This window comes from Oryzias latipes, chromosome 16, assembly GCF_002234675.1.
Source record: "Oryzias latipes chromosome 16, ASM223467v1".
Taxonomy (NCBI): domain Eukaryota; kingdom Metazoa; phylum Chordata; class Actinopteri; order Beloniformes; family Adrianichthyidae; genus Oryzias; species Oryzias latipes.
Genome location: NC_019874.2, coordinates 12,308,338 through 12,380,426, shown reverse-complemented (window position 1 = coordinate 12,380,426; position 72,089 = coordinate 12,308,338). Strand labels below are relative to the sequence as shown.

Below are 72,089 nucleotides of genomic sequence, written 5' to 3'. Positions count from 1 at the left end.
CACATTTTTTGGCAGGTTATTACTATCCAATTTTATTAGTGTAACCTTTTTTCTTCTGTATTTTTATTATAGTATAAACTTTAAACTTAAAATATTTTGCAAGACAGGTCAAGGAAAACACTATTCTTTCTTACCTGGTGACATCAAAAAAAGTGAAAAGAAAAACAAATCCCAAGTAATATGTCAAACAGTGGGTTTTAAAATGAAGTTAGTCCACAGGATGGTCGACAAGAGAATTTGTACAAAGTGTATTTATAAGGATTTTTTCTAAATTCTTTATGGAATTTGTGCTTTTGTAATGCAAGGCAAAGCCAAATAACCAAGATGAGAGATGCTGAATTTCCTCTTGATATGGTTTTGTGTTGAGATGGACTAAGAGCAGTAAATTATTTTAAGCTGTCCACACCGCCACCAGCAGAGCGCATTCAAGTGACCACTTCCAATGAAAAGTCGTAAAAATATTTGTTGTGGGCTTCTGCATTCACGCGTGGCTGTACAAGTCTTTACTATTGTTTTGGGGCTCTACGAACAAGACATGTGGCCATTGACCGCGCTTTGCAAGTTCGACTGGGTTGAACTTTGATGAACTGTGATTTTGTAGTGACGAATGGATGACGTTCTCTTTAATTCACAGAAATGCTAAACGTTTGAGGAGAAATTGGAGAAGCAATTATGACATAAAGTGTCTCATTTTCAGGAATAGAGCTGTGTGTGTGGGGGGGGGCGGGGGGGCTGGAGCGAGCACCGAGTTGGATTTCACACCAAACCTCTACCCATGTGTAGGTGGTGGACATGTGCTAGTAAACAGTAAAAAAAGAAAAGGCCCTCCCACCTTGTCCAGTCTGAACACCATGGGATAAAAGTGCATTCAAAAACTTTTTTTAATGCACATTACATTTGAGCAGCTGCCTTGTTTCCGTGAATAGTTCGCTTGTAAAACCACCTTCCTTCCGTAGAACCACTCTACTGCTGGTAACCATTAATAGAATCCACAGATCAATTTTTATTCCAACAGTCATGGTTGCAGTGTAATCTGACAAAGGTCATTAAAGCCAGGCCTCTGCTGTTTCATTTATTTTGTCTCACAAAAAAAAAAAAAAACGTATTTGATTTCTTTGACAGCCACTGTCACCTATTCATTACAATATTTTTGAAATATTCTGACTGCAAAATTTAACATCACCATTTTCTATCTTTCTATTTCACACACAAATTTCTTTCTTTCCTTCCCCTTGCTCTGTGTGTGGTAAGTTTATTTTTCCCCAACTTCCTGTGATAAAGACTCATTCCAAGTCAGACTAAATTAGGGCAGGGCTGTCTCACCAAGATCCAGAGTGACAGAGATGTCCCAAGCTACAGGAAGTAGCAGTTACAGTTCCAACACCACCAACCCCCAGTCGATCCAACCCCCGCACTTCCCACATCTCCCATCAATATTTCATTAGGAAACCTTAGAAGCAAAGTGTAAGTGAACATGTGCACGAGAGCTCATGCACACACGCTTGCTCTAAATCCTAGCAAACACACAACTGCACACACACACACAAACCCAAGCTCTTTTTTTCTCTGCTACAGCCATCCAAGGTTGCTGTCTAGTCTGAAGTAGCCCCCACCTTCTGCAAACCCTCTTCCACCTTCTTCTCATAGAAGATTTAGCCTCTGTTCATTAATCCTCATTCAGGATGACAAAAATCAATCATTTCATTCTCTCTGGATGGCTACCCATTAAGAATTGGGACAGCGGCTGAAATGAAATACACATTTCCCTCGGTTGATTCTCTTCAATGATAGATTTGTGCAGCAACAAATAGGTGGAGGTGAGATTTTTTTTTTAAGTCAAAATGGAAACGTTTGTACGATATGTCTTCTAATCACCCTCATTGCACATACAGCAGTATTGATAATGCCCTTATCTAAAAGTAAAGGCAGGCCGAGTTGTTAGCTGAGGTAAGTCAACCATGTCATATAGAAACCAGCTGGGATTCACTCTCTCAAACAACAATAAACACCATGTCAAAGGCCTACAGACTATTTGGAGAAAAAACCAAACATGTGACTAACAAGAGATTACATTTTTTCAGTTAAGAATTCTGCTTCATTTGAAACAAAAGGGGGTTTTGTTTATTTTCTGAAAGTTTAGGTTAAAAAATAATCTGAGTTCATCAATTGAGAAAGTTCTTTTTTTGTCTTGTTTTACTTTGTCAAAAATGGATTTATATCTGTCAGATAGGCTTGACTTTAACTTGTTTAAGATATATACATTTCTTACAGGCAGATTTTGTCAGCATCTTGGAGAAATCTGAAAAAATAACTTGCTTCTTTTATTTCCTGCATAATGATTGGGTCATGGATTGTAGATGCTCTTAAAATTTAGTCACAAAGTGCCCTTACGGGTGGATACTGGCTGTCTGAAAATGGGCAAACTTGTACAGGCCAAAGAAGTGGTCCATGGGAAATATCACTAAGTTAACCTGTAGTGTAAAAATATTCATGCATATTTTCTTTTTCATTTCTTTTTTTTTTTGTGTGACTATCTCCTTCAACCTGGGCTCAATCCAAGATCTCACCTGGTGGAGTACATGTATTTATTTATTTATTTATTTATTTATTTATTTATTTATTTATTTATTTATTTATTTATTTATTTATAACTTGTCCTGTCCAACAGCTGGGCAAACAGATGAGAGCTGAAGGCCTCTTGTGTGGGAAATATTTTACTTTTACAACAGGGATTATGAATCTTCTGACAAACCAGAGGTATGTCTGAATAAACCCCTTTTGTAATCTAGGCCTGTCCACAAACACACTCAAATGTTATAAACATACATGTTGGTTCCAAAAATGTTCACATGTCAACATGTACACAAAACAAATGATGTTCACACACGCATACCTGTGCCTTCAAACCAACTACAGTAGTGTGAAATATTTCATTCGATCACGCAAAGTATTTGTGCAAAGGTGAGCCAAAACCTGTGCTAGAGTTATTGTTTATGTTCTTCTAAGGTAGATGATGGAATGTAAGAAGAAGGAGGGAGAGTGCCCAGTCATCCCCACACCAAGACCCCAGCAGCAGCAGCAGCAGCAGCTAGAACCCCCCCCAACACCCGTGCGGTAGCTGAAAGAGAACAATGGCCCCCCGGGCGATCACATCCGCCACCCAGGCCGGGGCCAGCAGGACCGCCACGGGGGACCCTAATGCCAGAGAGCAGGGAGGCATGGGGGGCGGAGAGAGCAAGCACCAGCCCAACCGGGAGAGCAGCCACAGCCCCAGACGAGCACTTCACCACCATCAAGGAGTTCTGGTCATTCCCCCACCCCAACCCCAGGTACGAGCCAGGGCCCCCCAAGGGAGACCCGCCCCACGTTCCAGGCAGCCACCCACCGGCCCACGGTTGGTTCAGGAGAAAGCAAGGCAGGGGCCAGCCATCCCCGCCCAGGAAGAGGACACCCAGGAAAAGAGGCGGTCCACAAGAAGAGTTGTAACCATGGCCCAACCAGGCTGGCCCACAGTTGGAAATTTGGCAGGACCCAGCACTCAGGGGCAAAGACAAAAAAACCACACCACAGGGACTCGGAATATATGTGGAAAACGTGAGAATAGTTGTGGGTTTTACGTGAAACTTTCACAGATGTATTGCAAATGAACCACGTTAAAACCACAGGAGTACAAAAAAACCACACAACGAAAAAACTAAATTGTTTTGGGGTTGCCTGGGGTTAGGGTGGGGGGATGCTCAGAACTCCTGGGTAGTGGTGGGGTTGTTCTTCTGGGGCGGGGCCCCGCGTTGGGCCCTCCCAGCATGGCGGGGGGGGGGGGGGGGGTCTTCTCCTGGTTGGCCTGGAGCTTGCACTCTCTGTCCCCCTATGCCTCCCTGCTCTCTGACATTGAGGCCCCCTGTGGATGTGATTGCCTGGCGGGCAGTTTTTCTCTATCTGCTACCTGGCGGGTGTTGGGGGGGGTTCCCGGCTGCCGCTGCTGCTACGGCTGGGGTCTTGGTGTGGGGATAACTGGGCACTCTCCCTCCTACCTTTTACATTCCATCATCCACCTTAGAAGAATATAAAGACTCAATCGAGCACAGGTGTTAGCTCACCTTTACACAAATGTTTTGCGTGGCTGAATGAAATGTTTCACACTGGTTAGTTTAAATGCATAAGTATGCGTGTTAATATGCAAATTAATTAAAAATAAAATACTTTTTCTGTTTTGCTGCATCTTTGTATGAAAAAAAAATTCTGCCTACATTTTATTTAATAATCATTATTTTCTAAGACCAAAATATGTCTCTCCCAAACTGGAAGACAATCTATTGTTTGGGAATACTAATTAACAATAGCAGCAAAGAAATCTGGCTTAAATTCATGGGTGGAATGATAAAGCTGCAGTGATTTTTTTTTTCCCCCTTCCAGCAAATGACTGCAGTAGTCGACAAAAGTGTTGATTCAGAGGGCAAATTAAGCCTTGAACAGGCAAGATAATGTGCCTGTGATCAATTAACACAGACACAAGGTGTACTGGTTTCACTTTGAAACTTTCAGGCCAGCCAATGGGCCCCTTTGTGCCTTTCAGTTGAACAGCACTAATCATTTCCGCGGCTTGCTTCGGAAGGCAGCCCTGAACTCGGGGTATGGATTTAGCCTAGGGACTCTCCCCAGGCAACATACTGACTCGTCAGAAATGTTCACAGAAGCCCTAATCTCACTCTGGGATTCCAACTTGAAAGATGCATGATTTTCCTACTGAATTATTCTCAGAATATAATGGTTTAAAAAAATAAATAAAAAAATGTATTCCTAGAACTATATTTTTATATTAAGGACAATGAAAAATGTTAAATAACAAATGTCGTTATTCAACATTGTACTTTTTGTTATTTTATCTTTCTATTTTGAAATAAACAAAAAAAAATGTTTAAAAAAATCGTTGTGAATTAGTAGCAGGCAAAAAAGATCAATTGTATTTTCATGACATAGAAAATATGCTGAGTGGGCCAGGAACTCACTACTCTGCTTTATTCTGATGCCTCTATTTGTTGATGACTAGGCTGTGAAATGCCGTAAGCTAGCAGGAAAGAATGTAAACAAATGGATGATGGGAAATGGGGACAGGCTAACTCCACACAGACGGTTCCACTCACAACTCAGAGGTGAATGTCTAATAAACTCCTGCCACTCTGCTGAAACTATGTCCTAGAAATCAACACAGGGTTTTTAATTTTGGCTAAAAAAGGACATAATCATGATTAAAAGACCCCTGGAAACAATTTATAATAAATCAAAAGATGATTGGAGTGCGACTTTAAAAATGTCTTAGTAAAAATGGAATTTACTCAAAACTTCTAATGCCTACATTAAGAAAAATATAACTTTCATTGTCTTGTTTGTCTCATAAGACAATACTTTTGATGTCCAGGAGTTAGGAAATGATTGAGGTTGAGGTGCACTAATGTGTGATCTCCACAGTCACACTTAACATAGAACAAGATAGCGAACTGAGAGTAAGCTTTACATACAGTAGGTACTGTCAGCTTAGAGTCAGTGTTTCTTTACATGCCAAGTGTGTAAGTATTAATCTTGCCTGAGACAGACTGTGTTGGCATAACAGCCCAGGCTATGGTGGAAGGCAGATGACGATATATCTATAAAAGTGTGAAGCTGAAGTAATGTGATGTACCTTATAAAAGCTGGCTCGTCAGTGAGAAAGTGCCTTAATCCCCTCTCTAAAGCACCCTCTCCATCCCTGAGAGGAGCTGATTTTGCTGTGCTTTGAGTCGCCCTCCCTCCTGTCTCCCTTTGGTTTGTCTTGAAGAGAGGGAGATATCTGCTCCAACTATTTTCTTTTAGATTAACAGACTGATGGGACTGTTTTAAAGCACACCGCATGAATCACAGAAGATAAAAATCACATATTTAGGTGTTGGGCCAAAGAATGGTTTCCACACATTACCATAGTCTGTCATTGTTGCAGATTCAAACCACTTATACAACAGCTTAATACAAAATACAAAAAAAATTACACTTTTTTTTGTATTGCAAAAAAATAAATAAAGAAGTTTTAGCTTGAAAGAGGACAATATGCCACCAAGACCAATTAAGGTGACTTAATGGATGCTGCATGTTGCTAGAATGCAAAATTTGGTGCAACTATTGCTTTATTCTAATGCTACGTTCACACTGGACTCATCAACACGCGTACAAGCAACCATTTTTCAATAAGAACCCTATGTAAATGTACGTATCCGTTGTGGGCTTCTACATATGAAACTCTCGCTTTTACGATTCAGTTTTCAGACTCTACATTAAAAAAAAACGCAGGTCTAATAATCGCACATTGGAAGTCAAGAGTTCAACTTAATCAGGTACTCACATTTGGTTATGATGAGTGGATGCTGTTCATTTTAATTCATAGTTGTGTCAACCGTTTGAAAATTTATCATTGAGAATTTAATTTCAGCTGAAGTTATATGACACAAAGACCAAATCCTAATCGTTTCCCTACCCGTCTGGCTCCTCCCTATTGCTCCGATTGTATGGGGTATTTAAAGCTTTATTGATGTTATTTTTTTTCGAGGAGCCATAGAGACTTAGGGCTGGCTATCCTTCCAACAACAGGGTGATTTCCGTTGCACTGTAACGTGGAGAAGAAACGTGTTTCTTCACATGTGGTGAGTTTCGATTTAATCTTATCTGGGAATATGAATATGTCGCAAATAAAGGACAAAACAGAACCAGGAGCACTGCAGTTGCAGCGTTGTCCAACTGCAGTTGGGACGGTGTTACTGTTGTCACACGATGAAACCTGTTGATTGGCAGAAGGTTGTTACAACAATAGAAAGCACCAAACTAGCACCAACATTTTCGGCTCTATTCCTCTTTGCCACCCCCAATCTTCTCTCAAACAGCATTAAATGCTTTGTATCTACAAAGACCCAATAGCCAAGCAAAAAAAAGCAGTTCAACCGGAATTGCCTGGACCATTCTAAGCCAGACTGGACAGTACTGCTCAGTGGAAACGAGGCATTAGGTTGCCGAACGTTGGCATTTTGGCAAATGCGACCTTAGCTTTAACTGGGGTAAAGGGGATTGAGTTCTCTTAGTCTTAAGTAATTGTGGTACGACAATATTCTTATTATTTACTGTCTGGTGTTTTTGCTGCGCTGGATGATATGTGACATCACTGCATATTTTAAACTATCAGTGTAAAACTAAATAGTCAGTAATTAAAGTTGCTCTGTTGGTAAGTTCAGAAGAAAGTCTGGTGATACCTCAAGAAGGATCAGTGTGTCTCTGAGGTACCGTGGCTGCTTCATAATTCTATAATCACACAGCCCTTAGCAATGAACGTTTATGGTTCCTTCCAATGAAAGGTTTAAGTAAACATGCTTAAATGCATGTTTCAGGCTTCAACGTTCAAAGCACTAGTGTTTATGCATCGCTATGTTTTTAAGATCGTTTTAGGGCTCTACATACAAAACGTGGCAATTGAATGTACATTTAAAGTTGAACCAGGTTGAACATTGACCAGTGAGGGACGTTTGGTGAAGTCCTTTCTGATTCACCGAAGAGTCAACCGATTGTAAAAAATCTGATCATGGAGGAGAAACGAATAATTGTGGTTTGTGGTTATATGACACCAAGTCTTACATGTATCGGAATAGAGTAGCGAAAGAAAAAGCCTGGAGCAAGAGTCGCATTATTTGCGCCATGCCTCTTCCAACTGTAGTTGGAGGACATGCGCTAGTAGACAGTAGAAAAAGTAGAAGAAGCCCCTCCGTCCTTGTCTGGTGTAAACACCAAATACAAAATGTGTGTTCAAGAACTCACTTTTAGCACTCTTCGGAATGCGTGTCACATGCCCAGTGTGAGCGTGGCACCAGAGCCACTCAGCGTTTGAATAGCCTGAAAAGAAATGGCAGGTAGAACGAGCTTCTCACATCAAGTCATAATGAAAAATGAAAAGCAGGTGTGCTGCAGCCCAAAACCAGCAGAGGAGGAGCTGACCCACATCCACTGTTATGTTGAAACATGCTCGGATATTTACTCGGGGAGGCCAGCCCAATGATTTGGCCTTTCACCAAAGGGAGTATGTTATGGACTTCCCTCTCCACTTTGGTCTCATCAGGAACATTGCTCCAGAGGCCTGGTAGTTTACATGAAGTGCTCCTCCACATTTCAGAGAGGAAAGGTTTTCTCCTGACAAATTATCTTAAAGCGCAAAATGATGCAATGTTTTTTTCAGCTCGTACTGTCATGAAGTTTGACATATATAGTAAGAGGCTGGTGACAGATTAAGTTAGAAATGCTACTTTTACTGGATTTCAGTAAGTCTTTAGTTAGTAAGTTTCAGTTTGCTAGAAGGTGAGCTGCAAATTTAACTAAACCTAGACTGAAATTGAAATGACGCATGAGAAGCCCACAGTTTCACCTCAGCTTTAAATAAGGCTTGTGAATTTGAAGTGAATATAGATAGACAGATAGATAGATGACTTTATTAATCCCACAATGGGGAAATTTCATTTCTGTGGCAGCAACACGACATTCAGAAATAATCTATATAATATAACATCAATAAAGGACATCACAAATGACATTTATATTAGATAATTAAAAATATTACTAAAATTATTATGAAAAATTATTATCAAAAATGAGATTCTTATTAAAAAAAGAAATAAATATTAAATAAATACAGCTGCAAAAGTGTAAAAAAACATGTGGTCTGCAAAACATGTAAACTGTAAAAAAAAAACATTACAAATTTTTTCAAAATACAGAAATAACTAATGAAGTTCACACCAAAAACAAAAAAAAACAACAACTGTTCAGGAACAAAAAAAAACAAAAAAAAACAATATGTATCATTATATATTAGGGTATAGGGTATATATTAGGTAATATTAGAATATTAGGGTTAAAGTGTTACCCCGCTTATTCTAGTTTCAAAATTCGTTGTTTCACTTATTGGTTCTTTTTTTTTTCCAGTCACGTGACTGATTCTGCGTTTTGCGCGTGTCTCTGGTGCCTGTCCCCCACAAATGTGGGGGAACTACTGTTTTACACAATGTCACCTCAAAATGAACCATCTGCTTACTTTTTGGGAGGCCATTCCCTTAGCAAAAAAGTGAGTTTATTTCATAAAGTATACTTGAGTATGACTGTAAGTATAGCAAGTATACTATAGAACATGTATGTGTAGTGTAGAAAGTATACTAATGCCATGGTCACGTATACAACTGCCACCGAGTTATGGGGAGGCATCGACAGGATCTTCAACATTAGCGGCGGCCGCCCGATATATATATATTGTTAAGTGTAGTGGTGATGCTACTACACCTAACAATCTGACCATGGCAGTAGAACAGCAGGAGGAGGGTGGCTGGAAATTGCCAGTCGGATATCAGCCATACATCCTTATCTGATTTTGGGGACCTTGGAAACTGTCCCAAAAGTCTATTATTGCGCAGCTGCCTTCCTGCCACCAGACTGCCACTGCCTGACCCCCGAATGTGCCTGGCCGGCCACTGCCTGATGTCACAAAATCCTTCAGCCGCTATAAAGTGTTCACTTTTACTTCTGCGCGCCTTTTAAAAATGCAATGGCCGCCTCCCAATTATAAATGCTGAGTTTGCTGAAAAACTTAAATTCGAGTTCCCATGCTGTGGCATTTTGGCATATGTGAGTGTAGTCTAACTGAATACTTCTCCATCTGAATTGGAACATTTTAATATTAAAATGTATAGATAGTGTCACAAGGGGGAATGAGGAAGTACCCAGATGCAGAGAGGAGGAGGAGGCAGAGGGTTCCAGGGGAAACAGGAACTTTAATAAACAAAACAAAACCAAAAACCACTGCAGCAGGCAGGCAAACTCAAAACACTAGAGTTACAAGACACAGGAACTCAGGATACGTCAAACTATGGAGCAGGACAGGAGAAAGGGAAAGACAGAACTTAAATACATACAGAACAGACGAGACACAGGTGGAAACAATGAAGGCAAGGCAAGGCAAGGCAAGGCAAGTTTATTTGTATAGCACAATTCGTACACAAAGTAATTCAAGGTGCTTCACAAAACAGAAATATGCATTAAAATCACAATACATCATAGAAATAATCAACGTAAAATTTACTTTAAAAGAAACCTTTCAGTCATATACACGGCTAAACAGAAATGTTTTAAGTCTAGATTTGAACATGAACACAGAAGAGGCCTGTCTTACGACTTCAGGGAGGCTGTTCCAGATTTTAGCTGCAGAATATTGAAACGCTGATTCCCCTTGTTTAGTTCTGACTCTGGGAATCAACAGGAGGGCGGCCCCTGAGGTCCTCAGAGCACGAGATGGTTCATATGGCACTAACATGTCAGAGACGTACTTTGGTGCTCGGCCAGGGAGAGACTTGTACACAAGCAGAGCTGCTTTGAAGTCTATTCTTTGAGGTACATGAGGTATGAAGGCAGATGGGGACCAAAAGCAAAACTCGAAACAACAACATAACAGGAAGACTTTCAAAATAAAACAGGAAACAAACTCAAAACATAACATAATAAGAAAAGAAAAAAAACAGAACACAAAAATAAAGAAACTGAAACCGTGACAGATAGTCTATAGAAAGTAAAATTTGAGTGTATTGACTCACTTTTAGTATAGACTAAGTAAATTTGTAGGACACTTAACCATACTATTTGTTTGCTAAGAGTATAGTTGTTGCCAATGAGTTATATCACTAGAGGAGACATTACGTGGTTCCTCATGGGAGGAGAGCACCGCCATCTTGGTGAGGTCAAGTTACTACTGCAGTGCATGCATGTGAACACATTTTTTGCATAATACCAGTTCATTGTGTGGGTTTCAACTGCCAAAATCAGAGAACTGAGTCCATGAAGGAGTTAGGTATATCATTTCACAGGTAAGTACTATAATCTTTTTCTTTTAATGCTGCAGGGGCTTCATTAATCATACACATGTTGACATGCATGATGCTGCAGGGCTATTATCAACATGCTGCATGATGTACGGATAATTTGCTGTCGACATAAATGTACATTTTATTTTGCTAAACCTGTATACAGCATACTAGGCTATTATAGTAATATAGATTTATACATTTCTGACTCAGTGACTGAACTTTTCTTGCAGGTTTCCAATGGATTCAGACTTAAGGAAAAAGTGGATCTTAGCTATCAAAAGAGCTCACTGTGGTACCAACTAGCAATACAGTCTGGCTATGTTCAAAACATTTGTGGAAACAGATTTTGATGAGAGGCCGGACTGTTTGCTTGAAACCCGACACCATAACATCTGTGTTACACAAATTGATCACTCACATGAATCAGTATAAATCTATTGTTTTTCTTTGTTGTTGTTGTTGTTTTGTTTTTTTAGGGTAAATCTATTGTTCACTTTTGGACTTCTTTTGAATATTTTTTTTATTGTTATTATTATTAATATAATTATTTTTTTATTATTTAATGACTTATTATTTCTTTATTGTTATTATTTATTGTTGTATTGACTTACTATTGATTTATTATTATTATTATTATTGACTTATTGTTGGGTTTTTCTAAATAATTTAAATTACATGTCAAAGAGGTCTAAAACTTCTAAATGTTTAGAAATTATTTTTAAAAAATTCTTTGTTATAATGTTTTTATTTGTAAAGAAGTCCTGCAACACTGCATTTTCATTAAAGTTTGAGCTTTTAAGGCTGACTGTTTCTCTTCTTTAACAACAACAAATGATGTATCTAAATATAATATATTTACATATGTGTATAAATATATATAAATGTAAATATATATATATATATTATATAAAAGCTACTTAGACACTTGGGCGTCGTCGACCTCACCAAGATGGCGTCGCGCTCCGCCACCGTCGGCCAGGCTTCTAAAGCGGGCGTGTCTCCTCTAGTGATATAACTCATTGGTTGTTGCAGCCAAAGTTTGCTTGCTCATAGATGGTCATAAGAGTTGAATGAGCTGCAAAGTACGTAAAAGGTTAGAGGTTTGTCTGTTTTCAAGTCATCCCCCCCAAAAAAAGTACCTGCACTAAAACTCTGAAAACACTCTCAGTTTCCAATATGCTTGTTTCTAGGCTTCATTGTGTGTATTTGAGGTCACTTTTTTTTATTCCTCAGTGGACCATAGACCCTTTCAGGCTTCATCAATTGTCTTTTTTTCTTCAGGAAATGGATTCAGAGGGTTGGTATCGCAGGATTCCTACTGTACATTCTTCATTGGGAAGTTAAGGCAGCCAATGGATTCAATCTGTGAGTGCGCCTGTGCCAAACAGCCCCTAGCCTTTATGCTGACATCAAATTTAAGGTAAATAAATAAAAAAGCGGGGGGGGGGGGGGGGGGGGGGTAATTGAATGTTTTCATTTATTTTTTGTCTCTTTTCTTCCTAATCTCAAAAGTTCTTTGAAATATCTCCTCTCTCCAACTGTAAAAACTTTTTGCACAGGCAAACTAAGACTTTATTTTGCACGTTTGTACATACATACTAACTTAGGTTATCTAATATTACCATTCCATCCACAAATGGATTTTGCAAGCAGTTGGTTAACGTCCTTGTCCCTCCAGGCTGTTATATTTCCTTTGGTATGGGTTCAGTGTAGGTTTACTAAGGGCTCATCCACAAATTTGTAAACTTTTACCAAATGTCCAACTGTTGACATCCAACGTCTTCTTCTGCAGCAATCCCTGTTTTTCTTTTCAAAGCAGAGGCCTTGATGTTTTTTTTTTCTTCTTTATTTTTTTTTTGCAAATGGATATCCAGAGGCAGCTTGGTTTTACTGTCCTCTCTTTCTCCCCCCTCTGTTTTCAAAGACTTTTTCTTTGGGTTGTCATGTGTGGGATGCTTACGAACTCAGCTAATCTGGCTACACCCAATCATGCAGAGGAGTTATCCACCAGTTGGGGCTGTTTATATAAATGAGGACACTGTGACACCCCAGGGTGTTTTACAGTGGGGACTGTTACTTAAAAAAAGAAAATAATCTCTCTAGCGTTTCCTCCTTAACAGTCACTTGCCTTGTAAATAGTTTGGTGGATCCCCTTTTCTCCATATCATCTCTCTTTCTAAGCCTCACTTCACATTTCAGAGCAGTCCGCTGACAAAAACCCATGCACAAAGGCCCCTTACTGGAATATCTGGGACACAGATGAGTCAAAGGGGCCACCCACCTTCTGCAGTCAAAGATGTATAGATTTTGTACAGCCGTTTGACCTTTACCTTGAAAAGTTGGAAGTAGGGGCTATAACAAAACCTTTCATGGGTTTGTGCACATAAACAGGGGTTGGATAAAAGAGTATACAAAAAGGTATCCAAGAACTGCATTTGCAAGTAGTTGTTTAAAGCCACACACACACACACACACACACATATATATATATATATATATATATATATATATATATATATATATATATATATATATATATATATATACATATATATATATATATATATACATATACATATATATATATATACATATACATATATATATATATATATATATATATATATATATATATATATATATATACATATATATATATATATATATATATATATATATATATATATATATATATATATATATATATATATATATATATACATACATACATATATATATATATATATATATATATATATATATATATATATATATATATATATATATATATATATATATATATATTTTAATGTATATGTCTATAATCTTTTGGAAACAAATATATATATATATGTAAGACTACAAAAATGAAGTCTTAAGAAAGTAAAAACACCGTGTTTGAAAGAAAAAAAATATTTTCTGTTTTGCGAGAAATAATCTTATCAATAAAGTTTTTCAACAGCAAAATAATCTTAATTTGTGAAAATGTGTCTTGACTAGAACCTTTTTTATAAAACCCCTGGTTAGAGCATTTTTCTTACCCTGTTTGCAGATTTTTGTTTCATATTTAGAGAAAATTTGCCAATAGGATAAGAATTTTTAACCTTTTTTTTAAAAGAAATATTCAGAAATGGATACTTGGTGAACTTTATTTTGAATAGATACTGTTGTCTGCAAAAGTACACTTGCAGTTTCTTTTAAAAAAATGCATACTTGTGAAGTATCTTTGTAACTAGCAAACTGATTTGGCTGCAAATCTGATTACAGTGGCGCCCCACCACATCGCATTTCACCTTTCGCTGTGTCGATATTTTACTGATAGTTTTCAGCACAATTTTTCATGCTTTTTTTTAAAATTCATAAATAGTGCATTGTGTTCTGCGTTCTGATTGGCTGCTGCCAATCCACCTTATCTGTGCTGTAGCTCCTGTACAGAATGCGTTCAATTTTCCAAATAAATATAAATTTTTTTATCGCAATCAGATCTTTGTTTTCATCCTATAAATACTGGGCTTATTTTTCTATGAAGGCTTGAACTTTAAGTTTAAACAAGAGAGAAAAGTGTGAAAATGTTGAGGTCTGTCTGAGAAAAGTGGGTTAAGTGTGTAGTGGGGAGTTTTACAGCCTATAATCCTATTTTGTAGACTTCAGCTATCACTGGAACTTATCACCGCAATAAAAAAAGGGAAAACTATATAGAATAAAACAATTGTAACAACATTGATAATTTAAAGCATATTTACACGGTTTCATGTGTCTCAAACAATCCCAACTTTTGCGAGGTCATCAAAGAAATAGCACCTACTTTTGTCAAGGTGAGAAAATAGTAACAATGACAAAAATGGATTTCTTTAATGACAAAGAAGTGTTAAAAAACCAAAAACATAGACAATCTCCTCACACAGCTCTAATGTCAAGAAAAAAAGAACAACCCAGCTTGATCTGGGCTTGTGTGATGACTGCTGGAGGTCAAACAGGTTAAATGGTATTTGATTAAAATCAGTAAAAGTCCTTTTCTCTGTCACACATGTACGTGTGTAGTCACACACATACACACAGACATCCTCAGATCCACAAATACACCCTCCAAGTGTGGCCTGATGGGAATGACAAAAAAAAAAAAAATACAACATTCTGTGGTTATGAAGAGGGTTTTGAAAAAAGAAAAGGGTGTGTTAGAGGGGGGAACTAAAGTGTTGTGGTGAAGTCAACCTGTATGTTTGGCTGGCAGAAAGGGCTTGCCACTGTTTATCAAGCCACGGCAAATCCAATTAGCTTGCAGCCAGCCTACCAACCCTATTAACCTGCTCAGCTGTGAGAGCACTCAACAGCTCCTGCCAATATCTCATTTCTCCCAGACACTGATAAGATCGGCTCAAGATATTCAGTGGGGTTCACTTCAGCTCCATCTCTGATGCTACAGCTGCCGCGGAGGCTTTAAAAACCGCCGCGTTTGTCCCGCATGCTCTCCCCTGCCTGCTCCCAATTTCTTTCATTCATCCCCTTCAACTTTGTATTTTTACCCATCTTCTTCACCATCTACCTGTCTTATCCTGTTTGTTTTTTTTACCTTTAGAAAAAAAAAAAATATTTTCTGTCATCCCAACCTCCACCTTTTTCTTTCCTGCTTAATCCTGCGTCATGTTGCTACAGTAAGACAACAACCAACTAGGGCAGTAAGTTCCAGGCCCCTGGCTTGTTTCCTTCCAGACAGCGATCAGGGCACAGGCCCCACTGTCTGACAGGAGGGGGAAACTGATTTTCCTTATCATGGCCTGCCCACAAAGGGCCAGGCCAGGCCTGCGTGATTAGCATTCCTTGGTGGAGATGTGTCAGCCCTATTTCTATCACAGAGACAGATTGAGGCTTTCACTCAGACTAGCGACTGAGTGACACATGGCCCTGACCGGGGGGACAACATTGTTATTTGAGTTAAGAAATCAATTTGTATCAAATGTACACTGTAATTTATTTGTTGCCTTTGAAGAGAACCTGGCTAAGATAAATGGGAATGGACTTTTTCTTTTTTTTCTGGCTCTCCTTTACCTTCGAGCCTGAGCAGATAAAGTTCTTGTGAAGCCCATGATAGTTCTTTGCGTCAGACTAAAAAGTGACAAACATGTTTAAAGTTGTGCAGTGATCTTTAAATCTCAAAAAGAACACCTTGTCGGACATGATAGAACATTTTTACCTCTTCCCTCCCGTCTGTCACCTGGCTCTGCTGACATCCCGCTTTAGTATTTCTGCTGACATTTGGCTTTATCGCATAGATCTAGCTGGGAATGGAGAAGTGATATTTGTCCGTTTTTAATATATATTTTTTTCAATCGATTCACAGCGAGCATCTGCGCTCTGAGATCAAGATGGTCTTTTGGGATTAGAGAGATTAATCCTTTATTTCATGTCATATTTTGAAGCCTCTGAAACAATATTCATATTCCGCAGGGTGCATCTTTTACTCCAGAGAGAGTTTCATGCACTGATAACAGCATATTGTGTACACTTAACATTTTACGAAAATATTTTTCTTTATCACAAGAAAACATTTCACAATCAAATAACTTTTAATTATTGGTGTTTTATAAAAAAAAATAAAAATAAATGCAGTTTTTGCACATTTGTTTTGAAATATTTTAGCTTAAAAGGGGAAACATTCTACAAAATAAAGCTCCCTGTAGAAGAGACCGTTTCCTCAGATACAATGCAAAGTCAAAGCTTAGCTGTAAAACCACGCAGCTGCACAAATAGGAGAAGGAAAATCTGGTTTTCATTTAGTCTGCAGCTTTCCTGCTGGCTAAATCTGAGGAACAAATGTCTTCTGCATCATGGTGTCATAAGGACTTAACACTCAATTCTACGGGGAGAACTTGGGATGGAAAAGCTCTCAGCACTCCACCATTATTTTACTGATCGCCACACATTTACTCCTGCAGGTTAACTGCTGCTACTGTGGCTCTTGAAATGTGACCCAATGAGGCAAATTGCTACCATTTTCTACTTTATATTTTTAAAATATACATAATTTAACCAATTTCTGTGATTAGTTGATTATGATTGCATGTATTTTAGTTGCGTTGAAACATTATTAAAATAAATATACATTTTGCATAGATGTAATGGGATTGATCTTATGAGGAGTGTCCAATTTACATAACTATTTCAGCATCTATCCAAAGATGGAATTTGAGAAGAAGAAAAAAGGGGGGGAGAAAAAAAGAGGCGGCCATGTTTACCTATCAGACATAAAGTGAGCCTGAAGGCTGACCCAGCTTTGCTCCTCATTTTGGGCCACAACACACATCCCTGTGCTCGGTTTTTCAAGAAATGTTAGATATGTAAATATTCTCAAGGGATGCACGATTGAAAAAGGATGCCATATTGCCTCAAAGCCACATACTCCAAAGCTAAACAAGATTAGGAAAATTGAATCATTTCAAAAGCTGTGGGGAGAATGTAAACTGGTTAGTATTTTAATCCTCTGCGGCAGGTGACCAACTTAGCATGTGTACAAACATACTGTATGAAGAACAAATGGGGAAGAGGAGCTGCAACTGCACACCAACCTGCCTGAGAAATACCTGCTTTTCTACCTGAGAAATGCATTTGTTTAGCAGCTTTGCCGCAGATGTTTTCAGCAGCCTCAGGCTATACTTTTAGAGCATCATTTTTTTGGTCATATTTTCTTCTTTTATTCCTGCTTTTAAAAAAAAAATCCCAAAATTGATATACATTACTTTTTTCTTTGATGGCTTTACATTAGAGCTGCACGATATGAATAAAACTCGCGATTTGCTGTATTAGTGATCAATTTTGCGATGACGATATAACTTGACGAATACTTACATTCATTTGAATGGGTCCAAACTGTTGCTCTGTATGTAATATGAGTATATATAGTTGCACATGAATAAACAGCAAAAAAAATGTAAAATACATAATTTCTATTTCTCTGCAACAGTTTAATTTAAATAAGAGTCAACATACCTTAAACTATACTCCAAATGACCCTCGTCTACATTGGAGGCGAACATCTGACATAAAAGGGCTGCATCCGATTGGTCAAACGCATAAAGGGATTTACTTGATTTGTTAAATACTTCAAGCTCCCTTAAGATTGTTTTAGCCCATTTAAGGTAACAATTTATCGCAATTTTCGGCGTCTTATGTGATAAACGTGTTGCACAGCTTGATATCGCGATAACTTTAAGACCTACTTTACACTTTTCATTTTTACCCAGTTTACAGCTCATTTTAACTTGAACAAATGCTTAAAAAATGTAAATTTATGTCAGTAAGATAAAAGAAATGAAACGTACACAGATCTAAGACCGTTTTACATGTTTCAATAGGAAATGTGTTGATGACGGATAAGACCTGCAGAGATCATTTATCCAAGAAATGACTTTGTGACCCTTGAAAATTGATAAACAATTCTCTCTTTAATAAGTATCCCATTACATCTGTTTGTTTTTACAGAGGTCATCATTTCCCTGGGGGGACACCTTAGAATTTGCTTGACTGTTGAAGCAACAGCTTTTGAAACTTGCCACCATGCATCTGCCATCTTTAAAGCATTTCCATGTACATCGTCTTATCGGGTGGATTCTGGCTGACCTTTGAGCTGCATTCTCAAGGATCAACTCTATATTTGTCATATCAACAGCATAGTGATACTCTTTCCTTGCTGCTCTCAAATGACATTGTGGGAAACAAGTCTTGGGTCAACGCTGGCGTTAAGGTACTTTTGGAGCAGATGCAGATTGATGGACACGAGTGTTATGATGCTGGTCATTTAACAATACATTGATTTTTTTTTTTTTTTTTAAATGTCTTTTTTTATTTTCTGTGGGGAAAAAAAAACACACATATCTCTATTTGATCGTCCCCCTTTTATTTATTTTCCAAATATTGCTTGACAGAAAGAAGAAGTCAAACTTTAAAGAACTCGATGGGACCTAATCTAACAGGTGTATTCTCACACAGTTGGGGCAATCAAACCAAAATATTTGCATTAGTCGACTCCTTTAGCCCTTCCAACGAAGTGTTTTTTTTTTTGTTTTTTTTACATTAATGGATAAATGTGCAACAGTTGGCCTACAGGAAGTCACTTCACTCTTCTACAATACAAATTTGAATTTAAAGAACATATTAATGTTAAGAAAAGGCAAATAATGTTTAGAAGAAATCAATTATATTTAAGGAAATTAACTGAAATAACACTTTTTCTAAAATCTGCATAAGCAAAAATATTTGTTTTTTGTAAAATCAACTTGTGATATTGGTAGAATATAGCCTTTTAAAATTAATGTTATTTTTTTTAGACTTTTTTTCTCAATTTTGATAAGTTGGTTATTTTTGAAGGAATTCCAGCAATAAAAACAAAAGAAACGAAATGAAAAATTACAGAGATTTATCAAATATGTTTAAGATCTTAGTTCATAAATTGACTAGAAAATAGAGGGGAAAAAAAGAAAAGAAACTAGCTTTTTGACATAATCATTGTTCCTATAGTTGCATTTACACATACTGAAGTCACACGTGACAAAATGATTTCAGTAAATATTATTGTCATCAAATTGAGTATGATTGCTTGAAAGGGACAGGGAAGAAATAAACCAATGTAATCCCAATAATAATTAATATATACCATTAATGAGTCACAGTGTTAAAACACTTTTCTGACCTAATATATTTAGTCATACAACATGTCTTTTCTGTAATGTAAATGTACATTTGAATGAAATACCCTTCTGAGAAATTGTGTAAAATTACTTTATTTCAACTTGCAAAAAAATAAAATAATAATAATAATAAAAAATACACATTTCCATACTGAACTCATTGATAACTAAAATTCTAAATACTTTTTGCCCAAAGAAAACATGAGGTACAGTTTAAAAACACGAGGTACAGTTTAAAAACACAGTAATTGATTACAATGTAATCCAAACTCAAATCAAGTTCTCAAGTGAGTTTCAAAAGGTTTTTATTTATATATTTTTAAAAAGCATTGGCAGAAAAAAAATTTTTACACTCTTTTAGACTTGCAAAATTATGGTTCTACATTTTGATTGTAACTTTAAATATTTAAGAATACTCAATACAAAAATAAATTAAAAAAAGTTAAATAACATAAAAAAAAAACACTTGAACATGCCAGGTCTCTGCAGAACACCATCATTTTTGCTCCATAATACAGCTGTCAAAATTCAAGGAATGCACAATCTTGTAATGTAAGAATTACTTTGAAAGGACAGGTGAAATTGGATCAATCATTAGTCAAGATCAGGATACGTGTGTATTGAATACATGGAACGGGATTTCAATGTGAGAAAGACCGAAAAAGAGAGAAGGCCCATGTGTTCACAGTTTGCTGCTCAGCTATGTGGGTTCCATCAGCATGGGTGTTATCATTTCAAGCTTCACATAATAAATATAGGTTAGAATCTGCCAAAAAAAAAAGGTTCTGGCAGTTGCATTGTATACCCGTGTGTTCTTTATTTTGTTTGGTTGCATTCAAAGAATAGTATGAGCAGTGTTAAGGTTTGAAAGAGAGCAGAAGGTGAAAGTTCAGTTACAACAGAGTGCAGTTTGTTAATGGAGGAGCCAAGAATGTGTACGATAAATCTCGTCCAGCCCTCCGCTAAGTGTCACATTGTGTTTATGGTGTTCAGACTGCTTACTGCTTGTTTTCTCCAAGACCTGGGCCAAGACAGGCTGCTTTGGCCCGTATACAGTCTGGCTGACTGACTGACTGCAGAAATACAAGACCTTGGCTCTTCGGAGTTTACTTTGTTGTCTTAGGCAACCTGGCAATCTAACTCCCAGCACAGCAACACGTCTAACTGATGGAGGAACAGTTTTACAGCCTGATCACTTACTTTACTGCAAGCTTACTTTCTGAGTCAGAGCTTGACTAGTTGACTGGTCCACTGAGGTTGCGATTGGCAAGCAATTTATTATTGGATCTGCCATAAATGAACCGTGTCAAAAGAGTTTAGTTGTACTGAAACAACAGTACCTTGAAAAATAACAAACCTTGTAGACTTTCATTTTTAAACGCGTTGACACTTCTATTTGAGAGGAAACATCGGCTAAGTACCGTCAGTGGTGCAAAATTCATCGGAGGTGTCATCATAACTGCACATTACTGTCAGAGCGCTTCCATGAGCTCCATATAGATCTCCTTTGAATCTCACCCACTCACTGCTGCAGGGTTGGAAGAATTTAAGTTAATAAACTGCCTCATAAGGCAAGATTAAAGATGGCGTGTAATTTGATTAAGTGAATGGTAACGAGAGAGGCCACAGATGGGAAAATAAGCTTTTCAAAAGCCTCATTAAAGGGAACAATCCTGTCAAACCTCCTGGGTGAATTCTAGTGTGAAAAAAAAATTGCTATGAAGAAAAAAAAAGAGGAAACAAAAATTGCGAGTTTTGGCACACTTTTTGAAAAAGTGGCTGTACAGCAGCATTATAATAAATTTTAGCTTCAAAAATTTTTTTTTTTCTAATTGATCGTTCTGTTTTGCTGGTGATATCCCGTTGTTCTGCCTCCAAACTTGCTCTGCCTTTTTGTTCAAACATTGCATTGTTTATTCAGTGATCTAAAAGGGAAACGGTGGGAATTAAAGTCAAACTAATTCCAAAAAAGTGTTGTTTTGTAGTTGATTTTTTATATCCAAAAAACACAAATACACATCAAAGGGACCTGAAGCAGACTGTCATCGATCCTACAACACCGTTTCAGCAGCAGATGATGTTCTAATATTTCCATACAATATTCTATCATTTTCAACTGTACTCTAAATTAAAAAACTAAATAATTGTGGAAACTCTCAAGCAGGAAAATTAAGAATTTTATGCATTATAGGGCACACCAGATTATCAATGAATGGTCTATTTTTAAAATGACATATATAAGGCGCATTAAGTGAGACAAAAAAAGTCCGTGAGTTAGACTTTATTAACTTTGCTCACAGAAACTCTAGAATTAGTTCGTAACATGCCACAATCTATTTCTCGTTAAGCTCCTATATAAGGTGTGTTCAGTGTCTGAGCATCTTTGAACCCTCTCTATTTTTGGTTCTGTTCTTTCTGGTTAGTAAAACCTTAGCTAATTGGAGGACATGTGTCACGTGCTTCCTGGGTTTCATCATTGGCCAAACCCTCACACATTTTAGTGTCATTTATCACGATGTGTTTTTGAACCTCCGCAGTACTTTTGTCGTCCATTGGCGTTTTAATTTCTAAGTCTTAAAATTTTTTATTTTGAAACCCGGGCCGCGCAATTGCCGCATAAACGAACTGGAAATAGAACTCTTCGTCCTCCCTTTTGTGCAGTCTTAATTGTCTCCTTGAGTTGCGAAGGGCCAGACATGTGACACAGACATGACAGACGGACTAGAGGAAGTCTTAAGTTTTACACACACACACAAAAAAAACAAAAAACGATTGCGATAACGCAAAAATTACTGTGACCTATGGTAACTTCCAACCTTGTTTGTAACATGTAAAAAGAAAACATGATTTGACACCGCTACATGTTAGCCACTTTAGTGTATTCACAATTCATGCAAGTCCTGAACTTTTTGGAAAGGCATTTCAATAAATAAAGCTTTGAAGTGCACCTTTTAGAGTGGAAAAAATAGTAGTTAAAATTTATAAATTTAGTAATAGCTTGGGATTGGTTACTCGATAACAGCAAACTCATCCTTGTTCCTTTTAATTCTTTCTGAATGTGGGCACATTTTTAATACTGCCTGACTTTGTTCCCTCATCCACATGTGCAGGGAAATCAAGATTAGGTGTCTTCAGAATGAAAACCCAGGAAGCTCACCTGCTCGCCCTTGATATTATGCTGGAAATATAAAATCCATTCCCGGATTGAGACATCTCTCGAACCCCCCCCCCCCCAAAAAAATGTTCTTTTCTGTCTGGAGTCACAGACTGCCTGTCTGCTGCAAGCTTCCTTATTGGCTCAAACTAGATGTCTTAGTTATTGGGATGAAGAAATCCCTGTCAGTGGACATTGATGGTAGAACACACACACATGCACACGTTTCTCACTCTGAGCGAGGTGAGGTTAATTTATATGTCTCGGACCTGCTCCTTTCTCCCTTAGAAATGGATTCAGTTGAAGTGTTGCCGCCGGATTGTTATCGGCGTGCTACCATTCCGCTGGGACAGCCCAGCCATCATCACAAATGGCCGTTTTTCTACGGAATAAAACATATGAATTAAACTTCATAAGCTTATCTGTTCTTTGATATGTAGAAAGCCCAAGGTTTATTTCCACATTAATCCCCACACCCGTCTATTGCTTTGGCTCTTTGATGCATGAAGGTGGGTTTAGAAACTGGAATCTGCCAGGTATATATAGCTGCATGTTTTACCCATCGCTTGTGCTTCAGGCCCTCTTTTCTTCGCAGCTCCTTTTTTTTTTTTTTTGTCTCTCTTACTTACACACAGGTTTTTCTCCAAGAATTTCATTACAAAAGGCAGCCATATGCATTGAAATACTGCCGGCAAACAGGGGTCATGTAGCCCGATACTGAATTTCCCTTCCCTTTTGTGCAATCTTAATTGTCTGTCATTTCTGTCTGCAGCCCCATCTATGCATGCTCCAAATAAAACCTATGGAAACATGAAAGGTGGAGCACTGCCCTCACTTTCATCAAGAGATCACTTACCTGGCCTTGCTGCGGCTACCCCAGGCTTGTGTTACGTATCTCATAAGAGTAGCTCTTGTTTCACCAGTGCACTGCCCCATTTGAGCGTCGGGCTAATCTGTCAAGCCGAGCTCCCAGGCAAATTCTTCTGCGGCGTAAAAGAGACTGCTTGCTACAAACTCCACTGCCTTTCTCCTCCACTCATTTTGCCCCCTTCGTTTTTGCAGTGGGCTCCCCTGATGCCCTCAGATGTTGCTGACAGTTGAGGCCGTGGTGGATTTATACTGTTTTCGCCAAGGTGTTGACCTCTACATGTCCTCATCAAAATGTTGCCTCAGTTCTGCAACTCCAAGCAAAATGGATCTCTACCCTCTCGGTTGATTTTAAAGAGTATTCATGCAGCAGAAGCTCCTTGCCGTTCCTGATAGATGGTCAAAAAAAAAAAAACGTTGGCAGGCAGATGGAATCCTTGGGGGAATTAGGTCATGAAGGGATGGGAGAAACAGAGGGCTCAGGGGAATTGGCCAGTATTTTTTAGCAGCATGCACTGGTAGCACACACTGTATTCATAAAACTGAGACACTGTCAAATTGTAACCTATCTAGTGTCCTTTAAATTTCACCTCTGACACCACTGTATCCTTGGAACGTTTTGGAGATTGCCACTTTAAATCCCCAAATCGCAAAATCTCTTTTTTTGTTTGAATATGCCCAGAAAAAGCTCAGTGAATGGCATTATCACTTTGAGAAAAAACATGACAACACAGATTAAAGTATTTATACACTGACATAAAGCTCGTTTTTTTTTTTTCTCACTTAAGGCAGATCCAAGAGCTAGTAGGACAGAAACTAAGACAACCTCTCAGTTTTTGATGGCTTGTGCCTGTCACTGGGCCACAAACAAAGCAAGACAGTCGCTATATTGAGTTTATTACGCTTAAACCAGCCTCCAGTGATTGCACCCTAAGCCACATACAAGACAGTCATGGTATTTTAAGCAGATTTTCACTCAAAGAGGAGGAGAGGCGGGCATTTCTCCTTTAAAGTGGTCTTATCGCCGTGGCTGTCGGCTCACTGGAAAGCCTGACAGCCACAGCCTGCTGAGACTCGGAGTGGCCGTGCTGCGTCTTCTGCTGTTCGCCATAGACAGGCAGGACAGCTGTGCTTTGCTGTGACTCTCTGCAGCACAACATAGACTGACCTCAATTTAAAATAATAGTAATGTCAGTGATAATAATATTTATAAAGCAAAAAACAACATGCATAGAATAAACTGAAAAAAATAGCTTTTTCATTGAACATTATTAGCATAAAATATTGAATGTCACCTCTAACAAAAGTACATTTTTTGTACCCTAACCCTCTGAAAATATATGTTTTGTAATCTAGCTAAATATAGTCCAGTATCTTTATTTTCATAGAATATATTAATAAAATTTCTTTTTTTTCTAAGCAAATTTTTCTATAGATTTTCTTCACATTCTAAGTCTTACCTTGAAAAGTTAATCTGTCTTTCCTTTTTTTTTTCTAGTTATTTATGCATGTGAGAACTCTAATGTCTCAGAGTCAGTTTTTGGTGAAATGCTTCAGCCATGTGAAGGTAAATGAACTCAACCTTGGTTTTGTATACAGAGATTGTAGCATTCAGTACACTTAGCAACACTGAATCATAGGAGATAGATTTGCTTCACATTACTTAAGGGTAATTGCCTTTGAAGTGTGCATTATGAAAACTTAACGTCCGCCATGGAAGCCTGAACCTGATGTCAGACGGTTGCGTCTGCGAAGTACGTTAGTTCTGTCTTTGGTAGCCCCAGCGTTTATTCCTTTCAAATTTGGTACCTGTTTGCAAGAGAAAGGTGTTTGTTGGAGGTCGGCCATCACAGACGCCATGGTTAATGGGTTCATCTGTCAAGAAAGGCAGACACCAGATGAACACTTTAGGATTTATTGAAATGATGAGAACATTGTCTTATGTCATGATTATGTCATGATTCTTTTCTAGTTGAAGCATCAACAATCCCCGTTTCAAAAATATGTGGTATTGTGCATTTGAAACAATTTGCTGGTTACTGTAAGCTGCATCTACAACAGCTCGTGAGAACCCTTTCTTGAGTTGGGAGGGGAGGGACATTTTAGAGGAATACTCAGAGATCCGTAAACGGATCAAAATACCACTTCGGTGTTAGTTATTGTCACAGAACAGGCAGACAACTGAATCCAAATGCAGAAGGTTTATTAGCTCAGCTAGAAGTTCACAAAGCTAAATCAGGGTCAGGCAGGCAGGGGTCAGTCACAAGTAACAGGGGTCATCAGGATCAGGTAATCAGGATTTTCACAGTGACTCATGTTTGAGAACGTTTGTCCAAAGTTTTAAAAAAAAAGTTAGTCATAAAAATGCTATTTTCTCTTAATAGTTCAACATTTATTGATTAAAACAAAATAGTACTGATGCAAATCTTAAAAAGTTGAACTTCCGGCTGGACGTAGTCGGAGCTTGGACATTTTTTTTTCTGCTGCAGACATTTTAAACACGCTGGTCACTAGACTGACATAAATAAATACAAAACTCGGTTTGATTCAAGCTGCTTTGATAATCCTTCTGGGTTTTACTCTGAGAGAAACGGGCCAGAATGGTTGAAAACGGCAGAATCCCGTTCACACAAAACCGACACAAAGTCCATGTCTGCCTCCAAGCTCCATCAATATGAGACAGAGACACCTGATTGGTTAGAATTTGGACCAACCAGCAGCTGTTTGATGGCAGCTTTGCTTTGCCAAGTCAAACTGAAACTTAACTCAGCAAAATCAAAGATAGGTAAAAAGTGAGATGACACAGAACGCATGCAAAAACTTTTTTGGCGCTGGCAGTGGCAGTCATATCACGCTAAGTCGCGCTCATAGTGGTCAGCAAAATCAAAGATAGGAAAAAAGCGAGACTTGACACAATGCACGCGAAAAAAAATGTGTTTTGCAAATGCAAAAAATTTTTTTGAAAGCAAAAAAAAAAAAATCAAAGCAGAATAAAAAAATTATTGAAAAGCAAACATTAATATTTCACTTGAAACTTAGAAAGTTTTGTGTGCAACGTGGTGGCAGAAATATCACTCCATATGAGTGTGGCTCAGTGCAGTGCTTAAGCAGACTGTGATTGATTGAGTGAATAAGAGTCAGGTGTGTGGCATCCAGGAAGAACACGCTGGGTGTGCTGGGAGCTGAAGTGCCTTCAGAACTCTAGAGACTGCTCCTGCCGGTGACCAGAGGGGGAGACAGAGCTCTGACTTCTGACAGTTAAACTGAGAAACTAACATTCTCAAAAAGTTGATTTTACATGATACACATGATACAGGCCTTTTGAGATTTTAAACGAGCGTGTGAGAATGTCATCGCCCATCTGAGAAAACTTTATAACGCGTGTAGTATGGAGTTTATCTGTAATCATTGTAAAAAACAAACAAAAAAATAAATAAAAAACTTTTACTAAAGATGTGTGCATTAGTGTGATATGAACCCTAAATGAGTTGCAACAGGATGGAAAGGTTGACAATACAACATCTTCTGCAGTATACGTTTGATTTGTTTAATGGTGTACAGGAAAATGCTTTAGAGATAAATAACTACATGTCAATTTTCATTTTGCCTTTGTTTTAAGAATCAAAGGCCTTATTAGTGAGCTTGGGCTCTTGTGTCTGCATGTCAGTACAGTCATACGAGCAACTAATAAAAAAAAAAAAAGAACCAATACCGTGTTCTGTGATCACCGGTTTTATAAAGACTCAGGACTGGACAACTTCTTCTCACAAATATACGTTTGACTATTAAGTATAAATTTACCCAGCTCTCCACAAAGTGACATCTGCATCTAACGCTCTTTGTCTTTTTGTAAAATTATGACTTTTAAGTCGTAGATTTAGGAGAAAAAAACTCATAAACGTACAAGTTTTTATTTCATAAATTTACGACTTAAAATCTCATAAATTTACGAGAAAAAAGTCATAGATTAAAGAGGAAAAAACACCAAAGTTTTCCGTTTATCGGAGCCTAGCTACAAGATGAAATATGTGGAGCCTTTTGTGAAGCTTTTTGTCCGAATAGGTTTAAAAACCAAAGAGATTCGTAACCTTTTAGCGACTCAAAATCAGAATATTGTCAGTAAAGCGGAGTTTCATATGTAAAATAAGGAGCTCAGAGACACGTTTGGGTGTAGAGAACCGCTGCAGCCTTTATTCTCCTTTTCATTCACAAACCCTGAAGTTCATCTGTCACATTACGTCATGAACCTTTCATCAGATCACCAATGCGGAAGTAAACAGTGTTACATACGCCCCTTCCTGCAGATGAAACGTCCCATTTCAACATAAAACAATAAAGATGAATGAAAATAGTCTGTTATATTAGCATTAGAAGGTTGAAAATGCCAAAAGTGCTTCTCCTCAGACGGAAACGTCACACAAACGTGGAGATGTTGTCTTTGGTGGAGGAAGAAAGGATTGAAGTAGACGGCTGCAGGGATACCGGTGGCTTCGTCAACGGGCTGCAGAGATCCTGCAAACCACCCATCAATGAATAAAACATTGATAAATCAAAAATCCAACAAATGAGCTTTCCAAATATTTGGAACATTATCAATAGACATTCAGCTCACCTGAATAGTTTTTTTGTCCCGCCAGTAGGAAAAAAAGTCCTCATTTCCGTTGTGCTACAGTTTATGCTGTTGCTGCGGTAACAATTTAAAAAAAATTAAATGACAAATCTAAAATAAAAGGTATAGGATAAAAGGTATAGGTGATTGGATCATGACAGTTGTTCTACTTTCCATCCGGAAGTTATTTGGCATGGCAACATCTTCAGAAAGACAGTAAAAGTCCAATGATTGCTCTATCCACTCTTTACCACAGGCCAAAACATCCTTCTTCTTTGCCTTTTTCAAACTCAACCTTCATCATCTAATCAGTGACTTTCCCCATCTTTATTGTTTTTCCAGTTTTTTATTTTTTTTTACTCATTAACATTTTGTTTTGATATCTGATAAATAAGTTTCCAACTTCTCTTTTTTTTTCTTTTTTTTACATTTTTGTTTCTAGGATTTCTTTTTGAGTTACATAATCCCTATGTTCCTTTTTTATCATGTATTTGTTTTTGCTTTTACTTTTCGTAATCTGTTTTATGTTTTTGCATTTAATGATTAAAATTGATTTGCACTTCAAGGGCATTGTACTGGACCTGTTTTATATCTATTTATGTATGTGAAAGTTTAATACAAAAGGTATTGAGTATGTAGTGATTTCATGGTAAACGTGTTTTTATTGAAGAGCTGCCCGCCCAAAACTTGTTAAATAATGACAAAATGGGGATTCTAATTCAGTCTGAGGAGCCCTAAAGAGACTAATGTCAAGTGCATAAATCTGCAATAAAAAATGTGATATCATTTCTTAGAGACAAAATATAAAAACAGTAAATCTGTGAATAAAACAAGCAGAAACTGAGTTTAAATTGGGCTGCCACTCGTTCTTGTATTTTGTGTGTGTGTGTGCATATTATGACTATTTCTTTTGGGATATTGGACAGTTAGCTTAATTCTCATTACTTTTGATTCTGAAAACACATTGTCAGGACAGTGGACTAGTTAAACTGAAGGTGCAAAAAAAGCCACAACCCTTATCAAACAGACCAAACCCCCCCATGAATGTGCTCATTTACCCTGGAAGGTCTACATGGTTTTAATTAGGCACGAGTTGCGGTTCTCCCTGTGTGGCTGCTCACTGTCTGCCCTTCATACTCACTTCCTGATGTGTCCTGAAGATGAACTCTGAGACAAGAAAAATGAGAATCATCTTCATCACAGCCAACCCAGAAAAAAATGTGCATCATAATCATGTTCAAAAACCGTCTTTTCTATTATTTATATCTTCTTTCTCCCCTTGAAGAAGTTGCTGACGTGAGAAATGAGTTCATCAGGATGGCATTAGTTCTAGGCTTGAGATCTCCAGGACTTTAATGTATGGACCCATTTGTAGAGTAAACAGGCAAGAAAACACATCTGCCTTTAAAAGGAAATAGCTGCTCCCACATTTAACACTTCGTCACAGTGCTATCAAAACGACTCTTATCTGACCACACTTCTGGATCTTTTGATTTTAAATTGATCCCTTCTGGAAAAAAAGAAAAAATCATTTAGATACCTATTTGTTTGTAATGGTAACATTACAGGAAAATCCTACATGGTTTAAGAATAGAAAGGGAATAAAAGAGAATGTTGTCAGATTTGCCTTGTCTAATGTACTTTTATCCATCAGGCAGATCATTAAATTCACAGCAACCGTGACATATTTGACATTTAATGAGACATTTATGAAAATAGTTACATTCTTTTTGAAGACGCCGAATACTTTATAGAATGCAACAAAGATAGCAAAACTTCTCCCACTCAAAGAAAAAACGCATTAATAACACTAAATGGAAGGGAATAAAAGGGGAGGGAAAATGAAAGAAGAAAAGTTTCCCCCAACCCTCCCGGGGGGATTCAATGAGATTACCCCCCTCCTGAAAGAAAGATTGAATTAGTTTGGCCAGCAGAAGGACGAAATGTTAGAAACTAATGGCAAATAACAAGCTTGTGACAATTCATCAGGCAACTTCACAGAGGGGAGGGATTCGGAGGAATGCCTGAGACGGGACCTTTCCCCTGCGCTATGTTATTCTAACAAACAATGTCAATGAGATGGCATCCTACCTCTCACCAATTTGCATGGTTGTCAGAGGAGTGAAAGCCAGTTTAAAGGTACATCCTTTATGTGCTGGAGAAAGGATTAGGGCCAGCCCCACAAAGACGCTTTGATTTTCTTGCAAATATGTATAAAGAAGTTTGGCTGAGAAAAGTGAGTTTTCAAAGCTGCGACTTTTCTAAAGTGCATGATCTTCTCTTCCTGCAAGACTTGGAGTGCGTGCGCGTACAAAACCTGAACATGAAGAGTGCTTAAAGAATATAAATGAATGGAAGATTACACAAAGTCAAGATCCATTACATTTCAAAATTTGATTAAATTTTGATCTATTACAGTGATTTAAATATATTTTTGGCAAAAAATGACAACTGCATTTTTTGCAAAATAAGGCACACTTAAAAACCTTAATTTTTGTTTCCGGAAAATGACAGTGAACCTATATATGAATTATATAGGGATCTAAGGGCAGGGATGCCAGTATAGCTTAGTCAGTTTGTTAGTTCATTTTAGTATTTTCCTATTGAACTCTATGTATTCATGATCCTTTTGAGTTTATTTTTCACTTTTTCAATTACTGATACGAAGCCCATCGAGAAGACTTTTGTTGTGAATTTGGGCTATACAAATAAAATTGAATTGAATTGAATGTTACAATGATCTTACAATTTTGAGAGGTACACGGGATTCTGTCACAATGTCTGTCTGTTATCTTTTTATAAAACAAGGTTGGGTGTTATCGTGAATCTGCTAATGCACTAACATGTAGCGTCCGAATCCCTTTACCACTTACTATATAGTGCGTTTGGTAGTGCTGTCCGAATCTACAATTCCAAAATCAAGTGTCCTAGAGATTTCTCCGAGGTCTCTGCGAAAAACCAGTGTGCATCAATGCTAACTAGATTGGCGAATATAGACCACAATGTTGCGCTGGAACAATTTTTGCTAAAAAATTTATATTTCAATGTATGTTTTTTTAATAAACCGTCAACGTTTTTATCTTCAAAACGCTTATATCAATGAGATTTTAACTTTGTGAAACCAATGATGTCATGTTCCCCTATTAAAAAAAAAAAAAAAAATGAAAAAAAATTAGCATGTGTCCAAATTGCTTTTAAAATTCAGTCCACCACACGGTCCCACACTGTATTGTTTTTTAATAGTTAGGGGTTAGGGTGGGAATTCGGACAGAGCTTTATTTTATTTATGTGTCACTAACAAGGTCTGGAGTTAGCGTAGTCACAGAATCATTTATTTTACTGGTATCAGTCTTTTTTTTTTTACATGATGCAAACAAGGTGGAGGATACAGATATTGTGAATATGCTAACATGGTCACATTGTGTTTTCTTTATGTGTTTCTAACAAGGTTAATAGTCACAGCTACTTTGAACATTCCAAAGTGGCTAACGCTTCTAATGTGGCTAACGTATAGCATGTTACAAAAGTTACTGTGAACACAGTAACTAAAGCTTGACTACCCTATTCATCTCTGACGCTTTTGTCTCATTTAATGCGCTTTATAGTTTGTTGCGCCTTCTTAATGACTTAAGTTCCAAAGTAGACCATTCATTGACAGTCCGCCATATAATGCGGAAAATACTAGTTTAATTTAAACTAAATTAGTATAAATTTTTTCAGCAGTTGAATAATGTTTTTACTCCTGTTTAAAACCTTTTTGATCCAACTTTCCGTCATTCAACCTTCGTGCCATTTGTTCTTTTTGAGTCTGTAGGTTTCAGGATCTCGGTCTAAAAACTTCTCACAACTCAGTTGAATGATCGACACAGTGATCCCACGTAGACACAAGGGGAGAGGGTGTGCTCACCATATGCACTTAACAATGGGGTTAGAGTGCAGCCTCATTAGCATGTTGAAACCCCTTGTGTCAAGAGGTCGCCTTTGACCCTAACACAGAAAATCTTGCACAGAAACATGGCTGACTCAAAGTGTGTACGATGTGATGCGATCGTTGGTGTTTGTGGGTTAAAATGTCTTTTACTTATTTAACATAAAAAAACAATCATGTTTTAATTGTTTGGTTTTTTTCATTGACGGGTGTACGGGTTAATTAAAAATGTTCATGTTAATTGAATTACCTTAGTGAGCTGACCAAATATCTCTATAAAGTGGTGTTGAAAGTCCCGGATAAGCTGTTTGGAGCTTCTGTCGATTACTTTGCATCAGCGGTGGCTTCTAACAGATTTACAGTGATCCCCTCACCGTCCAATAGTTCCCTTACATGTTTAAGTCGATAAAGGAGTTGATGGCTGTGTGGTGGCACTTTTTAGCAAAAAAAACTCAAAAAAAAAAAATAAAAACTCTGCTTCACATTATAGGATCTACACGCACACACACACAAACACTTCTTCATGCTTAAAAAAGATCACCACAGAGCCGATGTCCCTTCGGTCGCAGTCCAGCACAATGTGTTCCAGTTCACTTTCATCATGTCGTACCAGCTGAACATGGTGTAGCTTTCAGCCCTGCCCTGTGGGAAACCAGTCTGTCTTTTCTCTCCCTCACTCTGTGTTTATGTGTGTTAGAGGCCGTAGTGCTATGTTGTCTCAAGCTTTCAGAGCCACAAACTCCCTATCCTACAAGGCCTCCAGCGCAGATCGGCCACCAAGACTCTGTGTGGCATTCTGGGATGAATACTACCCTGAATTCCTACCAGAATGACACCACTGCAGCACCCCCCCCCCCCCCCCCCCCCAAAAGCTTGTCTGTTGGACAGCGTTTCGATGCCAAGAAAGAGCCGCTTTCTACATGCATTGTCCTGCCTCTCTTGCTGTCTTTCTTCCTTTTCTTGTCTTATTTTCTTTCAGCCTTTCTTTCAAAGACAAACAAAAGAGGTGTCAGTCACATTGCGTCTTCCTCCCCCATACAGTTTATTCATACACATGCAAATACAGAAACAACACGAAATACAAATTTAGCACATGCGAGCATGCTCTCCGGTACTTAAGAGGAAATCAGCTGATGGGAATCTCGCTCTTTTCAGCTTATTAACCTTTAGATATGTTGAATGTGTTCTTCTGCATAAATGTATGGAGCAAACCATGAAAATGGATAATATCTGTTATTAAGGGTTATAGTTCGGAGAAAGTGCACTGCAGCTGACTGGGGTGCAGCAGTAGTCAATGAGTAAATTGCTACCCTGTAATTGTTTGATTACAGTATACTCCCTGGGAAAGAGGATAATGTAACAATCCATGCACTTCAATCAAAGTTTTCTGTATTTTTCCTTTTCTCCCTTTATTCCTCAGTTTATGTTGCAACAGCTGTGTGGCATATGATACGGTTTTTCAAAGAATTGTGTCAACAGGTTTTATGAGAATAACAATGTTCTCATTGTTTGGATTGGCCGTCATTCCAAAAGGTTAGGATCTGGAGTTTTTGACAATCTTGAATATTTTATTATATTAATTTTATATGTACCATATTTTCCCTACTAGACCAGCAAGCCTTTTTTTTTACTGGCATTGCGCCTTATAACCCTGATTGCCGAATATGTGCATTAATTGTGGTTGTGCTTACTGATGTTGAAGCGATTTTGAAAGGTACATGGCGCTGTGTCAAACTATTAGTCGAGTTGCGAACAAGTTTAGGTGTTATTTGTTAATATGTTTGTGTGTATTGTGTCAAACTGATTTTTTTTTGGGGGGGGGGGGTAATACTAAAAAGATTGGGAGTAAGAGTATTAAGAGTAACAATTGTTTTAAGTAAATCAGACTGCTTTTTTTTTACATGTTGCAAAAAGGGTTGGGAGTTCCAGATACTGTGATTATGCTGACGTGGCTAACATATAGCAGACTCGTGTTTTGTTTTATACATTATTAACATGGTTGGGAGTTAATCATAGTTACGTTTGTTCTTGCCAAATCAGTCCTTTTTTTTAAGTGTTGCAAACAGGGATTGGAGTTACGGGTATTGTAAATATGCTAACACGGCTAACTCTTTTAACATGTTGCGTGTTACAAACAACTTCTCAAGTTAGTATGATCGCAGTTAATAAAGAGCAACTGATCTACGGACTCACCTCTGAGTCTTTTCTCCCCCTTAAGGCCGTGTCACGCAGCCACTATGCACATTTTACGCATTTTCAACATATGAAATTTCCATCTTCTGTGATATATGTGTGATATAAGCAAGAAATAAGTGTTTCTAGCGTTTGTCATTTGTCGAGGGTTTTGGCCGTACGGGTCTTTGGTTTGGTTTTTGTTTTTTTAAAACTTTTTGTTGGTTGAGAATTTTGCAGCATTTAACATAGATTGTACACAATTATTAGGTAAATCATACGCCATTGTGCATGATTTTTGCGAGATGCATACGCAAATTTGGGGTTTTCCATGACTGTTCCGTGTGTGTCCACATATGTCTAAAGACTTTTTCACGCATGTACCACCGATGTATAACTATTATGTTGAGTATACGGCACACATATTACATTCCTACCATGTAATTGATGCATGAATCTCTAACGAATTGTGTATAAACAGCGCAAAAATCAAGCACGGTTCATGTGCTACGTTGACTTTCGTGTCCTGTACGTGGTTAATATTTCATGTAAAGATAACTTATTTTCTTACTTTTTCACATATGACTAATTTTCATTCGTGCAAAATGTACATAGCGGCTGTGAGACACTGCTTTTGATGAATTAAGCTTAATACACCTTATAGCCAGGTGTGCCTTATACATGACATAAGTTCAAAAATCTATTGCGCCCTATACAATACGGTCCCTAACACGATCTAATAAAATAAACCCTTGTTTTAATGGACACCTGTGACAAATCGCCCTGTAAATTGGATCGCTCTCCCCATGAACATATTGCTTAACACAATAAATCAGAGCCCTAAATAATATAAATGAGAACAAGAATAATACATGAAAGATTCTGTTCACCCTGACACATGAAGTGTGTAATCTAATTAGATGGTTGTTTAATTCAAAGATCAGTTCTTGTCTGTACAGGGGGGATTTTAATCACAATGTGAGTTGGAAGGTCATTTCTGAGCTTTTTAAACCCTCACAGAGTTCAAAAAAGACCGGTACTGTTTAGATATTAGAATCCAGTGTCAGATGAAGTGTTAAAATGAAACCAGCCACACTGTCCACTGGAATTTATATCAGCCCCCCCCACACACACACACACATTGTTACAATGCTTTCAAATATAAAGGAAAAAAATAGTACTAACTGAATTTTAACAGCTGTGCACTAGCCCGTTAACTAATTAATACTTAGAGGCCAAATGTTTCCATCTCAGGGGAGACCATTCCAAACAAGCCACAGGTTTAAATTTTCGAGCATCCTCAGAGAGGTTGACGTGAGAGCTTGAATCAAATATCTCCTCTCAGATGTCTGGATTGTATACGTTTTACTTCCTTTTGTATTCCTTAGGGAGAGCTCGGTAATGCTAATAAAGTCAAGACGTGTGACGTCTTTAAAGGTTCAAGCGAGGCGGAGCTTGCCCCCCAACATGTCTATGTAAAGCTAACACCGTGTGGTGGGTATATGTAGAAAAATTATAATCAATTCGGAGGTTTGTATGCAGGTAAAATAAATGAAGCTTCAAACAAGGTAAAGCAGCTCAGTTGGAATAAAAACAATGGTTGATGGAAGGGGAACGTTGTGCGTTTGCGTGTTTCACCATTTGAGACATGCCAGAAAAACTGTGGCCTGTTTAAACTCAGAAAGCGAGCAATTGTTTGGTGTCAAATTGGGTAAATAATTGGCTGATTGAGGGCAATATGGAGTTCTTCAGATCACACAACCACACACACAATTCAATTTGTGTGTGTGTGTATATATATTTATTTATTTATAGCTACATATACACAAAGTAGGTAGAATTCTATCTCATTGCAATTAGAAGTGATGATGTTTTCTATAATAAAAAAAAAAAAATCAAATAAAAAGAAGCTCAATAAAAAAGGATTCCTTTAAGACATACTAAAAACATTGTTTTTAAATCAATTTTAGAATTTGTATTTTATCACTGATAAGTTTGTTCACAAAGATTGTTTGCAGGGAACTCTGCACAGCCCAATAAAACCTATGGTGTCCCACAGGGTTCTCAACTTGGACCAATTCTGTTTTTGCAATATTATTGCAAAAACAATATTATTGGCATTGTCTTCCGCTGATTTGCAGATGACACTTGATCAATCCGTCGTGGTGGGATGATTGGGATGCAAGAGACTGTTTAAATACTTATTTATTAAGATATTTTAGAGGGGGTTGGACAAAACACATATACTCTCTTTTCAAATACGAAGTTACTTTGACTGCTGTAACCCTTGTGCTATCCTAGGCACTAGTGGGTCATCTAGACCCACTAGACAGTGTGATGAACCTTTTTTCTTCAATGATTTGTGAACCTCACTGGTATCTATGGATTACATGAAATCTTTCCACCTTTATCCACCTTTGTCATGGTAGGGAGAACACATCAATGTAAGGGTGGGGCCATCTAAGATAGCACAAGGGTTAATAGAGTTAAAATAATTCAGTGGGATTCCATGTAGTCTGATTTGATCATATCAGCCAAAGTACCTCATCATTCAAATTAGAAGTAATACTTTGACTTGTAAAGCAGCTAAAAGAGACTGGAATCATCTCCCAGAATGATGCCCAAAAAATTTGTCAATATAAATCTTTGCTGTTCACCTTTCGGCACAACCCTGTAATGTTGGCACACGGGGATCCAGGCTGAATTTGGTTATGCGATGTGATTCTCAAGGGCATTTCAAATCAATCACCAAAAATGTTTTAATCCAAAATATAAATTCTACAGTCTTTACTGGTAAAGGAAACAAATATCAGTGTAGCAAAATCGGTAATACATTCATTAAAGACATCTGAAAAATGATATTTCACCTACCATCCTCATCATCCTACCTTCCTCCTACCATCCAACAAAAACCGTTCTTTCTAAAAAAAAAAAAATGGTTATGTTAATGTTTTGGTAGTTTCTGAATCCAGAAGCGGTGGCAGATAGTTAATATATCATATTCAAACTTATTTGTGAAAAGTTGTCAACATTGCTTTACAATGGAGGTGACCTGATAACGGCGGAGGTTCTGTTTGGTTCTAACTATTCCACCACTGACGATTCATAATGAGGTGTTTGTTCTAATAGCTGCCATGTTTGGTTTTCACCAATTGTTTCCGTTTCCATTGGCAGTAAAGGTCTCCATTTACACATCTGCACAAAGCACATTTCATCTTACTTTTTCTTTTTTTTTTATTTCAAAACTAATCAATCTGTTTTATTCAGCGAAGGCTCCCACAGAAACAGACCATTAAAAACCAAACATTCTGACTGGGGTCTATTTTTTTCCACACTGCGTTGTCCTGCCATCTTCTTTTTGTTGAATTTTTGTCAAAACATACCTCATTACAGGCTGCACATTGTTGTTTGCTATGTAAAAATATGAATCATTTTAAACTAAAGAGACTGGTATTTCTTTTGTTTTCCTTGTGACTGTTGATATCATTAGTTTTTCAAATGTTAAGCTTGGCAAATGCTTTTTTTTGGCCATCTTTAGAAAAATTGTTCTTAGTTGGGTTCAAAGCCTAAATATTTCAACTTTGATACTTTCAGTTTGATATTTTCTTTAAAGAAATTCTCTGTCTCAAGATCATTTCTGTCCTCATATTTCTTTATTAACTAAAGGAGTAAAAACTGAACTGCTTATAAGCTCAAATGTGCAGAAAAGTCAGATCTTGAAAAAGTAATGTTCACTGTCATTTAGGCACATATGTGTGAGGCATAGAGGAGCAGAAGCTGGCGCGTGTTTGTCTACATTGAAAGGATTGCGGTGAGGCTGCAGCTCATCTGGAAACCGTATGTGCTGCTCATCCTGTCTATAGCACATCCTTTCTTTTTTCCTCTTCATCTGTCTTCTAACATTTGATTGAATAACCTGTTTTTCTTTTTGTCGTTTAAAACCTTTTAACGTGTTTTCAGTTTGGTGCAGCGACTCCTCGTGTGACCTGTTTCTAGTAAGACGTGTCGCACGCTGGTATGTGCTGAAGGCTGACTTTTAGCAGGGCTTTCATGTGTTCTTCATGTGTTGCAATGTCTGGAATGGGAAGTAGCTTAAGTAAATCAATTTGTCATTTGAGTCAAATCTGCTGAGTGGAGAGGGTCATCAGCAGGTTTTGTGGCTCATCTTCCATCTTCACCCAATTACAGTCTGTATTTGTTCCAAATGGCCCCGAAACTTTACTCTTGTTATATATAACAAAAACCTTATGACAAACTATGAGGTTTTGAAGATCCGTGAGGTCCTTTTACCCAAGTGATCATGTCCTTAACTCCTCTGCCGGCTGAGTCAATGCCTCAATTACTTGACACATTAAATGATAAACATCTTAAGAAACTGGTACATTTATATAAAATACTCCAAAGTTATCTTAATATATACATTTACAAAACAGGAAAACCCAAAAGAACTATATTAAATATTGGTAAGTTCAATTAGTAAAGCCTTGGTCATGAGAGAGACAGCAGTGGAGAGTGTCGCTGCAGTGGTTTGGCATCTGGTTTCAACTTCCCAGAACTGGGATTCAGATTTGGCTTTAACTGAGAAGCCTTTTTCTTAACCCTAAGTCATCACCGCTTTTGCATGCTTTTCTTTTTAGAATCCCCCCTCACCCCCCCCTGTTTTGTAATAGCAACATTTTGGCCATATATCTAACCAAAATTGTTTCTGCTGAATTTGTAACCCAAACCAGAGACCCTACTGTTGCATTTGAGCACTCACTCTGATAGTTCACAGCAGCAAAACGCTGTTTTGGGCTGGAGTCTGTCTTGTCATGTTATCATGGACCATTACAAGTCACTACTTATTAGGGATGCAACATTTCCTGATGATTCGGTTCAAACATCTTTTTTTTTTTTCTGGGACCATGGTTTTTTCTGGTGGAATACATGCTGCCAATTTCATGGAAGTTTAAACAATGACAATTAACTGTTCTTCTTCTTCTTCTTCAATGGGATTTTTGTGTTAAAAATAACAACAAAATAAAAAATTGGGGAAAAAAACCCCACTTCTTCTAATTTGAAAAACAGCAAGAAACACAAAAGGAAAAAAAAAAAAAACATCCGTTGGCTTATATTTACCCTGGTAAGATGTAAAAAAAAAAACAAAAAAAAAAACAATAACCCAACAAAGTGATGGCCTACAAAAATCCACAATTGACTAACAAAATAAAAACTACATATAATAAATAAAAAATGAAAGACAAAACATATGTAACATACGAAAAGATGGATGGACAAATGAACAGGCAGACATAAAAAAAATATATATATATAATAATAAAAGCAGCCTCAACAGGGCACAAACCAATGTCCTGGCTGTGCTTGTCCCAAGTCTGGCATATAAGACATATCAAAATAGATGAACTGTTATGATGATAGCATGGTTTCCTATGCATTTTAGAGGGATTTCAGAGGGATATGACTACCAAAACTCTCAGACCACCTAGAGTTGCCCCTCCTTATATTTTACGACCCCATAGTAGGACTGGCTAAATCCGGTTTTAAACAGAGAATTTTGTCATTCCTACTACTTCGATTAAATATATCCATCTTTCTCTTAAAAGTCATCATTGTAAAGCGCAGATTTCTTGATTTTGGCAGCTGCACACACGGTGCTCCAAACTTAAGAGATAACTTCCCAGTAAACAAAAATACGATCTTTTCTAATCATAGTAACCACCAAATTTGACTATTTTTTTAAGACAACAAACTGTATGATTTGGAACTTTCATAGAGAACCAACTTGTTGTTTCTCTATTTATTTGTTGTGCTGGTGCTTCATGAGGAGCATCAGTTCTACTATAAGGCCATTATTCGCATCAGGAACAGTCACTCATCATGTTTGTGTAGAAGACAAACTGACACAATCACCAAAAAAAAAAAAAAAGAAAAAAAAAGAGATTCAAACTGTAGCATCTCAAAAAAAGTGTTGTTTTTTTTTAAATGGTCTCTCCTCCCGATGGAAAGGTTCCTTTAGGTTAAGCTGCTGCTAAAAAGTAAATATGTTTACATGTGAGACTTTTGCAGAATGCTGGGATAGAAACTAAAGAAAGACAGTGTCACAATTTTATTTACCAACATTTCAGAAATATATAAGAAGATTGGGTGGGAATAATTATATACATATATATATAAATATATATATATAGATTTTTTTTTCCCCCCGCATTTATCCTGTCTGCCAAAAACAGTGCGCCTTAAAAATCAACAAATAACCCAGCATTTGTAGGCTGAAGTGCTAGAGGTGGAAAAAGTCACAGGCCTGTTGTTCTGAAAGCCTTAAAATGACTTGTGTGTAAAGGTACTGTGAGTTTTTTATTTTATTTTATTTTGCTTTTTACTTTGCCTTTTCCCTTGGAACCCGAAGGTTTCATTGTGCTGTGAGCCTTGGGACTCAATGTCACCGCTCTGCTCTGTAAGATTTAGCCACCAAAAATACCTGTTTGGGGTGGTAATGATTAGGAGAGTGTCACATTTTGACATAAAATAAACCCCTTGTACCTTCAGCGAACGTCGGTGTGTGGAGGAGAAGCCGTCTACCTTGCCATCGCAAACATGGGACTGAAATGCAGGCCTGCTTTCAGCCATTTTTAAAGCGACGTCTTCTCTTTGGTGACCTGCCTGTAAAATATTTAAGTTTTGCACATGTGTGCGAGTTTTCTTTTTCAGGAAAGTGCAGTGAAAACATTTTTTTTTTGTCTGGGTTGCTAAAGTTTTTGGCTTTCTGAATAACTTTTTATGCAATTATGTGCAACGATGTTTCTTGATGTATAATTTACAAATTTACGAGTATAAACTTATTACAAATTGCATCAAATTAAAAAAAATTAACTGTGGTTTTGACTCAACTCTGGTTCCATGTTGCATTGCAGGGAAAATTGGGGGTAAATAGATAAATTATTGAATGCTAATCACAGAGACAGAAGCTGTATTTGATCTCTCTGCGGGATCTGCCAAACACCACTAACACCCTCTCCAGGTAATCCAACAACACAACCCCACAAAGGAAAACACAGCTGACAAGGAAATGGCATCCTGGGGTCTTTAGCTGAAGCTGTTTGTTTACTCTCCTGCCATGGTGCATTGAAGCTGCTTAACACAAACCAGGAGGTTCTATGGGTCACTGTCTTTTGCCCCATTTCTGCTTTAGATTATTTACAGCTGTTCCTCTGTATTTAAAGTGACTTTAATGATAAATCAGTCATTTTATTTTAGTTTTTTAAAGAAAAAGTAGCCTATTAACAGGAAAATAGCACCAATCTTAAGAGTGCAATCCCTAGAAAGTAGTAAAATGATCTTTCCATTCAGCAAGTCATTTATACTTAATAAGTAATCGTATAAGATTTCAACAGATAGAAATTCCAAAGAGCGATCAAAAAAGGGGAAAAAAAAGCTAAAAAAGCAAATTAATATACTGCACATGTAATGTTATACAGCCCAATAAGTATTTTTAAAATATTTTTTGCTAGTTCTAACCAAATGTTTTTTATTTATGGAGTTTTTATGTTTTATGAGTTTTTTAATGTGACTAATTGTATTTCATTTTGTTTACTGTTTTTGTTTCCAAAATAATTACAATGAATGCTAGTCTAACTTTTCAACATTTATTCACCTTTAAAATAACATCTTCAAATTGAAAAAAATACTGTGTAATTTGAGTTTTTTTGAGTGTTAAATCGAGTTTTTCTATTGTCAAGAGTAAGGACCGACAATGACTTTGACTCATTTTTATAATCATCTACTTATTTATATATCCAAGCTCTTAATAAGACAAAGTAATCTTTATCTGCGCTGATTTTGAGAAAAGTATCACTGCAAAAACTGAAAAGAAATAGAACCTTGTTTTAAGAACATCTGTCTTATTTTTTTGTTTTGCAAGAAAAATAATCTCATGAAGGAAATGTTTCAATGACAACACATTTCAATTTGAGCAAACATAACTTAGTAACTGGAATATTTTCTCCAAAAAATAATTGGTAAGACCATTGTTCCTAACCCACTAGCATGGTCCTGTTTGTGCAGTGTTGGAAAGGTGTATAGCAAAGATAAGTTTTTTTTTTTTTTTTTTAAACCTGGAAAACTATGTTGAATGTCTAAAAACAAGTGTTTGAACCTTTGCAAGTATCAAATAGTTTGTAGTACCCTAAGAAGCTTTAAAGGTTTATGGTTCTGAAGGAAGATTTGTTAGACAGAAATTAAGGTCTGGGTTAGCTAGTGCACTGCAAAAACAGGCCGGAGAAATATGTAAAATAATTCTTAAAATGTAAGATTTTTTTTTTCTTTAGTTAAGAATAAGAGTAAGTATAAGGGTCTTACAAAGAGTAAGAAAAGATAGAGTCACTAAACCCAAAGTTTTTTGTTATTGAAAACTTTCTTGGTAAAATTATTTATCTTGCAAAATAGGACATCTTGAAACGAGCGTTTTTTTTACTTGTTTTTGCAGATTATTTGTTTCCTCATAAGTATCCTCTTTGGTAAACATATCAAGAAATAACCTGAGTAATAGAAAATATTGATTTTCCAAAAGCCATGAAAACAAGTGTTAGAGAAGAGGACAGGCCCAGATCCTGAGTGCTGGATAAACGTTTGGCTTCCCCTGCTGCCTCTGCCTGTGTCTGGATTATGAAGGGCAGATATACGGCACTTCAGAGTGTGCCAATTAACAGCCCCAGCAGCGGCCGCCACACAGGAGGGCCCTTCATAAAGACTTGCTCTATGGTGTAAGTCCTGCCGCTTCCAAGTCCTTTATCCAGGCCGGAGCCCATACACACAGCTGCTAAACTAGTAGGTTTCTTAGCAGCAATGAAGACAGGCCGATGAGTTCATAAAGATTTTCCCAGTAAGTGCTTTCCCAAGAAAAGAGCGAAAGATGAGAGGAGGGTAGAAGAGGTAGGGAGGGTTAGCGAGGCAGCTGGGCAATCAAGGAGCAGACCTTGCTCGGAGTGAAAGAGTCACAGCGCTTCCTGCCTTTATCCCTCTATCTATCCCTCTATCTACCCATCTCTTTTTCCGCTCCTGACTGCACTCTTTACCCTCTTTTCTTTTTCATGTGAAGAACTAGAGATTGCAAGGGTGGGCAAGCCAACAACAGGCAGGGGGTGGCCTGCTGAGGACTTGCAAGTTGGAATAACTCCAATCGTCCCTGCCTGCCACATACCCACTGCTGGCATTTGAACAGCTTTGATACATATTTTAAAGGCTGCAGTGCATCAGAACTGTACTAATCTTAGTTAAAAGGCGAGGAACCATATACCATTTCTTTTTCCGGCTAAGAGGCCCAGCGGGTCATGTTGCAAATTGCTTAGATGGAAGGACACACAGCCTTTGCATCCATCAACATAGAAGTCTTGCTGCTTACTGGATGTAATATATAAAAATGCACTCAGCTATATTTCTATGTATATAAACACTGGCGTGTAAAATCTGATACTTTTTCCACATGCGTTCTGAGATCTAGTTTCAAATTTCGTTTAATTCATGAGCAAACGTCATTAATTTTTCGACTTTTTTCAGGCTAAAATGAGTACAGTGAGTCTTTTGTATACATAGTCCGTGTTTGCACTCCTTAAGCTTGCTGCCATTGTTTCTGTGGACCGAAGGGGAGATAAAGAAGTTGAAAGTGAGCTGACCACATGCTAAAAAGTATTGGCCACAGATGTGCCCAGCCAGATCACAAAGAAAACGTGATGGCATTTCCTCAAGATGTGCATGCGTGTATTTTTAAACTTTGATGTGAGCATGCTTTGGCTAGAGAAAAAGCTTTGTTCATGTGCATCACATGGTCTCAATAACAGACCTCATACATATTGAATGCCTAACCAGAATCTTTTCGTTTTTATTTTCAGTACCAGACTAAACTTTGGGCTCCTTTAAAGACAAGAGAACGTAACTTACTAAGAAAGAATAGTTAGTTTTCTTTTTGATAATGAGTGTCAACAGGATCAAAAAAGTGGCTTCTTTTTGCAAAAATACACTAAAAAAAACTTGACAAATCTGATAAGATGTTTTTTTTTTAGCCAAAACTCAATGTTTGATGTCAACAAATTGCAAATTGTACATGTTAAGGTGTGCTAACATTGCAAGTTTCCCTCCTACGTTTTATTTTCCAGGTCACACTTCTGTATTTTAGGGAATTTTTTTGTTTTTTACCCCAAACATCTGAGTATGATTCTTTAAAAAAAAGAAAGAACGAATAGCATTGAAAAATTGATAAAAACCAGGGATGTCCCGATCAAATCATGATAGGAAATCAGGTCTGATCACATGGTTGATGACTCAATCGAAATCAGATGTTGTCACATTACTAAGTGACAAACTACTCTTACTAGTTGATAGTTGAGCTAATTTTTAGTGGATAATAGTTGCATTGTTCTAACTTGATTGTTCAAAGTGCTTCACACAAGTTCCCTGTTTGAATGTTAAATGATAAAAGAAGGTAAATAAAATAGAAACAGGAAAAAAACAGGATCTGTTTATTAAATATCTCAGTTGTCTGAATCTGATACAAAAGTATCGGATTGGGACTCTGTATCGGCAGATAATCAGAATCAAATGAGTGTCACCCAAGTATTTAGCATGGTCTTTGCAGGTAATGTATTATGGAACAAGCTCCCGCCGACACTCATCCGTCAGCGTCCTTTCTTTGGTTAAAACAGCTACCTTAGAGACAAACTACAGGTGTGAAGAAAGATCTTCCAGGTCAGGCAGAGGGGAAAGGTATCACTGTAAGCTGGTTTGGCTGTCGAGCGATCTGCTCTGTTTAGCTCAGGTTTTGCGTGTGTGTGAAATGATCGTTCCAACACATTGTGCCCTTGTTCTGTTCTTCTGTTTCAGCCTTGGCAGGTGACCTGGCGTTGGGTGTACTGGCCACTGTGCTCTAAGTGACAGCTTCTGACATTGTAATTGTCTGCTTTGGGCAAGGGAATGAAGGATGTTCTACAGCTTTTGTTTCCTTACAGTGGAAATTATTGATAACTGGTGGTGAGAGGTTCTGTTTGTTTCACTAACCTGTTCTGAGACAGCCCAAAGTATGACATTTCTACAGTGTGTATTAAATTCCAAACATAGACTGTATTTTCAGCACTCTAAGGCACATTGTCAATACATGGTTTCTTTTTTTATACTTGTCTTATATAAGACGCATCAAACTATAAGGTGCATTAAGCTACATGTTAGCCACGTTAGAAGTGTTAGCGTAATAACCACACCTGTCACTCCAAACCTTGTTGGCAACACATAAAAACAAAAGCAAGTACAACACCTCTACACGATATTTGGGTGAGATTATTACCAATGCCTGTAACTCCCAACCTTGTTTGAAGCCCGTTAAAAACAGACACCGCTAGAACAAACGTTACTGTGACTATGCCAACTCCCAACTTTGTTTGTAAAGAATACAAAAAAAAAAGTCCGACACCGCTACATATTAGCCACATTGGCGAATTAAATACCTCTAACTCCCAATCTTGTTTAAGCACATAAAAAACAGACTGACACTGTTATAAACGTTACTGTGACTAAGCTAACTCCCAACCTTGCATGTAGAAAAAAGAAAAAAAGCTTGACAACGCTAAATGTTAGCCACATTAGCGTTAATCATAACTCTAACTCCCAACCTTGTTAGTAACATGTTAAACAGAAACACAGTCCGACACCGCTACATGTTAGCTGCGTTAGCATATTGACAATTACACCCAACCTCATCTGCATCTGACAGACAGACTTACATTTTGGCAGACCGTTGTATTCCTCTCAAAATTGCTTCAACATCATTAATACAACCAGAAAAAAATCCATAAATACGGCGCTTCAGATCATAAGGCGCAGTATCGTTAAAAAAATAAATGTAAAGCTTTAAAAGTGCAGCTTATAGTGCGGAAAATAGAACAATTATACTTTTTTGTTTAAGTTTCTAGATTTAAGTATTTATAACAAGAAGCTAATGCAACTACAACATATACAAGATATAAAATCCCTTTCCTGAAATATGAATAAAATATATATTATAGTGCACAGAAGCAAGTCAAACCAAGAGAACAGTGTCAGTTGGACAGACAGAGTTGAGATTTTTTATTAGCAGGAAATAAAAAAGTGAGTTGGGTTTTTGATATCTCCCTCTGCACTGCACATGTGCTGAGAATGTTCTGGGAGCTTGAGTGAGAAAGAAAAATACCCTTTACTAAATGGAAATTCCTGTGCTTCGGCCACAGCTGCAGTATGACACTTCAGATGGCAGAGCTTCCCTTTGTACAGCCACCTGGAATTAGACCAAAGCACAATGGCATCACATCAGAAAAGAGGACAGGAAAAATCAGACTTTATTATCTGTCGCTGTGGAAATGTTTGTGCAGGGGGAGAAAAACTCCTCTTTTTCTTTTAATCCTGCAATTCTCTTATAGTTACAATTATAAACATTTTTATAAAGGAAGTATACCTATATATGGGTGTGTGCATATATGGGATGTAGCACGAATGAACACACATGTCCACCAAACCAATGCCAAGGAGAAAATATCCAAAAGTTCCATCTGTGCTAGGAAGCAAACTCTTTACTAACAAAGTGTTTCAAAGAATGAAACTTTGTCAGATTGTTATTTTTTTTTTATTTTTTGGAGAGGGGATTCACTTCAAAGGGATCCTAACAACAGTGCTGTCTGTCTAATTTACGTTTTCAAGCACATGCCAAATGTAAAAACCCCAATTTTGAGGAGTGTGTAATTACAGGGACTATAAATAACCCCATCATTACCAGTTCCTCCTGAAGAATATGATCCATACTGAAGGATAATTAAGGAAAAGAAAAATATTTCTGATCCTCCAACAGTTTGTACAAGGAATGTTTGCATGCAGACTTGTGCTTCTGCGAGTATAACGCGTTCAGAATCTGCAGGAAAAAGGAGGGGATTGTCTTTTCTAAATAAGATGTTATTTTGGAGGAACCACAATGTACGGGTGCTTCACGAGAAGACAGCTTTAATTGGTTTTGTGGACTTAAAAGTAACAGAAAGTCGGCACAAGTGTTTGTGTATCCGAACAAAAGCACTTATGTGTGTGTTGGCTCTTGTCAATGCCCCTTTACACAACAACAGACACATGGAAATAACTTTGATCAACAGAAATGTAGCAAACAAGAGGATAATAAGGATACTCCAGGAGTCCCAAAATAGATTATTTCAACTAGGATATATCAGATTTTGGGATGATATTTCTAGATTAGGCCAGCTAATTAGTGCCCCAATATTTGGCGTGCTGCTTTGAGCGGGATCCAAATAAACATATTGTCCTGATAAAGCCCGGGAACTGAGGCAGCGTGCAAACTTTTGTGGAGCGTTCTCCCTGCCTCGTTTCCTCCTCCTCTCTTTCTTGCCCGATCAAACCGTGAAAATGTTACTTTGAGTGGTTAAATGAAAGGGAATCAGGCAAACATGAGCTAGTGTCCGTGTTTATTTCCAATACATCTTGAAACTCATCCATTAAAAAAAAAAAAAAAAATTCTTCCCCTGTGTGTGTCAGCAGGGGTCTGCACGGCTGGTCTAGTTGTCCTGAGTTGTTGCTCAACCGACAGATCGTCAGTCAGTCAGCCAGTTGTCAGGCAAGCACTAGTTTCTTGTTGCTATTTGTGTTTGAGTGAAACCCTCCCCTCTCGTTTCCTTCCAAGCAGAATCCTCCATGCAACCTTTCCCTCAAGAATCCGGCCTTACAGTACATAAAAAGCCAAAGAGCGTACCAGTTTGTCACCAAAACAAGTAGCGGGGTTAGAAATGTGGCCCCGCTGTGGCTCTCTGCTGAGCTCCCGTGACTTGTTGTTCCTCCTTGTTGTTGTGTACCACCACCCCCTCCTCCTCTTCCTCGCCTCTATCAGAGGCCAGTGGTGTAGGCCTGAAATGGCTTTTGTGTCACTGTTCGACCAGTGCTGCACTTGTGAAGCTAGGTAAATGGATTAGCGGGGCACAGATATGGGCAGGCACCTTTGAGAAAAGACAAGGGAGATGTTGAAGGGAGCAGTGAGGGAGGGAGGGGTGGGGACGTTTGCGGTGTCGGACAAAAAAGAGGTCGAGCCTGTTGGACAAATCGGACGCTTCTGCCAAATAAAATTAAAACACACACATATATATATATTTATATATACATATAAGTAAAAGACAGTGATAAACTTTCCTTCCTGTGCATTCACCTCTCCCACCCTCCACTCTCACCCTTCACTCTTCCTGCTAGACATGCAAACACAGAGTGTCACAGTGCACTATTCTCCGCTAAAATGAATGGATTGCCTCACCGTGACATGTCTTAGTTGCACTGGGAGATCGTCCTTGTTTGGCAACAAAAGAGTGTGCCATTATGGAGCACAGAGCCTGTGACAGAATGCTAAATTGTTTTAGGGTCAACAACTTATTGTCTTGTTTGAGCCACAATTTAAATCTATTTTGAACCTCAGGAGTCAATGTGGTGGAAAAATAAAATAAAACTGTCTTTAAAAGATATGGGTTTAAAAGAAAACTGAAAGTAGGATTTTTTTTTTTGCTGTTAAGTTAATAACCTCTAAAATAAGTAAATAAAATGTTATAGTCAAAATTAAGTATTATTAAATTGTGCAAGCACACTGTCTGTGTTTTTCTTTTAAACAAAATGAACTATTGTGTGTTTTGTTTTGCACTGCATTTACATTTAATTAGTTCATTGGGGCTTCTTCTCTGCCTTTTTTCCTCTCATCTTGCTATACTTATTTATTGCCTACCCCACCGTGGCCCAGAACACCCAAGGAAGTAATGCTGGGAAGTGACAGCCTAATTATCAGCTTCAACTGCGCTTATTACCCATTAGACAATCCACTGTACATCCACTTACTAAATGAATAATTTTGTATGTATTATGGAAACACTGAATTATGGCCTGCAGCTAACGCCTTTGCACTAACCTCACGCTGTTCCACTACAAAGGGAAATAAATGGGAGACCGAGAGGTTATTTAATTTGTGCCCCGTTCGCGATGGGATGTGCAGGGAGGGGTATTGAAAATATGGCATCTGCATTTTTCTTTGCATTCGTTGGATGATTTATCCCCCCCCCCCCCCAAGAAAAAAAAAACACGGATGCGCAAGCGCGCAGTCCTATATTTGAGAAAGTTCCGAATTCCCAGATCCAAACCCCATTTTTGCGCGTCAGGTTGGCTCTATTAAAGGACAGAGAATCACGACGCGCTGTCTTCTGCTCCATTTGTGTTAGAGGAGAGAAAAGCTGGTGGTAAAAGTCAAGCAAAAAAAAAAAAAAAACTTCTATGACTTCAGTTGGTGTTTTATCACGGCCCTGAGCTGTTGAGAATGGCCATTAAAGTGACAGATTTATGCGCGCAAAGACCTCCTCTGCCACGCCGACATGCTCCACTCAACCAGCCTTCTGAGTGACTTTCACACTTATAAAATAGGCTATGCAAAGACAGTAAATTTGTGATATATATCTATAAAATTTAAATAATCTTATTTAGAAAAAAAATGTTTTTTTTAATATCATAAAATTGAAAATACAGCCATAACTTTCATTTTTTTGTCTGCATCCAAAACTCACGTCATGAAGCTTACAGTTAAACTCAGAATGCAAATCCCGCAGTTTATTATATATTCAATACCATCTTATTTCTTTTTTCAATATTTTTAAAAGCTCGAAAACTCTTTTAGATGGGATCAATTCCTTTCCCCGCCCATAGAGGTCGCTGTGATATTGCAAAACAGATGTGCATGCGCTCCACAGGTTTAAAAGGGGCTTCACTGTGGGGACTGATCGTCATTGCAGCTTTTAAAAAGCCGTTCAAACTGAATTATTTCATGTATGTTAAACCCATACTCTGGAATTATGTGACCAGATTTGTGTGTTTTTACGCGCGCAAAGAAAGTAAGGGAAAACGGATTTAGAACTGACATATAATTTAAAATAATGGCATAAAATGAATGAAAAAAGAAAAATATATATATATATATTGCAACAAAAAAAGAAACAGCAGCACCGTCACAGCAGGTGAAATGTGTGCTTTTACGCAGCGTAAAATCCAAACTGTCCTCTTGTTAGGTTTAAATCCCGTCAGTTTCGAACAATATTTGCTTCTACAGAAAGACAAAAAAAAAAGCTGCTTTTAGAGGCTAATGATCCCTATCTGCCTCGGAACAGACAGCGTCCCCATGCTGCACAAGGCCCGCCAATGTCAGGCGTCTCCTCCTCCCCGAAAGGAAAATATTAATAATTTATCTTCGAATCGACTTCTCCCTCTGACAGATTAGATTTTAACCATTTGATTTTGTTTGGAATGGGCGTTCCCATATTATTACTTAATGACCTTCCCAGCTGCTCCTGTCCATTTTCTGTCACCAGCAACCATCTGGACAATTATTAGCACCTCAATGCATCCACGCTGCTTTCCACCAAAAACGGAATACTATTAGGGTTGGCTGCAGACTTTCGGCGTCCAACATTAAGTGAAAATAATAAACAAATAACCATATATATAAATATATATATATAAAAAAAGAGGCCTGGTTAGGCTTTTTCTCTATAATTTCATTTAGTTTATTAGGCAAAATATAGGATCTGGACAAAAAATTCCTTCAACGTTTTCTATTTACAAATTTAAATCACCTTATATTTACATCAAAAAACACCCAAAACACAATGTAGAGACAAATAATAATAATTATAATATAATAATTATAATATAATAAAGTAAAAAGTCTAACAAAATAGGCCAGTCTGCCAAAGCAAAGTGGAAGAGAGTAACATTATAGGCGCGATTATAGTCTACACAACAATAGAGGAAGTAATCCATCCATCCACAGGATATTACCAAATTACGCCATATGTGACTTAATGCTACGATGCATTATTATTTCTCATTGTCCTTTTTTTAGGCAGAGTAAATTATCTTTTTAGTCTGTTTGTTTCATTCTTTTCTTTTTCAATCAAAAGCAACATGTCTATATATATATATATATGTATTATGTCTTGATCAAGCCGAGGAGAGCGCAGTGAGGACCCGTTGTGTGGCGTCTTGTGGACTCCTGGCGCTGGAAGGCAGAGAGGATCTGGATAAAAGAATAATACAGAGAAGTAGATGAATACCCCGCCGTGTTTGGACAGCGGGTTTCAATATGCATCTCAATGTCTGCCTGAACTGTTCTGATTAGAAACAGGCTGCAGTCCTTGTGCTTTCCTTTTTTTCCTGCTTTTTTTAAACTTCAATAATTGAATATAAATAAGAAAATAATAATACATGCTTGGAAGTTGTTGTTTTTTTTTTTGCAACATTTTACAATAATTCCGTGCGCAATAAGATTTAAAATTTTCTATTAAGAAAAGGAAAAAAAAAAACATGTATGCGTTTCTTTTCTTTTCGATAGCTTTACTTTCTTCTTTTTTCCCCCCCTCTGTGAGGAGCGCTCCCCTGAGCTCCAGCTCTCCCATGGGTCTTTAGGGAAAGCATACAGCCCAGACGGAGTCCGTTTTACTCGGTGGCTTGATAAGTAGCCACACTCTCCCCAGAGGGGAGGAATTAAAGGGGGTGTGGGATGAGAGTCAAGACCCCTGTCACCCGCAAAGCAAACTGTATTTTTTCCCCCTTTAGCTGTGCTACCCCTCCCACCCTCAAAAGTCCTTCTATCGTTTTACATTTAAAAGAGAATAACACTGAAATAAGAATACAAGCAATCATAGTTGAATTCTTTGTCTGTATATTACAAAAATATGTTTTGAAAATATATTAATAGGAAATAGATTTATCAATTGTTCTTTTTCTTTTCTTTTTGACCAATTACAGTTTTTTTCCCATGCGTAAAAGGTTGAAATCTGCGCTTGTTTATGGAGCTGTTTTTCTTTTATGTGCTTTAAAAAATGCAAAGACAAGCTGAAACGTGTCCCACCTGTCAAGAATAGGTCGAAAGGAAGACTTCGGCGTCTGTGTTGGAGGCGAATCAGATCTTACGCCGTTTTCACGCTCTGAAAAACGAAACAAATCAGAATTCAAGTCACAAACGGAAAAAAACATAAAACATCAATAAAAAACGACTGCAGAGATGCGTTTTTTTCCTCCTGAAAGTCAAACATGTTCACCTGATAACAATTGTTTTTATCACTTTTATGAAGTTTGAATACTTTGGATGTGGCGCGTCCGCGTGCGTAAAGATTGTACTGAATTTCCAGAAAATCAAAAGGTGCACGTGACTAATTACACACACACACAAAAAAAAAAAAAGATATGACAGTGTTTGTGGGTGAACGGCGTGATTGTGCGTGTCCACGCTCCCACGCTGTCCTCTTACCTATGTGATTGGGACTGTGGCTCTCTGTTGGGGACTTGCTGTCGTTGCTGACTGCTGCAGAAGCTGCTACGGGTGACACCACCACTGATGTCGGTTGCTGCTGCTGTGGTTGCTGCTGCTGCTGCTGCTGTTGGACTGCCAAGTGGTGGCTGTGGTGGTGGTGGTGATGGTGCTGATTCACTCCGAGAAACGACCTCACATTTAGTAGGGAGTTCTGGCTCAGGAACCCCCCATTTGTCCAATTGTGGAACTTTCCAATCTGGCATGTGTACAGTCCGTGGCTGGGGAGGAAGGCCGGGTGCGTCTGGATCTGGTGGTGGGGCGCTGATGGGTGAGTGGGGGTCCCCGGCCCACAGGGGGATGTGGGCTTCTGAGAGGAGCTGTCGGGGCTGGTGGCTGTCTCTGCTAAGGACCATATTTTGGGTTTATTGGAGGAGGGGAGGGGGAAGCGCCCTGGTCTGTCCGGAGACAAAACCCTAGTGTTGTTGCCGTCAGATGCGTCCTTAGCCCCCGCGTGAGCTGAAATCTTGGATTTCTCAAAGGCCTCGTGGGCCTGCAGGGCAAAGGCCCGTCTTTTCTCCAAGCTGTCTAACTCCCCAGGCACCCCCACGCCGCCCCTGAGCTCCCTGCTCCCCTCCGTTGATTTATCGTCCTCATCGTCATTGCTCTGATCTCCATCATTCTCGTCGATTTTGTCGATATCTATGCTCTCCAGATCAATCTCCTCCTCGTCTTCGTTCTTCTCCGCCTCGTCTCCGCTGCCGAACAAATTGCCATCCTCCCCGTCCTCTTTGCTCCTGCTCCCCCAAGTCACCTTGTTCTCCTTTTTCAGCCTCCTCCTGGCGTTGGCGAACCAAGTGGAGACCTGCGTCAGCGTCATTTTGGTGATGATGGCCAGCATGATTTTCTCCCCTTTGGTCGGGTAGGGGTTCTTCCTGTGCTCGTTGAGCCAGGCTTTCAGGGTGCTGGTGCTCTCCCGGGTGGCGTTCTTGGGCCTGGCTGGGTCTCCGTACTGGAACTGGCCGTAGGGATAGAAGGCAGGAGATGTGTGGGCTGCGAAACCGGCAGGGTGCACGCCAGGACTGTCCTTCAGCTCATACTGGGACCCCTTCAAAATCAGAATACAGAAGTGTTACTTTTTCACGTGCGTAGACATACAACACAATTGTAAACATTTCAATAGGAAAAAAAGGCCTCTATCAATAATAATAATAATAATAATAATAATAATAATAATAATTAAAAAATCCAGGATTCAGAGTTCTCCACAAATATTTGTCTGTTTTAATGTGCCACATGCAAGACTGCGCAACTAGCCCCCATAAGTCGTAAATGTGATTACTCCCAAATCTGAGGAAGGCTATTTTGGTTAAACTTTTCTCTTTGAAAATTTTAAAACGAAAGTAAAGTTTTGTCTTGGCGCATCCCCCCCACCCAGCTATTTCAACCCCTTTCCTAAAACATTTATTGCTTTTTTTTGAAGGGGGGGGGGGGGGGGGTGAATCAGCTGAAGCAGGCCGATCGATCCCTGCAAAGCACATGCTTGTGTTTTGAAAAACAGCTTTCGCTTTGAAGCATTAGCACCAGCCCAGACCAGCGCCTTTGGGCCTAAAGCTTCCATTAGCCTGCGCATTAACGCATTTGAAGTTAGTTATTAGCGCCACCTGCGTCTTTACGCACCAACTGCTGTAATGAAGTCGTGTGACGTTCAAGAATCTGCTGGACTTTTATGTTGAAGTTTTCTTTTGGTAGTTTTTTTTATTTTATTCTGGATCGGTGAAGGTGTTTAATCTTTCAAGAAAAACTCAGCAAAATACTTTTTTTTTAAATTCCCAACAGCAATACATATGTGTTTGGTTTTTATCCTTCAACATAAAAGTAAATGTTGATTTGTTTAAAGATCAATTTACTGAAATGTATTGTTTTTTCCCCAAACTTAGTTTGCATCTCTTCATCTTATTATTTATGATTAAAATAAAAAACTAAACGTAATATTTAGGCTGAGGTGTGCTGATGATGCGTTCATTCAGACGCTGCAGGCAGAGTTTTCACGGAAAGTTCAAACGCTCTTACCATTTGGGAGAACAGAGCCAGGTCTGCGCTGGTGTAAGGCAAGAAGGCGCTGTAGTTGTGCGCGTACGGGTTCGCGTACATGCCCAGCACCGACGTGACGGCCGCAGCGGTGGCGGACGGACTTCCTCCGATTTCCGTGCTCCCTCCCCGGGATGAAGGCGTAAGCACTCCGGCTCTGTCGCTTCCGTAAACTGCCTGGGAAGCACTTAAATACTGCGGGTAGCCTAACTGCGGGAAAGACATCTCCACCGCCGAGCTGACGCACAGGTCAAGCGTCCGACAAAAGTGCGCAAAAAAAGTAGACGAGGAACTTTAAAAAAAAAAAAAAAAAAAGAAAGAAAGAAAAAAATTGGGGAGAAAAAGATAAGAGAAAACAAAGAACCAAGAGGAGTTCAGGGAAAAGTGCTTAAGCCAGAGTCTCTGCTGGTTCAAACAAACATAGAGGTATGAAGTCAGAGCAAACCGCTCTTAAATCTCGGCTTCCTCTCCCTTTTCCCCTCTTTTTTTTCTCTTGCGCAAAGTCCGCTGGATGTGATCTGATCAACAATTGCGCTCCGACTGACGCGCTTGGCCCCGAGGTCTCCAGGCTGATCTCTCAGATATAATTTGAAGTTGATGCTTTGATTGGCATCCCCTTCTTGAGCCTACAAGCTCCTCCTCGTTCGGAGCTATGCGGATAATGTGAATATAGAGGGAGCGCATTGGCTATGTCCCCTCTCTCCCTCTCTCTGTCTCTCTCTCTCTCTCCTTCTCCTTCCCTCCTTCTCTCCTCCCTTTCTCTCTCCGTGTTTGGACTTATTGTATGTTAAATGTTCGAGCATTAGAGTCCATTCACCGACGGCTTTGATTGTTGTATGACAACCTGTCTACACGATTTTACAGCTGTCCGACACAGGGGGAAGTAAACCCGTCAGAAGCAGGAACTTTCTTTGAATAGATTTAAATTGTAATTAAAGTGAGGAAAGTTTCTCCACTAAAGAATTAGTATTTGATGATCCCAGCCCGCTTTTAGTGCTGCTTTTATTTTATTCACATCGACAAACTTGTTTCTCTATTTTTTATTTCAATTATTTAGAAAATTATTTAAACAAGTTTGTATTAATTTTAATGAAGATTTTCCAAACAATTATAGTAATTAAAATATTTAAAAAAAAAGAACATTTTTGCTATGTGCAGTTTTGTGATCAACATTTATTTTATTGTTTTTTAAGCTTTTCGCATTTTTTCTTTCTAATTTCCCAATTAAGTGTGTTTATATTTTTATTTACTCAAGCTTTTTTTTTCATTAGCATTTAATGGCCACCACCCCTAATCACTTTCATTTTTTGCGTGCTTGCGCGTGGATTTAAATCATTGTTATCCTTTTTGCAACAACAGAGCCACTTCGGTCTTTTCTTTTGAGGAAAAGTGGCCGTGGACAATCCCGATTAAAAGAAAAACAAAAGGTCAAAAAAGTCTAAATGTATTTTTCTTTTTTGTTTAATTGAATCAACTTAATGACAGATTTAGTGTGCGTAAAGAAGCACAGTTTGGAGTGCTGTGCGCCACTTTTCTATCAGTTTTTCTTGTTTTGCTTTTTAAGAAAAACTCAAAGTGGAATATTTGCGCGCAGCTGAAGGAGGGAGAAAAAAGGCTCCAGCTTTGGTCACTTCCTTTTGAATTGAACGTCTAATTTCCAGCTTCCAAAAAGGGAAGGGTCGGACACATGCTGAGCTGTCTTCCTCCACGCGTCACAGCCAGAGATGTGGCGCATGGGCGGGAAGAGTGTTCATTTTTATTTTTTTCTTTCTTTCCAACTGTTCTACTTCTATTTGACTTGACTCTCCTATCACCCACCTCCCAAGTCAAAGGGCGTGTTCTGTAGATCTAGATTTAATGCCTTAACGACTGAAGCCCAAGAAGTCTGCAGATTCTGATCTGCACCAGATGGCTCCGAGTGGATATTGCCGAGCGGCGAGGATCTGTTAAAAATATCTGAGGGGCACTGATGGTAATCTGGGTAACACATCAGAAAGGAGGGGAGGAATGGCAATGGTGATAACCCGCTGGAAATGTGTGCAGGAGACTAAATATGATGGCTGTGGTGGCTTGGCGCAAAAAGGGGACCAAGAGATCTACTGCATAAAAAGGGCGCAAAAAGGAAAGGAAGAGAAAAACTTTAAATAATAATAAAATTACGCATATTTTCTCTTTGGAATAGTGATTTTTGCAAAAGTATTTCATATTAAATTAATGTTAAGTTTAATTCAATACTTAATTCTATTAGTTGTTTTTTTAATTCTCCAAAAACGTTTGTTTTGAGAATATATACATAAAAAGGGAATTATACAAATTAGAATTCCGGGTTTCCTCTCTGTCCATTTCGTCCCCCCCCCTTTTTTTTTTTTTCCTTCCCAATCCGTCCACCTCACGTTCACTTCTCCTAAAGCGCCTCGGAACAGATGGGCTTTCACCATCTGTAGTTTCCTCTTGCGCTTTGTCCCTGCGCGCGCATTCACACACGTGCGCGCACACACTATTATATCATAAGGCTTTCTTTTTACACTCTTCTTGAAAAAAAAGAGAAAAAAAGAGAATCCTCTGGCTTCTCATATCTGATAGTTTTATCATGTTAATCTACAGGAGGCTCTTCATAAGCTGCTCTGCCTTAATGGCCACATTCAACTTATTCACGCAGGTATAGTGGCGAAGTATATGCTTGTTATAAATCCATCAGCAATTCAATTTTGTTAAAAATGTCCATGTTTTTTTTCTTTTTTTTAAACTTTATTTTGAAAATAAATTAGCATATCCCCAAATATCAGTATTATATACATTGTAATTTTGTTTTACATTGTCATTATTATATTATTTTTAAAAACTCCAAATCAAATCAATCTTTATTTATATAGCACTTTAAATATAAGATAACACAAAGTCATGTGCACCAAGTCCTCTACAATGCCTCAAAGACACTGGACAATAATTGTTATTGTTATTCATTTTTTGTGTATTTTTTTGTGTATGCACTTTTTTATAGAGCTATGGTAACACAAAAAATTCCCCTTTGTGGGATCAAAGAGGAGAGTTCTATTCTATTCTATTCTATTCTATTCTATTCTATTCTATTCTATTCTATTCTATTCTATTCTATTCTATGACTTCCAAGAAACATTATGCAGAATTTTAGTTTTTTTCCCCTCCTAAAATATGTTTGCAACTTTATTTGTTTTAAACAAAATAAATAATTAAAAAAAACAATATTATCATTTTTGTACCAGATGGTGGGAAAACTAAGGAATAATATTTAAGAAAGAAAAGACAATCACAGTATGAGGTAATGCTGTTTTCCATGGTTTTCTTCAGTAAACAGACGTGCAGGCTGCGCTGTGCAAACTATCTATCAAGCTTATGTCTTAAAACAGCTTCCCCTTTGAAGAGCCTGTACGCATACAAATCATAAATATGTAAACAAACAAAACCAGCCTGTTTAGTAACAACCAGCAGCAGCTCCAAACTTGTTTCCTAACATCTTTTCATGGGTTGTGGAATCTGTGAATTTTTCATTTGAAAGCTGGCTTCAGGGAACGCTTGATGAAAATGGCTCGAACGTTCACAGTTTCCAAAGCCAGTCGGGCAGGCGAGGGGTCAGTGCGGCTTTGAAACGGCGTTTAAAGCTGGTTAATTAAAAGTCCGTTTTTTCGAACTTGGGTATATAGGGCCAGCAGGTAGACCTGAGTGACTCTTGGAGAAAGCAAAGCCAGTGAACCTGCATTACAATAACATCGGTTATGTTGACAGTTGGCTACCATTGCAGAGGTCAAGGGTGTCTCTGTGAACTAATAACTGCGGTGAAAGATACTCCTTTCCTGCCTCTGGGAGTGCCAAAGTTGAGGAAAGGTTAAGAATCCGCAGAATGTTCCTTTTGTGGCTTCTTGTGGATTATCAAATTAAGTGTTGAGCCCCCAAACTCTCTTTATCCCCGAAGGATAAGATTAGATGAACGTCAATAATATTAATAGGTCCCCATAACTGTTAATGTGTTTCTATATTAGAGATCTTAAGTGCGTACTTATACTCATGCAGTATGCCCCTGAACTTTGTCAGAGCTGCTGAACTCTTCAGCTGTGGGATAGAGTCAGAAGACCACTGGTGTTCCTGTGAGATACCTGATACAGAGACAACAGCACCACACCTCTAAGTAAGGAAACGGAGAATTTCCTGGAGAGAAAAAAGTTTTAGGACATCAAGTCGTTGCCCGGTTGACAGGTGAACGGTTGGGTGGTGCTCAAACATGACAGATGTTCAGCTTTAGTCCCTCCCCTGTTCTAAAGGAACCTTTGATTTTTAAAGTCGAGCTATGTTTCTGTTACCCAGAGCAGCAATTTTTCAATAAATAAAAATGGGAACAACAGACATTTCATAGGTTCTATCTGAATTTCTTCACTACTTGGGGTGCCAAGACACTAGGTCGAAGTGTCTGAATCTACTATTCATATAAATCAGGTGCCCTAGAAATTTCCCAGAAGTCTCTACAAAATATAGACCATAATGCATTGCGTTTGAATGATTTTTCATTTGAAAAAATTGTATTTTTAATAAATCGTCAAAGTTTTAATCTTCAGTGGATTCATAGTCTTCGTATCCTTTTCATACTTACAAAGGTGTCGCAAAATGTTGCAAAAATACGTAGTGCTGCGCGTTCTCATGGTAACGGTTGAGGCGGGACTAAACTCGACTACAGCGGCAAAGGAAAGCGATGCATACAGTGTTTCAAAGAAGCCAGCGCAGTGATTTAGAACATTTAAGCTACGTGACCGGAACTTCTTTTTTTACATGTGCATCACTGTTCATTATCACTTTTTAATTCACACCCAGCCGCCAATCAGAATCGAGTATACACCCGGACAATGAGCATAAACGGTCTCCAAGACAGAGTCAGCTGGTTTACGTAAACTGCACTTTTCTGCTGTACAGTGTTGCATATTGGCATGAGGCGGCTTTTCTCTGCTTCAGAATCCCCTGGAATCAATCGCATAAAGGCCTGACGGTCAAAAGAATGACAACACTAGAGATGAAGCTTTGGTATAAAGGTTAAAATACTTTTTCTCAAATAAATTATCTGTATATTGTTTCATTTTGCAGTATATGTACAAGAAGGCATGAAGTCAATATAAGAGAAGTCCAGATTTATTTTGGCACAGTTATGCCAGAAGCCAAGCTAATAATTTTAAGTCAACTACAATTTTTGTTAAAAACAATCTTTATTATAGTCACAATTAAGTAATTAATATTCTCACTATTAATTATAAAAACGCAGCATTTAGCATGAGAGTTCTCGTAAAAGTACATTCCGTCTTCTTGATTCTTGTTGACAAGCTTCTTTTAACTCACATGGCTTCTAACTACATACCACACAAAAGACAACAGCCAAGGATCTGACTTCTTCCCTCCCAAGGGCATTCTCAGGGGTGGGTAACGAACGGGTGGGCCCAGATTCTGATGTGGTTAGGGGCCAAGGGGAAAGAAATGTGAGAAGGGGTGTTAATTGTTTTGGCTCTTTGCTGGGGAAACATATCAACATTAGATCTAATGGAGGTTAAAGACTCTCATTGCCATAGGGGCTGCAGCTAATGAATAGCTATTGCTAGCCAAAAAGGCAGAAAAGACAGAGGGATGCAGGAGGAGGGAAGAAAGAATGCAGCATTAAATGTGCTTTGTGCACTTTTAGCTACTTTAAGCTGAGTGTTTTATTGCTCCGCTCACCTAAGAGGATTAACACTTGTACAATAATCAAAGTATGTTTATGGGGCTAATAGAAATGTTAGTATGCACGCATGGAGAAAAGACACCTAGAACTACTTTAAGCTGTTTAAAAATCAGTTTGACTTGATCACTATTTACCAGAATTAATTAAAATCTTAAGGGGTTTGAGCAGTTTTTTGCTCAAACCTGTGGACTCGGATATATTTGAACACAGCAGCAGCAGGGACTGTGTAAGTCAATTAACCAGTTTGGCAATGAGAAACTAAATCCATTACTGAGTATGAATTAAAAACAACTAAACCCAAAATCCAATTTTAGTCAGCCAGAAGGCCCCAAACCACAAACTTCATAATATAAGACATCATACACAGATCTTACGCAGCTGTATGCTAAGTACACAAACTTAAATACGAAAAAGACAAATAAAAAAACGGAAAGAAAAAGAGTTATATCAACGTTTTGAATATTTACCTCTGTCTGAAAGAAAATACCTAAGACCTGAATGCAATAATGAAAAACTGCCTTTAGATGATTCAGTTTGGACGAACATGAAATAAAAACAGGACATTTTGGTAAAAAATTTTGTAAAATGACATTTTTTTTAAATAAAAAAAAGTTTTTTTTGCACTTAAAGTCCTACTTTGAACATCTTAGATTCATTTTAAAAGTGTTAGTTGTCTTTTAACTATGATATAATATAATATAACTTTATTTAATAATAATAATACATTTTTACCTAGAATGAAAAACAAACAAACAACCTGTGTTGTTTTCCAGGACGTAGTTTCTGCAGAGCGTGAATAGCTTGTTAGAAATTTGCTTCCTAGTTGTGGACGGAACTGTAGGCGCAAAGTAAGCCTGCCCCTACTTCCCATCATCCATCTGTTTACATGCCCTCCAGCTCCTCAAAACCAAACCTAATGCTGTGTTCACACCGGGGTCGGAAACGCAAATATGTGCGCTTCCAATGAAAAGTCTGTGGAAACACGTATTTGTGTGTATTGGGCTTCAATGTTCTAAATTGTGATGTTCACGCAATATTTTTGTCAGTGTTTGGGCTCTACGTTCAAAACGTGCAGTGATTGACCATACATCAAAAAATTAAACCAGTTGAACTTTGACCAATCAGGTACTCAGATTTGGTAGTGACGTGTAGGTAGGTAGGTAGGTAGATCTTTTTCAAAACATACAAGTACCAACCGGTTGAAAATCGATCATGAAGGAGGGATTAATGATTATGGTTTGTGCCCGGTCAAAATTCTACCAAATTTTTCATATGTTGAAATAAAGCTGTAAAAGAAAAACCTGGAGCGAAATTCATGAGATTTCACCACTTTGACATTTCACATCAAGCCTCCTCCAACTTCAAGTACATATCAGGTAGAGATAGTCATGTGTGAACTCCATAAAAGCGCGTTGAAAAACCCACGTTAAGGCCAGGTGTGAAAGAAGACGTTCATGGATCTAGTTGTCTACAAGCCCATAGTTCAAAGTGAAGCGGAGCAGGGAGCTTGTGGACCAAATACGACCTTTTTCCAACCAAACGTTTGCGTCTGCTTCTACCTCTCAATGATTTGAACACAGAAATACTCAGAAAGGCAATTTTAAGATTAATTTTCAAAATAAATGTCAGAAAAATACCACAAGAACATGTTAATACCACAATTTTCGTCAGAGTGGGTCTTGAAGTAACTGTTTAACATCACTCTTTGACAGTGCCAAAAAGAAAAGTCTTTTCTGATGAAATGATTAACAAGCGGCGTGACAAATGGAATTTTAAAGGGGTCAGTCCTTTCATGCGTTATCCTTTGCTGCTTTTTGCTTTGGTATGTCTTTCTTCTAATGGTGGTTACTTTCTTGTTGCTGGACGCGTTTCTTCAATATACCGCAAGCTCTCCTTGTTGGGAACATTTCTTTGATCAAAATCAACTAATTTATGGAGGAGTCCAGGCTTTCTGAATGGTAAACATGGTAAAACACTGCAGAAGGCAGCAGCAACAATTTCTTATGATTGTCAGCACAGAAGTCTCTTCTTTTAAAGAGCTTTTAAATCAGGGCTACACTAAAGTGATCACAAGTGATCATCAGGAAAACCTGAGAAATTTGTATCAATGTTCATCGGGGGGGGGGTCTGGTGAGGAGGCGCAGGTTGTGATTTGAATTTCAGTGATCCACGTCAGTCTTGCTGCTGGGGAAACGTACAATTGGCTCCGCCCTTTGGCCTTTGGACTTATGGGGATCAAAGATGAAAACAAGGGTCTGTCAAACTCACTTATGTGGTAACGAGTGATAGACAAGGGGATCTCGGGATGAAGAAACTGCAATACAAGAATGAAAACATGTGAAGAGGAAAATGAGGGAGGAAAAAAGAAAAGATTGGATTGGAAAGGAAGGTTTACAAGGTATTAGGTTTTGTGTTGCAGACTAGATCTTGACCTGTGGTTGGACAAAAGACGCAGTCATGTTTTCTTGACTGAGCAGACGTTAATATGAGCTACAGTAAGAGTCAGCATCGGTGTGCGGGGTTTCCAATCAAGTGATCAGGAGCAAAAACATACATAATCTAACTCAAAGATAAAGCTTCAGCTTCAATGCAATGTGCCAGAAAGGTTTTTAAAAAAAAAAAAAAAAGTGAAGATCACCAAATTGCATTTATTAAAGGAAAATCCAAAACTACTAAAAGGCATTAAAGCTCCCAGTCATCAGTCCGTGATCAACGATTAGTAAATGTTTCGCTAATGGTCAATAAAACTGTGAGCATAATTTAAGATCTGGTCATTAATGGAAAACCATTGTGGGAAATAATGGGCCACCATAGAAAACTATGGTATCATATGAATGATTCATGAGGCAATGGTTGGTTAATAATTATCTGTAAAACAGTGGCACTCACACCTTTCCTCATGGCTGCTTCAAAAAAGATGGCACGGTTGACACTGAGAAGGAAGTGTAAAGCACAGTAAGTAAGTCCAGGTTATTTATTTACAACACCCCCCCTGGTCTATTTGTTTTGTTTTACTTTCTATAAGGTTTACGATCTTAAAGACATACACCAAAGCTACGGAGAAGACAAATGTTCCCACATTGTTTTCAGATGCTAACTTGTCTTTTTTTTATGCACACTAAGAGTTGTCTTAAAAAAAAAAGTTTAATGTGTGACACTCTAAATCACTGTTGCACAGCAAGTTATGCAGCTACCTATTATTAGTTTAACACTCACTCATCTCATCCATAATACATAAAGCCACTCTACAGTTATATTCCTCTTAAATCACCTCATTTTCATTTAGACATGGTGCATTTTCTTCCTGATTTTATATTAAATGTCTTGCTAAAAAAATAGATATGGGAAAAAATGTGAATTTAAATGCTCTGTTGAGTTTGTTCATCAAAGTTTTGTTAGTTTGCAACAGCAGCTTGTTTGATCAGAAAATGTGACTTCATATCTTACCCTAATTAGAGTAGTAATTGTTAATTTCCAGGAAAAAAACTAAAACAACTTAACACCGGACACTTTAGAGTAACCAATTAACCTAAGAAGGATGTTTTTAGACTGTGGGAAGAGGCTGGAGTGACTGGAGAAAATTCACACATGCACAGGGAGAACATGCGAACTCCACACAGAAACAGTCCCAGGTGGGATTTGAACTGAGGCCTTATTGCTCTGAGCGCATCCCACATCCTATTTCATGACGTGGTCATAGTTATAGGTTATAGGGTTAGAGTGAAAACTATCAGGCAAAGTTGTATAAAAACAGAGATTATTGTGTTTAAAGGGGCTTGTAACAGCTCAAATCGACCTCTCATCCTGTTTTTTTTCTTATGACACTGTCATTCTCTCACAGTAGTGCAGATGGGTTAACCAGTTCTCGGATTAGACAGTGAACCTCTCTTATTTTTCACATTTTATTTTTAGAAAGGATACATTTTTTGGGAGTATACGATTTAAATTGAAATTTTTAGGAATCTTAGCCACTAGATGTCTCCTCATCATGTCCACTTCATCTTCTATTTGCTTAGTCCAGATGCTGAAATTATTGTTGCTTAACATATAAGTTCAGTTGATGGTGACTAATATGTTCTATGTGAAACTGTCATATACTTGCAGTTTTTATGATGCCTGCACCAATCTAAGAAAAACAAATTGGATTTTAGTGAATACAAAGACTGTGATTGTAATAAGCAAAAATAAATGATATGATCTTTTCAAGCTGTAAATCTCAACCTATCATCCCAACCTAATGGTTTTACTACTTTAAGCCACTTTTTATTGGTCAACGCAATTTTTGTGCCAGGTTTTTGGTCGGAATTGGCTAAAAGCAAATGTTTTAGCCATGGTGCCAGTATTAACATTTTGAACATATACCGTTCATTGTATACGTTGGAAATAGTTGGACATCATATTGATAGTAAAAGTAAACCCTGAGTTCAAATGTGCCTTTGACTCAACAGCTGTTATTTTGATTTTTTTTTTTATGTTTACAATGACTCTTCACTTTGTTCAGATCTGCAGCCATTCAATCTTAGAGAAACGGAAAATGTCAGTAGAAGGTAGCCCATGGTATAAATATAAAACAAATTCCTAAAGCAAAACTCAATAATTCATATGAATACAATAACAACAACACTGTTATTATTTTTATTCCAATTTGTATAATTCCTTGAAGGGCCTATATCGTGCTTTTCTTAAACCTTTCACTGTAAACTATATCCATATACATGATAACATATTACCTTTGCCCCACTAAAGAACGACTTTTTTTAAGTGAAATATTACTTATTTCCGCGAGTTCTTTTCCTACCCCCAGGTGACTCGAACTCCGAGGCACCGTCTTTCGCTTCATGTGGGTGCCGCCCATTTCATGACGTCAACCTAAACTCAGCCTCAGCAGCCCACAATAGCAAACAACATCCGAACTGCTGCCAAGATGAATGTACATATAGTGCAAAAAACAAAAACAAACTTGTTTTTGCTAATCACTGCTAGCTCCGCAGAGATGGAGCCAGTTTAGCTCGTGCTGGTTTGCGGCGCCTTCTGTCCGTGAAACCAGGGTTCGAATCCAGGCTGCTCCCTGTTCCCTTCTCTCTGTGCCGGTCCCAAGCCCGGATAAATTGAGAGGGTTGCGTCAGGAAGGGCATCTGGCGTAAAACATTTGCCAAGTTACCCGTGCGACTCATCCTCAAAAGAGTGGTTGTTTCGCTGTGGCGACCCCTGATAGGAAAAGCCAAAAGAGAAAGAAGACTGTTAGCTCCACAGAGAAAGTGAGTGTGCGTGTTAGCCTGGAGGGCGGTACTAGCAGCGCAGACTCTTCCTGAAAAGGGGCGGTTCCTCACTTTGTGATGTCACAATGTGAGAGATGGGCTGGTGCTTAAAGCGCATGTTTTTGGAGGAATACTCAGAAATACAGGAACTGATCAAAATAACTCTTTGGGATTTTTTTTTCTGAGGAATTAACACTTTAAAACATTTCAAAGCGCAAAAAGTTGATTTGGCATAGCCTTTAAAAAATCACTATAATTCTGGATTTAAAATCACAAGCCTTAAATTTATTTTTCAAACATCTCTTCCTATATTTGAAAAAAAACAAAACAAAAACAAAGAACAATTCAACGAATCTTTTATAAATGCTCACACATTGTGGAACACTGGTAGACTTAACTTATTTCAACATGGACCTTTGTGAATGTAGTATATTATTAACCGGATCAAAATACTGTCCTTGGGTGACCAGACATTAAAACATCACACCTTCTTAGCATAAAACATCTGACTTAGCTGCCAGGAAAGCTAAATTAATGACTAGAAGTAAAGCATTAACAGCCACACTAACAGGTGCTAACCATAAAGGACTTCCCCTGTGGTTTACCTTTTTATAATAATTACAAACCAATTCATTAATAAAGGAAAACTGACTATAATTCAAATTGACCTTTAATTAAAACAAAAGAAAAAAAAAAACAACTCTATTTTTTTTTGTGTGTAAATAAATTGTTTTGCCGCCAGAGAATTTTGAAGTTTAGGCTAATATTTACAGATATAGTTCACACAAAAATCCAGAAATGAAAATGGTTCAACCTCTGGCACTCTAACCTTCTACTGACAATGTTCCACAAATGATAGATTGACATCCTATTTGTGAAAACGTATTTAAAGCTCTCATCTGGTCTTGCATATTGCCAGAATTAAAATTTTCTCTCTGTATGTAGTTGAGTAAAGACCCACTCCAGTGAAAATTGTATTTTTAACTTGTTCTTGTGACATTTTTTTTTCATGATGGAGGAAGTCTATACAGTTAAAGTTACATTGCAGAGTATTTCTTTATAACAGTATTTCAGATTTTAAAAAAAAAGTTTATTTCGTACAAACTATGCGGACGCTTCCGTCCCGATGCATCCACTTCAGGATTCAAGATTTATTTATTTGCCATTGTCATTTATGAACAATGAAATTGCGTTTAGAGCATTAACAATCACCATAATTATTTCCAAAGTGTGAAAAGCTCCCATTCACCAAATAAATACCCAATGAATAAAAAAGCAAAGTGCAATATCAGTACAAAAATAAAGCAAGGACTAAACAAAAATAAGACATTCAGTGTACACAAGGGTTTTTGTCAATAGCAACTTGACGTTAATGTGCAGCAATGCAAATTACAGTTCATAGTTATTTTCAAGGTGGATATGGACAGAAAAATCGAGCTGTGTCCGTCGTTGTTTTCCTCGTCCGAGCTGGCGTCTGGCTCAAAACGATGGAAAAGCTCAGATATTGCCCGCTATTTTTTGCTTTTAGCTTTGGGTTTTGAGGGGCTATAAGCTAGCGGAGGAGAGTGCAAATAAAGGGATGATGGGAAATGAGTGTAGACTCACTTCCCACCACACTGCCACCCGGAGGTGAAATTCTGAGGAAGTCCTGCCACTCTCAATCTGCTGCTGAAGGGCTACCACAATTTATTGTCAGAATCAGTAATGATAAAAACAAAAAACGATGGCACACTATGAAGAATTGTCATGCTTTATAAATAACATAAAAAAATGGGCAGAAAAAAAAGTTTCCTTTTGGATTTTCATTGTCTAGTCTGAAATGTGTCTGAAAATATGGCCATAAATATAAATATGGACAGATCTCTAACATTTGCCCATTGGATTCTTGAAAAAAGCAACTCCTGTTCATTTTTCCTTAACACAATTTGGGTTTATATTTGAAACGAAAATGGTTTTAAATGTAGAAAAGAACCACAACAACAGCATTTTAATAGTTTAATGGGTGGCATAAAACAGCTTATTACACCTTTTTTCAACATTTTTTGATGTCATATCATTCCAAAAAGGTAACAACTATGGAGCAAAAAACAAAAATCTGAATTGGACTAAGACAAACTGCTGGGTGACATCACCACAGGCTTTGCCTGTTTATCTATTTATTAGTTACAATGCTAAATCTATCATAAAGTTACATTTTCTTCAATTTGCTGTTTGATAGTGTCAAAACAACATTGCAGCAGAAATATGAATCTAAATATAAATTGCATGAGGTCATATATGTGATTTATGTGCATATATAGGGCCATCACGCAAAAAGTTTTTTTTTGATAGCAGATCAGAAAAAAACACCAAATATAACAGTTATTTTAGACACGTTTCCTTTTTTAGCGATCAACGTATTTTCATGCACCTTTAAGCTGTAAATGTCCTTTTTTTGTCTCCCTTTTTTTTAATTAAAAGAAGGATTCAGGAGAAAGCAGTATAAAATACATTTGCATTGGAATCTTTCACTTAACGAAAACTGTGGGAAAAAATAGAATATAAACTCAGCGGACTGAAAGATTGGATGATCATACAAATGCAATAACAGGAAAATCAAAAATCTGGAAAGCGACAAGGCTTAACTCGTGTTTTCGTTAGTGACGGTGACTGCGTTGCGCGGCGTGAGTGGCAGGTTGCAGGATAGCTTTTTACATCCCGCCCGTGGTTGAAGCGTCAATGATCCCAGCCGGAAAAAAAAAGAAATCCATTCTTGACAAAGAAGTTCAATAACAACTGACTGCCATCTCAAAAGGGGGCCAGCTGATCTGGCGGGGTGTAATGCTTTAGCATTAGTGGCACTCAGCTGTTTCAGCCAAACATTGGTCCCCACCATGAAATCTCTTGTTAAGAAGAGCGAAATAGTGTTCGCCTTGTAATTGAACCATTTTATACCCCCACCCCCTCTCCCTATCACTCTGCTCATCCACCTCTTTCCACCTGTCCCATCTTGTGTGTCCCTATTTGCTTTAACGTACACACACACACACCTACACACTGACACACACACAGACTTCTTTTGTATGAAGAGCAGTAGCCATCAAAATCTGGATCGATCCCCCAGTGTCATTGTGTGAGGAGGTTATTTATGTGGGCATCCAATCTGCACCTGCTGTTGTGTTTGAGCATGAGAGGAACATCGCCAGAGTTTGTTAATAGTGAAGCGGGGAACATCAAAGCAGACAGAGGAGCGGCGGAGAAGAGGGGACGAGCGGACCCCTCAGAGCCCCCATGAGCCTCTGCCAGCTCGCTGCCTCGTCTCTCGTGAAATGAGCACTTTCACAGTCAGTTAGTCTTTAAGTAATAGATATATTGAGTTCATCCCTTGTAACGTTAACTAATTTATTATTATTTTTCTCTCACTCCACCATCCCCCCCCGTCCCCCCCCTCCCATCAACAAAGGTTTATGAAGGTTAAATAAACTCTGTCAAAAGGAATGAATATTGTCACCAGCCTCTTCCCTTTAACTGCAATCAACCTCCCTCCACCACCACCACCATTTCCACCTTAAACCTTTAGTGCTTATACAAAAAAAACAAAAAAAAAAAGTCTGGGCTATCTGGCGGCTGAATGAATGATCCTATTTATGTTAATGCATACATGAACGTTACACAGGTTTTTCCCCTGATAAGGCGATAGGTTAATGAAATGCTCATTTCATTTTACCAGTTGTTTTCTCTGTGAAGTTCCGATAAGTAGCAAACCAATGAAGCTTGTAATTACAATCTTACAGAAACCCGGCCAATCTGTGTATAAATCTCACCATCCAATTACAAGATGTAATAATTTTGCAGTCAAGCTGGTAATGAGGTCTAATACTCATGCATGTGATAATCCCCCCTGGATGCTGACTCTATCAGATGTTAGCTTTGTAATTATATGAGCTTGAGAAAAAAAGAAAAAAAAATCATTATTTCATGTTCAAGTAGAAAATGAGGTTGGTGGGAAGTTAATTTTCTCCATGCTCTGTGAAGCGTAGACAAGAATTTAATGATTTAATTACAGTTGTTAGCTCCTTTTTGCGAGAGGCTCAAATCGAGCTAAGCATTTTTCATAGCCTCTAACATCAAGAGGGAACATCAAAGATTTTGACACATAAAGTGATGACCAGGCCCAGCAGCCTTCGGATATGTTATTTAGTTTCCTAGAAAAAAGAAGAGAAAAAAACAACAACTTTCTTTTCCTCTGTATTCTCTCCTTCCCTTTCTCTTTCCTCATCAGGGTTACCACAGAGACACCGGACCTCCTGGATAAAAGCGACATCAACAAATATTACCCGCTCCAGCTTTCACCACCAGCAGCTAATCCACTGTATGTGAATTTGTCATATCAGATTACTATGACAGTCATGGTGCAGCGCAGAATGGAAAGCATCCTCCTGCATCCTGAAAAGAACATTATAGTTTCACTCTCCACCTTCTTTGAATTTCAAAACAGCCCATGAGTGGTTTCTGTAGTGCTCTGATTTCCATACAGCCTGCATATGAAAGAAAAGGAACTGTAAACATTTCTTTGGAGTAACCCCCCCCCCAAAAAAAGAGGAAGGGTTGCATTTTGGCAAAAAAATAAAAAAAAAGTGTTTTAAGCAGAGTTATTCAACTTCACAGTAACAGTAGCTGTTGGTAATGCAGGACTGTCAGTTTGGCCGTCATCCATTTCTACAGTTTCTAATTATTTATTTCATATGATTTTTGGAATATGGCATCAGAAGTATGATGTCAATTTAGCGCCTAAAGTATAATTTAGGCGCTAAATATATAATCCTATAATTTGCAGCCAAAAGCTAAAACCCAAAGTCTCAGTTGCCAATTTGTTTTCTCGCCATTCTGAAATCGTGTTTTTGAATTGCGCCTTTATTTTTTGCAGTTTTGATTCTAAAACCTGTCCACACGGGAAATCAGCGACACGTCAATCAAACGGAGGGGATGTTGAGAAACCTTATAGGTTACACATTAATGTAATTCTTGGAAAAAAAATATTTGATTAATCCTTGTGACAATTCACAGGCTATTATTCCCAGGTTTGACATGACCGATCCGGACACTGTCGTAAAAAAATCGACTTTGTTTAATCCATAAAAGTCCTGAAAAGAGCCAGAAACATGGCTAGCATTGAGCTCGCTAGCATGGCTAGCACAGGAGAACATTGTTTACAATGAATGGCGATAGTTTTCATGCAACATCTTACTTCCTAACATATTATTTCACTAGCAGCTACTGTTGGAGCTCACCTGACTATGCTGGGGTCCTACGGTTACATAAAGTACACGTTTGATCGTTATATATAGTAAAAGATTCGAAAAACACGAAAATCTTACCTTCTAAAGTGGTATGTTGACGTAAGACTCGGAGCTACTGGATCTCTGAAATGTCCCACCTCCCCTCCGCTTGATTGACATGTCGCTGATTTTACGTGTCGACAGGTTTTAGAATCAAACTGCAAAAAATAAACACACATAAATTCACTATATTTTCTTGACCATCTTAGATCGAAGTGAAGTTTTTAAAGTAAATCAGGAATAAATTCTATTTTATACTTTGTTGTTGTAAGTCAGAGGTCTGCAATCTGAGGGTATAAAGCCACTTTTACCCCTCCACTGTGGCTATCTGGTTAAAGAAATATAAAATGTTTTTGAGCTGCATTACATTTTTTTCTTTTTGGACTACCAGGTGCATCAAGCCAAACAAAAACAGTAAGATAACTCAAACTTTATTCAACTCATTCACAGTACAAATCCCTCAAACCCCCTAAGCCTTTATGCCCCAACAATCCATCAAGCAGCTCGGATTTGTAGTCACACTAAAATATTTTGATACATTTTGGAGCACCGTGTATACCATATAAATATATACCATATACATTGAATATGAGATCAGTAAGTACATTGATAATTCATACATAAGGTGCGCCAAATTGTAAGATGGTTTCCTGTTGTTGAAAAATGCAAGGATTTTAGGTACGCCTTGTGTTTTGAAAAACGGGTTACTTAGTTTCTGGTTGATATGCACCAACAACAGTAAAACTACCGGTAATTGTGCTTTTTTATCTTTTCACTGTTGATATTACACTACCTACTGTTACATTTACTATCTTGAGGTGATCATATGTGGTACAGGGCGTCTTTTATTTTGAAAGGCAGTCATGTGACCCACTGTCAAAACAATTTATTTAGCAATGATTCATGAAAAATAAAAAGTATTCATATATAATATAATATAATATAATATAATATAATATAATATAATATAATATAATATAATATAATATAATATAATATAATATAATATAATATAATATAATATAATATAATA

The 72,089-nt window shown here is 37.9% G+C and overlaps 1 protein-coding gene across 1 annotated transcript; it reads right to left on the bottom strand.

The window, feature by feature from the left end:
- Window positions 1-50,887: 50,887 nt before the first annotated feature.
- LOC101162949 (iroquois-class homeodomain protein irx-1) lies at window positions 50,888-55,416 on the bottom strand. Its single transcript, XM_023964384.1, has 4 exons — window positions 54,732-55,416; window positions 52,659-53,766; window positions 52,260-52,335; window positions 50,888-51,425 (listed from the first exon to the last, which is right to left on the bottom strand). Exons 1-4 carry the CDS (start codon window positions 54,972-54,974, stop codon window positions 51,350-51,352), a joined length of 1,503 nt encoding a protein of 500 aa, XP_023820152.1. The 5' UTR covers window positions 54,975-55,416; the 3' UTR covers window positions 50,888-51,349.
- Window positions 55,417-72,089: the final 16,673 nt, after the last annotated feature.

Excerpts from the sequence above, each read along its gene's own strand:
- LOC101162949 (XM_023964384.1), bottom strand. The coding sequence starts at position 54,974 with ATGTCTTTCCCGCAGTTAGGCTACCCGCAGTATTTAAGTGCTTCCCAG. Across the intron at positions 52,336-52,658 it reads CCACAGTCCCAATCACATAG|AGCGTGAAAACGGCGTAAGA; the intron begins GTAAGAGGACAG and ends TTCGTTTTTCAG. Across the intron at positions 51,426-52,259 it reads TTTCGACCTATTCTTGACAG|ATCCTCTCTGCCTTCCAGCG; the intron begins GTGGGACACGTT and ends TCTTTTATCCAG.